Source organism: Gymnogyps californianus, chromosome 4 (assembly GCF_018139145.2).
Source record: "Gymnogyps californianus isolate 813 chromosome 4, ASM1813914v2, whole genome shotgun sequence".
Lineage (NCBI taxonomy): Eukaryota > Metazoa > Chordata > Aves > Accipitriformes > Cathartidae > Gymnogyps > Gymnogyps californianus.
In genome coordinates this window covers 54977963-55050051 of record NC_059474.1, presented here as the reverse complement: position 1 = coordinate 55050051, position 72089 = coordinate 54977963, and the positions used below count along the sequence as shown (strand labels likewise).

Sequence of the window (72089 nt, the reverse complement as noted above, 5' to 3'; positions counted from 1 at the left end):
AAGTACACTGAGAACATACATAGAAACTGTTAGTGGTAATGAGTTTCCTGTAATAGTGAACTTAAAATTTGGGATTCCTACTGTTACCAAAGCAGTGGTTCATTTACAAAAAATTCTGTTATTCTTTTTGTGTGATCCTTACAATAAAGGATTGCTAGAATTGAATGGGACTATAGAAGTATTAGAAAAAGGCAGATCACATAATTTACTGCACTTGAAAACTGTTTGAAGTCCAGCACTACTTGTTAATTGGTAACTGCAACCAAAGTAACAAACAGTAAGTTTCTGAATTTTTTTATCTTTCTGTAAGTGGAACATCCAGAGAGGAGAGGAAAAAACCCCCGCACATAAATTAAAGCAGTTTTTTAGGGCTGGACTTGAAAACTGTAGTACAAAAAGTATTTTCTAGCAGAATTCTGTAGTAGCACATATACAACAGTATTTCACTCTAACTTCAAACATAGACTTTTATCACAGAAGTATGAAGTTGAAGTTAGGTCTGAATAAAAGGAAATTGCAAACCTATGGATCTTATATTTTTCATATACTTTTACCCAGTATTTTTCATATACTTTTACCCAGTAGGCATATGAGACCAACTGGATACTACTTGCTGTAGAACCCCAATTTCTTTGCTTTTGAGAATGAATCTTACTTTGTTTAAAGAAGGTGCTGCACAGGCATTTTCTAGTGAGGGAAGGATCTGTTTGAAAAATAGATCAATTTTCCTTCCTGACTTCCTGGTATATCAACAAAGAACACATTCAGTCCACCTCATAATGTCATATCAAAATTCATCCGTCCATGAGTTAAGGATGGTGCCTTCCCATGCAGCAGGGCAGTACCCCCAACTGGGATACGTTATTCACCAGACACAGTTTATAATAGGCCTGAAGAGGCCCATGGCCTCCTTTTATCAGCTAGTTGTGCGACTGAATGGCCATGATAACATAATGCTAGTTCAACTGAGTGACAATCGTCATAGAGGAGATATTGTTAAGTGGTCAGGGTAGATATCTGAGGAAGGACGACCAACATTTAGTGCATGGCATAGCATTTAGACTTCCGTCACTCAAATAACCAGACTTCTTCCTTATCCAGTCCTTGGCCACTGAAGCCAAAGTAGCCACTTTTATTCAAAATGATTGTGTAAAATAATTGAGCAATTAATTGATAGTTAGAATTGAACAAATATATTTAATAAAGTACTTGACATGTGAAACATTTTTTCTATCCTTTTGCCTTAATATATTACTTATATATTCTAATAACTTATGAAAATATTTTGATTGTCCAGAATAATAGATCTTGAAGAAAATGGGTCATACTGATCATGAACTTTCACACTGTTTTTTTCTTCTGAAAATGAAAATAGTCTCAGAAAAACTAAATCAGAAGATCATTTTTCAGAAAGCAGTAGGAGGTGATGCTTATCTTAACAAGAGTTTTGATTTTGGTCTGCTGGCCTTCATATTTTCAATTCCTTTTCATGGTTTAATGCTAAATCATTCTTTAAATTGTTTTTTGTATGCTGGTGTCAGATGCACTCTCATAACAGCTAATCACAAGTGGTACTGTTGTTACCACTAGAAATAAATATTTTGATATCAAATAGAATTTAAAATAGACCTCATCTGTATTAGTTTACAGACTGTAAGTAAGGGGCTGCAACCAAATCGTGAAAGCCAAGCAACTAGTTAGTCTACAAAGTGAAAAATGTCCCCAAATCAGAAGCGAGTCTGTGAACACACATCAGATCATGGTTAGAAGGTGGCAACTGTGAAAGGTTCAGTGCAGCTTTCAGGGCTGGGCCCCTAGGGATGTGAAGGTTAGGAAGGACAAGGCAAGTGCCCTTTATCATACCATCTCTTGCACAGACTTGTTGAGTGTCACCATGTTGAAATGAGCTTCTGATGAATCATCGTACTGTTCCATTGCTTGGACCTGATAGACTGGTTTCAGACTCGAAAATTGTGTATTTTGGAAACTTTTTGTTACTTTGAGCTCGCTTTAAGTGAACTTTCTATCACTATAATCCTGCAGTTTTTTCCTTCCTCTTGCTTCTGCCACTGGAATCCAGTAATTAAATCGGATCTTGTGTGTTTGTGGTAGTCTTTGCATTTAGTCATTTTCTACAAGATGATTTTTATTATGATTCATTAACTGCATGTTAATTCATAAATTATTCCCTCTATTTTGTAACACAGGAATGTGTATGTTCATAAGGGACTAGAACAAAAAGAGGGGTAGCTGGATTACTGGTATAGAAATAAGAAATATTCATGAGAAAGCAGAAAGTAATTGCAGTCTTCATGAACAAGCAATTCATGTGACGCTGCAGTAGCCCTACATCTGTAATTTGTTATGTTTCTAAATTATCGCAGGACAAAGTTTTAAAAAATAGGCTGACAAAATATATTAATACACATCAGTAGATTCAACCTGAATACCAAGGAGCGGTAGGGAATACACTTCTGCCCAAAATACAAAAAGAAGCACAATATGAAATTTGCAGAAGAGATAATTGCAGAATTGAACACCCTTTTTTTCTTTAAGAGTTGTTTGAGACTGGTCTGTGTATGTCCTTTTTAAATACTATTGATGTAACTCAGCTCTGAGTTCATGAAGCATTTGCTGAAGGCAGCTGATGATTTATGTATGCCCTGTTTGCTTCATTAAGCATTTTTTATGCATGTTTCTGCAGACAGAATGCTGGACTAGATGGACCACTGATGTGCTGTATTATGGCAATTACATTCTCCATTTTCCTTCCTACATACTGCTTTTTAGTCACAGTTTCCATTTATTCAAAAAATACCTATCCATTTGATACAAGCTATTAAGTTTAGTTCTTTTTCTTTACTGGTTTACTAACTTTCGCTCTTTGTTACAGCAGAACAAATTTTTCCTGGAGAGTATGATTAAATTCTGAAAAGAGACTCTCTAATAGATCTTCACATTCTGTGCTTATTATCTATAGATGATTTTCTGTATGAAATTTGGCCAGATTAACAACAAGTCTGACAAAATCTGGTATTGTTTACCAGGATGTCATTCTGAAGTTGTAGTTATTTGTGCAAATACTAGCTCTTAATTAGTACTTAGTTACTAGTTCTTAATTTTCTGGTTTTGAATAACTTTTTTCAATATTTCTAATTCATTTCCTCTAACATATATTAATTACAATAGAATAAACAGTCATATTAGTTATTTTTTGGCCCTCCAGAACATTCTTATGGTTCAACTTGGTTGAAGTTTGTGCAGTTGTTACACGAAGCATCTGTAATGTTAGCCAGCTTATTATAAAAAAATGATAATCAACGAGAGTAAAAAACCTGGGTAGGTAGGTATAAATACAAAATGCTGTATTTTGTATTTATAAGCTTTTTTTGTATCCTCAGCTTCAGGAGAATGATGTGTGTTTTATATGTATAACTTTCAAGCAAATACTTTTCTTAAAAAGCATAGTCATCAAATTCAAATCTTTATTTGTCAGAGTTTTGAGGATTTTTCTAAACTGTCAGATTTATTTTTTTCTGTCTCTGAAAGATAACTTCCAATCTGGGTCATTGTTCTGGTATTTCTTTCTGTGCTGTGTTGAGTACTCACATTTGTCTTTCTGTTTCAAATCTGAAGCATTTCTTTTGAAGATGATGAATAGATTGACTGCTGTCTAGCACATATTGAGAACCTGTATATAACAAGGCATCCTGATTAAATTTTAATGGAATAGTACACATAATAAATTGTAATTTTAAAATTGTTTTGTATCATTTAATTAAGTAACTGTCACCTACAGTATGTGGGAGATGACTTTTTGGATAGCAGCTCTATTAGATAATAATACATCAAATTTCATCACATGTCAGAGGACAAGTAGTCTGGCAAATAGAGGTTGACAAGCAGATCTCCTCAAGAGTTAGCATGAGGTACTGTTTTACTTTTCATACTATGAGGGGGACATATGGAGCACTGAACTTTCTCAGATAGATTTGGTGTCTAATTACCACAGTTTCTTTGGCTTTCTTGGGCAGTGTCTGTAGGTGTTATGATACTACTTCTACTCAGTGCTGAGAGGAATCCATGTAAGAATTATTGTGTTCATGAGGCAGCTTGGCAGACTTGTCAAAATTTTACCTGAAAAATCCAAATCAATGAAGGGGATGGTGGTTTATAATAGCTTATCCTCAGCTGTGCTTGAATGGTATTTAATCTGCTAGGGAAAATGTACTTTTCTATTCATAGGATATTTTCTCCTATAATTTCAAATCTCCTGTGAGCAATGGCATCATTTGAACTTCTTAAGAAATAAGCAGAACCTTTTAAATGACTGTGAAGCAATCTGTATTTCAGTCCATTCGTAGTTCCCCCCCAAATATTTTTCTGACATCAAATTATGACTTGGCATACTGGAATACATAAATTACATAGCAGTGTTTATGATGTACTCATGAAGATGAAGCTGATGACTCAGATGCAGTAATATACATTCCATGGGATTTTGCAGATTTTGGCAAAATGATTAGACTTCCTAGCAACCTATAATTTTTTTTTCTCTGTAAGTAGGCACTGGCTTTCATGGAGATTTATAATGTCATAAATATTAATATGTTTTTTTCAGGGTTGTAAATAATGGTTTGCTTCTTAAAAGCTAGTAATATAGATTTTAGCAGAATTGTAGCTTCTATGTAATAATGCTGTCATGCCTTCAATTTACCATATGTCTCATGATTTCTTCAACATCAAAATTGGTAATTAGGTTCATGTAAATGGAAGATAGGGAGTGACATGTGAATCTCCTTGAGAGTTAGCATTGAGGTACTGTGCATCCCCATGTCATTATATGCATCCACATCCAGAGAAGCATGTATTCTTCTTAATCTGTGTTTGGCAGTCAGCTAACTCTTATATACAGTACAAAATGGTCTTAATAATGTAACAGTAAAGTTTTTCTTTTAACATTTCCTAGTAGGTAGCAGAGGTTCTTTTTCAGATTATTTCAGTATTTTATAGAGACTCCTGAAATTAGTTAGACAACATTTTCAGCAACTGAGAAACTTAGTGAATCTGAAGGTTACATTCTTTACATGCTGGCCTATACATTTGTATATGCCTTTACAGCAGGCCTATACATTTGTAAAGATATTTTGTGTTACTATACTGTGTTCCACAGGTATTGGAATAATTAATTCTGAGCTAAGTTTGGGTGTTCTGGGGAAAAGGTATTGGAATACCCTTCAGGGAGGAAATGAAAGTACTTATCTATGTTATTTAGTTAACAAATCATATAGTCCAATGGGAGTATTTTCTATCCTGAATATAATGTCATTTATTTGTAGCCTAAAACTGTGATTAAAATGTTTTTCTATGTATACTTAATTGCCTTCTTGAATTGAAAGCTGTTTTTTTTTCTCCTCAGAATTGATTAAAAGCACACCTTTAATAAGAGTACTACTGTAACATGAATATGGGGAATTTTCACACAATCTGTGGAACAGAAAATTGAAGAACCTTCAGTTTCATTATGTCCAAAGACATTTTCTTACACCTAGAATTTCTTAATTCCACATTTAAAAATCTCATTAATCATATCATGTACTCTTTTCATAAAGAACCACTTCTTGCAGTGTTTACTCAGAAATTCCCATTATATTAAAGAGATTTTAATCTAAGTGTAGGTAAGAAATGTTGACCCTAATGTTTTTATCTTAAGCTTTTGGGTTTCTCCAAATGAAGTATCTTTTGTTTAAAAGTCCAAAACTCAGTCTTTTATGAACATACAGGAAAACCTTTCTAGTAAGTGCAACAACAAACTAAAATTGCTGTATACCAGAAGAGATGTTTTATTTTGCATATATTCAGGGTATTAAGTTACAAGTTGCATCTTACATTTCCATTAATATTTTGGTAGAAAAAAACTATAAGAATACATAGACCTCATGAAATACTACAGAATAAAACCTGTTCTGATTACATGTCTTTCATATAGAGTTGTAAACAATTGCTAGTGGAAATAATGTTTTTTAAATGTGGCACTTTTAAGAAGCACACTTACACAACAATTCAGAACGGGTGAAATTTACTTTTATGAAAGGAACCAACTGAAGTGTTTCAAATCACTTAAAGCTCAATTAAACTCTGTTATGAGAATCTGAGTGGAATGATATGTGAATGTTATTCATTACTATTTTACACTGGTTGATTAACTATTGAAATACTCTGCCTAATTGTCATGTCCAGTGCTGAGAAAATGTGTTAATCATCTTTGAAAAGATTCCTAAAAAAAGCTTAAAAAATAATTAGGACTTGAGTTACTTAGTCTCTTTCTTTTAATGAAAGGCAGGATAATCATAGCAGACTGCACATAAACCTGTAAGAGCTAGGTCCACTGAACGATTGAGGTATCTAAAGATGGCTTGGCTGAAATGAAAGCAACTAATGTCAAAATTGCAGTCCTGCAAAATCTTTGCTCAGATGTCACCGCTTAACTCTGGTTGTTCATAAATTCACCAGGAGCTTCTTCCCTGTGTGGGTGGCAGTTCTACACATACCTTACCTTCTCCATGTGCCCCAAGCTGCTTATGCTGAGGAGCTCAGCACTTAGCATAGCCTGGCTGCTGTCACAGACTTGTCACTTCTCCATCTTGATCTCCAGAAAGACCTAGATACATGTATGCAAGGTTTATGAATTATCCTCCCTCTGAATGCAGGAGTCTTATTCTCATGTACATGCATACGCAATCTATGATCTAATGCAACTTCAGCATTTCAATGGAGGCCTAGAAAATCATCAAATATTTAGGGTCTGCTGGTAATGCTTGACTATGTGGCAAATATACGTTTGACATGTAAAATCGCAGGTAACTTTCATTTCTTTTACAACTCTTAGAGGTCACTGTCTTTCACAAGTAAGAAAACATTGTGTTTCTGTCCTTGAAAAAGGTAGATAGAAAAAATCTGTTTAGGACAATCATTTAAGTGGTTATTGTTTTCATGTGATTTTCAGGATCTTTGAGCCCAATTATATGAAATATTTCAAATTTCCCTTATCTCAAATGCATTTTTAATTTATTTTGTCCATGCTCAGACATATAACACCATTTTTTTTGTGACCTAGAGAAGTCACATTTTTTTTTTTTTCTGAACAGACAGGGTGACATTTTGGTCATAAAGATGGAATTTGCATCTGTGTTGAATCTTAGTTAGCTTCATGGTTTCTCATTAGCAGTAGACACACGAGTTAATGTTTATCCCAATAGTTGTATTTGGGTGCATGAGAAAACATATATATGTGTGTGTGTGTGTATGTCTTTAGTTGTTTGCAACTGTGTTCAATATTTGGGGTTTCATTTGTATATACAGATACTTGTCATATGTTTTATATAGTAATCACATATCTGTAACTTACCCAGATTCACATGCTAGTATTTCATATTTGAAAACACAAATAGGTTGACTTGAACGGTTTTGTCTGTTGCTTCTTAGCATACAGATAAATTACAAACTACAACTAGGAAGCTATATTTGCAGTTCTATGCATGCCTGTCTATGCATCTTTGCGTCTAACTTCATTTTGGATATATTTTCTATTCTTAAGCAACTATGGCTTTTATATAGGCTGATATTTCACATAGAGGCAGAAAAGATGACTTTGCAAGCAAGGATGTGCAAAGATAAAAGGAAGAAAACTTTATTAAATGTTTGAAATTAAAGGTAGAAATATACTCTGGCTATTCTGGAGCCTTTGTTTAGGAACGTTTGTTTCATTTTATTCCAACTATTGGGCTATAATGTTAAAGTTTGATATCATACTTCAGTAAAGTCCAATGTAACTGCACAAGCTGTTTTGCAAAATAGATGAATTTTGAGTGTCTAAAATTATCTGTGACCCCAATTTATTTACTTTAAAGAATAAGCTACTGAAGCTAATGCAGAAGTTAAACTACTGATGACTTCGGATATTTTAGTACCGATTCCACAAAAAAAGCTGCCACTGATCCTGCATGAGACTTAGGGTTCTCAGAAGCCAGGGCTAGGTTTCTGTGGCCATCATGTGGATAGGCACATGTAAAGGTGAAAAAGTGGATGGTCATAAACATATAAGCAAGATTATTTGATAAGCAGACTCTGCCAAGTCTAGGTTCATTCAGTGGTTGCCTCTATTGCAGTTATACCATAGCCAGACAAACAATTCTTGGTTCCTGTCACGTCACTTCAGCTAGAGGATATATGTGTTAGGACTATGAAGCTCGCACTTGCTTCATATATCCATTAAAAAAAAAAAAATACTGTGTGCTTAATAATATGATTTAAAACCAATGCATTTGAAAGAAATAGTGCATGGCACATGTTCGTTCGTACGAATTACGTCTTTTGTTTCTCTGGACACTTTTAGAGAGATTTGGTTTGTCTGAAGTTGTATCAAGGCTTTGGTATGTGAAACCTGGAGGATATATTTTTTTAAATTTTACATAGAATTGCTTTTTCTAAACATATAGTTAGCCAATTTGTTCAACTACTTTTAGAGATAACAAGGCAAAACTCTATTATCCACCTCAAGTTTGTAACCTCATTTTTTAATATGAAAAAATTATCTGTTGCCGTAGCTGCTGTTCTGAACATTAAATGTGCATGGGATCAACAATGAATCAAACATGAGAACTGAGATAGGAACCATTGTTTTCCTTGTAGGTATGGGGTAAAAAATAGGCAGGGGAGGGAGTGTGGCAGAAAATCTGTATATATAACTTAGATTTCTACAGTCACAAACTGTTTTGTCTTGCCAGAAATCTGAAGCGAATACTCCCTTATTCTCAGCTCCTGCTGAGTTGTATTTCAGTATGATGATCAGATAGAAAGGTACAAAGATACATGCATTTTGTTCACTATACCTTTAGACTGTATCCAGCAGAGACCTTTTCAAAGTTATTCTCGTTAGCTTTTGGTGCCGAGAACCCTTTTTGTTGCAAAGATGCTACCAGTGTCCCGATGCGTGTCGGCTGAGAAAGGGGGAAGCCTTGGGGACCATTGCAGTCATTCTGTATCACTGCAACACCCATATGCAGCAAGAAAATACTATGGGGAAGACCGGGATGCTGTTGCACTTCCTTTGTACTTCCAGAGTGAAATGAAAATCTTGGGAAGGAAAAATTCCAATCCCTGGTGTGGATTGCTCACCTGAAACACAGTGTTATTTAAGTTTCTGTTATGAATGATCTGTTGTTTGTTATTAGAACTGCAGTAACTGATCTTTCCTCATTATTGTTTTTGCATATGAAATGAGCTCTATTTACTGTTTTCCCCCAGGCTGTTGCTTCAGTCATTCTGTTTATTTTGTTACATATTTATGGAATCTTTACAAAAGAGAAATGCAGTACATGAGGCATTATATAAATGTCTTGCTTCTGCAAAGAAGCTTTCCAGAGAGACAATGTATTGCTCAAGTTTCTTGTGTTTACTTTATACGGGCAAAGAAACTCTGTAGTATACCCTTTTCTTCCCCGTTTTTCTTCTGGGGATTCTTTGCTAGTGGCTCTAGACTTTCCCAATAGTACTGATTTGAGATCTATTCTTGTGAAAAAAGCATTGCTAGAAATGGAATGAACCATTCTTTCTACTGCCTGGGCTCCTGTTTTAGATTAGCGCCTGATATATGGATTTGTATGTCAAAGGTTTATGTTCTGTGATGTCAGAATACAAAATTTGAAAATTAAAAAACATGTTTATCTGTGTGCAGTTCATATGTCTTAGCCTTCACGGAGTGAGTAGTCTAGAGCTCGACCCACATCCTGGCTGCTGTGAAGATTTATGATGTGCTATAGAAAAGAGCGCTTTATGATATAGCTCTTAAAATTGCGTTAAAAAGAAATTGCTATTGTTGAAAGAGAGAAATCTAAACAAAGGTGCTTGTACTAACTCCAGAAGTGATATATCTGAATCCTTCTTAAATGTGTAGAGTTGAAACTCTGTTTTTCATTCATGTGGGACAGGTTAATTCATCTATAAACACTTTTTACATTAGATTGTCTAAAGCTGTTTTTAAAATTATCTGTCTCTATGCAATGTTGTTTGTTACTTTTAAACACCCTTGAAAAAGTCCACTACAGTAGTAAAGTAATTAGGGTAATCTGTTCCCTAACATTGCACGCTTTGCTCATAATCTACAGTATAAAATGCATATGTAAGCCTTTAATCTCTGTTTCTCTACTTGTTTATCCTCATCTGACGTGCTGGAATTGCTTTCTATGTTTCTAATTGAACACAATGTTTGTATGTTTCTAGGTGAGCAATGCTTCAGTTCATTTTGATGTGTTTCGGTGTTGTATAATTCAAAGGCTTTTCTTTCATTTTGGCTTTTCAACCTTAAAGTAATTCAACTGAACTTGGATACAACCTCGATATCTCTGATACATTTTCTTGTCTGCTTCCCTAATTAAAAAAAAATCAAAACATGTTAGCATGACACTTCATGGCTGTCTTACCTCCTACCAATTGGATTTGCTTTAATGTAAATCTTCACATTAAAGGGGCCCATGTTAAGAAAGCAGTTAATTTTTCTGTGGTGTTGTACTGAGCTATACATAATTTTCTTTTTATAACTTTGATTTCCTGTCTAGAAGGAAGTTGTTATGATTTCTGAATAGTCTGATGTAATTAAGTAACTTTAAGATCTCCTTCAATTTTGTCTCCTAAGAAAGTAACTTGATTCAAGGTAACCAAGTGTTTTCTTGTTTTGGTCAGTTGTTTTTCATTTGTCCTGAAAATACATTTTCTTCCCAGAGGAGCTTTGATTTGTTTTCAGGAGCATATGCCTATTAAGTTGCCATTGACATACATACAGAAATATTATTTCTATCTCTGCATTATATGTGTCTCTGTCATCACAGCATGATGTCATCAGAATTTTTTTTTAATAGTTTTTATGAAGTTGGAAAAAGCACATTGCAGGTTTTTACTTTTGCTGGTTTAGTTCCAGGGAACGGTAGGCCTGCAAATGCAGTGTGTTTATGACATTCAAATATTAATTCTTTCTTGAAAGCAGCTTTGTTTGTGGGACTAGTGATAGGATTACAAGTTGGTCATTCCAGAAAGGCTAGCTAGCATATTCAGCCAGTGAAGAGCAAGAGTCAATACTGTACTGTTATAGTGCATTACATTAGAATCAGTTTCCATATTCAGAGAACTGAGTGTACCGGGTGTAGTTACAAAGCGTTTAATTGGTAGAGAAATACCACTGGGTATCTTCTGCTTCAAATATCTGGTTATTTGAAAGCACCCAGTTCTGGTGGGAGAAGGGGATGGCTAACAAAACAGCTATATTTATAGATATATGTATAATATATATAATATATATAATATATTTATATATATTGTATATTCATAAGTATATATTCATATGTAGTGTTTGAATGTTCCGTCATATCATAGCTGATGTGTAGCATTAATTTGGCTAAACTGGCTGATTATGCCTAACAGGTAAAAACTTGTTTATGAAATTAGTTTACATTTAAACCTAAAATTTCTGTATGCCATAGAGAAAGAAGGGAAAGCTTTTTTTTTTTTTAATTTCTTTTCCCCCCCAAAAGGCCCTCTGGGATTTTTTTTTAGTAGTATATGATTTATTAAAGCAATCTTTTCTTAGTTGCTTTCCTTCCTAATCAGTGTTCAAATTTTCTTGCCTTGGCAGAATAGAAGTAAATATTGCTGTCAAATTCGCTTTGTCCTTATGACAACAATGAAAAAAATGAGACATATGAAGAAACATATATCAAACTGGCAATCTGGAAGCTAGAATTTCTTAATAGGAGCACCAGAAATACAGCTGTAGCATGCTTCTGAAATACATTAGTACCTTTTAGGTAATAAATCATACTAAGGAACTTCCTAATCTTAAAGATTTTCTGTGCTATTTTGACTGTTTTTCTAGAAGAATGATAATTGTGCTATTTTACTGAAAATAACCTGCCACTACATTCGGTATTTATGAAAGACAGATTGCAGAAAGATATGATTGAAAATCAGCAGACTTTTAAATATTTATGAATCTGTTAAAATATCACCCATATTCTTGCTGTTTATTTCAGATTATAAAATAAATTGCAGTGATTTGAAATGTGTCTTTGGCTAAATATAGAAATAGTTTATGGCTGTAAACAATTAACAGCCAAGTGTTGATGTCCTTAATCAGCTCTTGTTCTTGCAAAACACCAATTTAGCTTTAGGTATGGTGATTTGAAAATGTGTTTTCCTGAAAGAGTTAACTATTTACCTGCTGAAAATGGTTATACTACAAGCATCAAATATGAGTTTAAGGAAGGCTATTTCTTGACCTGGCATTTGCGGACTGGGATGTGAAGGGAATAGTGGACTGTTACAGCTGGATCTTAGGCAGGAAGGGAAGTGTTCAGGACATGTTTCAACAACATAAAATAAACCTTGTGAAAAGCTTAAGATGACTCTCCACCTCTTATACACAAGCAAAAAAATCAGCCCCCTTGAGTAACTTCAAATGTTTTGAATGGCTTTTAGAAGGATTAATTTTTTTAATATCACATAGTTGTGAATTTCTTTTCATGTGTCTACCAGGAGTGAACAACCTACAGAAATTTTCTGAAACTACATTCTCTCTAAGAATGGTGATTTCACCACCTTAAGTATGATGTTTAAATGTACTATAAAGACTTCAGAATTGCAAGGATACCTGTGTGTAGCCTCAAGCCAGAAGCACTCCAGACTTGTTTGCTCACAGTAATCCCAGCCATTGCACAACATCACGAAGATGTTGTCCAAGGAATTACTCCTAATAGCACTTCAGCCAACAGACCACGAGGCAATGAGCTGTCAAGATACTGATGGTCCTTAGTTCCAAATGAAGGAAGGACAGGTGAGGAATTTTGATATTAAGATACTTGATCCATTGAGCCAGTATATTAAACAATACATGTGGGGGATGAGTGTTTTTAGATGAAAAGAGGAAGTAATGTTCAGCTTTCTTAATTTGTAATTCAGAGTAATACTTACCTTAGGAAAAATAAACCTGATTGAGAACAAATAAAGTAAAACGATTTGTAATGGCAAAGATCTGTTTTCCAGACAACGTTCCATGCTCTCACTAATTTACTTTAGGATATTGTGGCAGGTGCACCTGCCCCGATAAAGGCCGAAACTTCTCAACCGCGGGAAGGAAGGAGTTAAACTGGAAGCCGCGGTTTGGGGGCCCAGCCGGCCAGCAACCGGAGTCACGTACCCACAGTGCCCCAGGCCACGCGCCCCAGCTACCCGAGCCCGCCAAAAACACCTCAGCCAGTGAAACCCCTCGGCTGAGAGAAGTTTCCAGACCACTGACCATATATGACCACGAGCCCCGATCCGATCTAGCGTATAACCGGAGCCCCGCCGGAGGGCACATGGAGCCAGTCCTCCTCGGAGCAGCGGGTCTGTAGCCGGGGACTCTCCCCGTGGGTTGGACTGCCGCCCACGGAAACTCCTGCAGGGTGAGAGCCTCGCCTTGTCGGTGAGTGAGTGCGCATTTTGAGTCATCGTTCTAAGCTTAGATTTGGTTACAGTTCGTGTAGTACTAGTTCCCAACTGGCATCCTGAACCTGTAACAAGTTGCGTTCGTCGCAGTGTTATGACCTAATATTCCTGTTTCATCCGGCCGTTATACCTCGATACAAGACAACATTCCTGTTGAATTTGACCGTTACATATTGATAGCATTAAAGAAAACTGACTTTCAAAATATGTTGCTATCCGTCTAGTGTTTCTGCGACAGATACATCTGTGATAATTGAAGAAATCCAGAAGTGCATTTTGTTCTGCGTTTCAAAGGTTCTAAGCACAGAGTCAGGATTCATTACTATCATCTGCTGCTTCCTAAATGGCTTTGAAAATTTGCATCCTTTTTACTAAACGCTAATGAGATTTTAACATTTTTCTCTGTGAAGCAACTGAACTGAGCAAACCTAGTACTTTTTACCCTGATTCTCTTAACCTCTTTTTACTGAAACAGAATTGTTTGATAGTATCAGCCATCGTTTTCACATAATTGCCTTTTTCATTCATGCTTGTTTTCTCTGACAGTATACATAGCAATCCTTGTCTCAGTGTTTTTGTAGTTTCTTAATTACGCACTGTCAATGTTGAATGGATGTTTTAAGAGTGTCTGAGTATCTACATACTCTTTTGTCACCTTTCTTAACTTAGCATGTCATATTGAAGACTCCTAGTAATTACTGTAATAGTACTTCAGAGAAGTTATGTCAGCCTGCACATACCGTTAATGCATTAATGTGTCAAAACAGCAGTGAATGACACAGCTCTAGGCAATCTTAAAAGCTACTAATGGTAGCCCAACTCAGAGGAATTGATTTGTAAGCAACACTAAGGCTATAAAACTTTTGTCCTGATATATGGCTTCACAAAGTCTTTTTCTATCGTCCACCTTATATTTAGTGCATGAGTAACAGCTGTTTGAATAAAGTAACAGTCTGTAAGGACAAATGCTTCATGCTATCCATGCTAGGGTATTACTTCCAGAAGAAAGGTAGCAGAATGACAGAATAATGAAAAGGACTCAGTTGCTAACTTTGAAAAAGAATATCCCAAATACTGCATTGTTTCATCAGCAGGAATCTAGAGTAACTCAAAAGATGAGAGGAGTAAATCTTGACTTAAATTTTAATGACTGAGACTGGACTTTAATGTAAACTATATTTATGCACTTGTAACAAAAGGCATTTAGTAACTAGAATGATAAATAACTGATAGTTAACATTAAAACAGCAAAGAAAAAACAACAAAAAATACCTGGGGCAGTGGGACAGTGATACAGGTACAGGGAAAAGAGTTTTCTAATGGCTCTTGGGTTATGACCTTTCTATGTAGCACCCACTTCAGCAGCCTGGAATTAGGGACAGGTTGCTGTTACGTGACTGGACACAGGGGAAGGAGAGAGCACATGAGAGAGGTGGTCCCTTTCAGAGAAGGACAAAAGGGATTACAGTTGTGGTATGTCATTTCTGAAACATAATACATTCAGAAATGTGTCTCATGATTCCTACATCTACATATTATGTGTGGATGTGAGACCATTTTTACCTTCCTGAATAGGGCTTGCAGTTTAACTTTCCTGAACTTATTTTTTATCAAAATTCCATGTGCATTTATAACAAACAAGGGGGAAAACTATTTGGAAGTTTCACATCAAATGTCAGTACACAACTAAAATCCTGGCTGTGCTGATGTCAGTGGGAGCTGTGTTATCAACTTCAAAGAAACCAGAATTTTGCTCTATATATTCACATATATCTTATCTGTCTGCAGAAGTGAGGGCTGGAAGGAAGGAAGATGAATCACTAAAAATGAAAAATAAACAAAAAGCAGCATAGAGCAGGTGATGAGAGAGCAGGTTAGTTTAAATGGAGTGAGAGGCAAAGAAATAAGAAAAAAGAACAGAAATAAGATTAGGCAAAGGAAGGCTGAGAGGAGAAGAAGGAATGAAAAAGAGAATTCTAAAAGAGTTTCTAATACTCATAATAGTAAATTGAAAAGTTTAGGATCTTTGATCAACATGGTAAAATGTTCTTTCTGTTCAGTGTCAGGATAGCAACAAGCCATTGACAGACACAGCTATTAACCTGGAGTTACTCTAAGGGCTCTCCCATTTAATAAAATGTGCAGTTTGAATTGGGAGGGAGGGGAACAGAGCGGGGAGTATTATGAGCAACCATCTCTTTGTGACTCCAATAATGTTCTTCACTTGCCTCCTATAACAGCTGGGAAATCATGCTAGGAAGCCAGAAGTATTTTCTACTACTTCACTGAAGAATCAACTGCCAAGTGAAAATTACATAATAAGAATTTTTAATTAGTGAAAAGAAAGGGAAAGAACTAATTGCTGAAAGCTGGAAAATAAATTCTTCAGTCTTTGTTTTCCTTTCTTTCCTCTTCAGGTATTTTTATTGTAGTCGTGTGAGGGCATAGGCAGATTTATAGGCACCTTTTATTAGAGTGATTAGTGTTGTTTGGGGAAAAAAGAGACAAACTTTTGAGGAAGCCTAGGAAAAAAAAAGACCTTATGTATACAGAAACTTGTCTACTTTTTTGTCTTGAAAGTATCCATTCTGTGTTTAGGAACTTGATGTCCTCTCCCCCTTACTTGCTTTTGATGGGGACATAGCAAAAAAAAAGTTATTTAAAAAAAAAAAATCCAGACATTTCATCTTTCCTACCTGCGCAATTAGTCACTGTGATTTTCTGGTGCCAGAGCTGATCTCCGTCTCAGCAAAGGCTGACAATGACCAGCAAGATACACAAACTGTATTTTAATGCCCAGGAAGTTTTTTGTTATTATTTTTAACATGCTTGATAAAGCTCTCCATAAAGGGAGGTTTGTCATACGTTTTGTTAATACCTAGACTTTTAAAGTAAAAATGAACCATGAAAAGTTTGTGAAAAATGAGATACGAGTAAACTTGATTAAAAAGTGTGTTGCAGAACAAAAGATACTTTGGTTGTCACCCATGCTATGTTTAGCAAATTGCTGTCATATTACCTTTAATGGTATCCACCGAACATCAAAACCAGAACTGTTTATAATTCAGAAGTTCAAGTGTAAGCTCTCCCATGTGTTAACACCCACCCTGTAGATACTGAATTTTTCTGGGTATTTTCAATTAAGTGTACAATATAATAGTGATAAGTGTTATTCCTCTTGAAAAAAAAAAAAAAAGAGAATTTGTGTGTTACTCTTATGAGCATCATGGGAAAATCTTCAATCTAAGATCTAGCAAATATTTTTTTCAGCTTATCAAGACCCATATTTTTTTCTTAACTATTTTTCATGGCCTAAAACTTTCTCACACAGAGGAATGCCATTTCATAGGATTAATTTTAAAAAATACACTGAGTGCCATGATAGAGCAGGAATCCACAATGGACATGTATTAAAATAACAGAAAGAAACCTTAAATAATCTTTTGGATTTGCAAGGATAAAGTGACTGAAATGTTCTCTTGGGGGGATTATTAAGTAATGCTCAGTATCTTAGCAGAAATGACTCTTTTTTTTTATTATGTGTGGAGCATTAATGATTGTCATGTCATTAATATGGATTATCTTTTGTGTGAGATCGATGCCATAATTATCAGTATTTAGGAATTTAACACGTAACGTGAATCAAGCTTGTAACTTGAATCAAGAACATTTTGCCATCTAGAAACAGTCTTAGAAGTGCTGTGTGGTAGCTGTCCCAAAGATGCTGATTGTTCTTACTACTGCATTGCACTTGCCTTAAATCAATGTTTATTTGCTTAATCATTTAGTTCTTTTTTTGCTATAATTCCTTTTTCAGCAAAAGTTATCCCATTATTTCCACTGTGTCCTTGGTACACTTGATAATGCTTACCGTCATAACAGGCAGATAGGTCAAATGAAAACATTTAGCTTTGTACAGAAATGCATTCCTTCACAGTGGGAAATATATTTTGTTCAATACTTCCTGCCACGAGAACTAGTGTAGACATCGATGTGCAGGTACTTAGGCTTTTTTTCTTTTTCCTGCCAAATGTCATGACACAATATATAGCCTAAAAATGATTTTGGTTTTAAACAGAAAATACTTTTATCGACTGGCATAACTGAACAACCTCAAACTCTGGGAAGATTTAGATCCTGATTGTAACTGAAGGCCATTTCTATAGGAGAGGTTTGAGAAAGACAGACATCAAAGGCCAAAAATCTAGATCTAAACTTTACAGACAGCTATAGTCTTGGAAATGTGATATGATTTACAGAGCTTTTCAAAGCAATTCATTTATCCAAAATTCATAACAGCATACTTCTAGCTGTTGAAGTAAATTCTGGACCTCTGACAGCCATACGTTTGCCTGGGGTGAAAAGTACATTCACATCAGCTGTCCTCAGCTCCAAGGAGCAGCGTGTTACCCTCGCAGTATGGTTAGCTACGAGTTCTGAATCAGCACCTGTCCTGGCCAGGGTCCACCTGGGGGATGTTTCCTACAAGCTGGTCAAGCTTAGAGTTGCTTTCTGTTGCCTTTAAATCACCTCTTTACTGTGACTTCACTTAGCTAATGAGTATTTTAATCTAAAGGACTGTATGGAGTTGCTGTTATTTCAAGTAGCTAGAACAAAGGCTTCATTTCTTCTTGCCATTAAAACCAAAAGTTAATGGCAAAAAGGTACTTTGGGAAGTACAAATCCAAGATTCGAAACTTTTATTGCATTTATGTAAATTTGCTTCTGAAACGCTTAAAAATTTCATTGCAAGGTTAGAGAGACCTAGAGACAGCAAATTATTTTAAACCACTTATAATTCATGTAGATGAGGTAGGCTCTTTGCCAGAAACCGTTTTTTTCCCCTTTCCAGAAGAATGTCCTGCTAACTTCAATCCGTTGAAGTGTGGCATTGCTTAGATGCTGAATTATTAGAACAATATTGTAAAAGAGCAAAAGTTGATGTAGAAAATAAACGTACACTGAGAAGACTATAAAATGTTTAATAGAGCTACTGTCGCAGTCGTACTTAATGGCTCTTAAATAATAGCGCAAACATTACAGTACCTCTGAGTCTTCAAAAATATGCATTTCATTAAATAGGCTTTTGTAATCAGTTGGGACATAATGATTTCTTCTACACAGTTTTTATTATGAATAAAATGAGTTGTAGCTTACTGCTTTAGTCCTTGCATTTCAGAAAGGCAGGTGAGGCACCAGCTACATGCTACACATAAAATACAAATCCTTCCATTTGCTTAAATTCCATCTTGGTGTAAAATGTATGTCACTCAAAGAAGTAGTGTAATATTGTAGAAATATTGCAGTGTCATAAACGTTGTAATACATTGTGAACAAGTGTGTTAAAGTACTTCAGTAACTTTAAAGTATAATCTGAGAGAATGAAAAATGAGAAGTTTAACTGCGATGTGTTAAAATGCTTTAACTCATCACCCAAAATACTTGTAAGAATTTTTTAGGCATCTAGAATGATGACATGCCAATATATCTTTTTAAAAATCACATTTGCTATATGGATGCTTTCTGAAATTTTTTGGAAGATATGAAGTGCTGTGCATATAATGGGATGTGCCTAATATGAAGACTAACCATTTGTTTTGTTTACTTCATCTTTTTCTTGCCTTCTTTTTAGTACTAAGAAATGCATGGTCCTGTTCTGTAACTGCCCTGGTCCTTTCGCTTCCTTACAAGCATAGTGATGTCATGATTTCCCAAAGTCGAAGGAGCTGTGCATAGTGGTCAAACACTGGGTTGGCCTGCTTGGACAGCAGGCTAGTCCTATGTATGGAAGAAATGCTCTTGCCATGAAGGTGCTGGTAGCTGAAATGTTCTCTTTGTCCCTCAGCTTAATCTCAGATCGTGCTACTTGGCTTCGCTGGACAGACATCATCTGAAAGACAGTTTTTGCTACAGAGCGTGCAGACTCTTCTGTTGGTGTATGGAGTATGCTGAGCTGGTCATTCTTGGTAATCATCCCGTGTCTTACCTTTGCAGAAGTATTGCCTGATCTCTGGGCATACCTGTTGTGATTACTTCTGGTGGAAACTCAGCTCTCCAGTGAAATGTTCCTCACGTCATTCAGACTAAAATTTCTTTGAACTGCTTTTTAAGAAAAGTATTTTTTATGGCTCAGACTTCTAGTTTGGCTGATTACCAACTTTCAGGATCACTTTTTCTCCTCAGTGGGTCTTCTACTGAATATATATAGTCAGGACAAAAGTTACACTGTATTTACAATGCATTCAAATTTCTGCATATGAAACCAGTTTACCTTAGCTTTCCATATGCTTGCTAATTAAAGACACTTTAAAGTGATGCTATACACTGAATTACAGGTTGTGTACTAACCTGTTTTGAAGCCATGTGATCGTATATGCCTAAATGATTTGTATTGTCAAAAGTACAAGAACTTTTGCTCTGCATAAAACCTTTACCTGTTGTATAAATCAGTATATAAATGTGTATAAAATTGTGTTTAACTATAATGAACTTCTGCAACTTTTTCTAATATTCTTGAATGTTAGAAGGAATGGCAATGGTAAAATCTCTATTGTCTAATTAGTTTATAGAATTTGTCTCTGAAACTGTTGCAACCACTAAAATTTTTTATCAGCAAGGGAGCGTATGCTTGTTTTTCCCGTTGTAACCCTAGATTTTCAAATTTCTGTTGAAGAGAAGCACTCTTTGGAAGACATTTCAAAGTTCATTATTATTTCTTAACATTTTAAAAATTCTTAAAATGCATAATACAGCCTAATTTCATTAGGCTGTTTTCTAAATCAAACAATAAGAAAGTTGCAATTGTATGTTAAAATCTGTTCTGCTTTCTTATAACTATTCTTCTCCAAATATAAGAAAACATGTCAGAAAATGAAACAAACATTTAAAATTCTGAATCTATATGCTCTTCAGTTCTGGGTTCCTTTTGGAATTTCTGTATCTTATACCTACAAATTCTGGCAGACTGCAATAAGAAAAGTAGACACCTTTTATGAAGAGTATCTCAGCTGTCAGTAGGGTTAAAACCCACTCTACTACATTTTGCCTTGGCTCATATTTTGCCTCAATCTTTTGTACTACTCACTTCATATTTGAAATAAAAAAGCAAGAGAATATAAAAAGAGAGAAGGAGAAAAATATAGTCAAGCAGGAAAATGTTTGAGCAAAGCAGTAAATGACTGATGTGCATAACTGTTCTGGGAAATAGCATAAGGAATTTGAGATATGGAGGAGGAGAAGAATAAGTTTAACTGCAGAGTGTGAACAGAAAAGTGTCTGGGAGGATTATTCAGAAAGGATACTAGACTAGCAAAGCATGTCTATCACTGCTCTATACAGCACAATAGCTGAAGACTGAATGGAAGCTGTATATTAAATATGTTATTGTTGCTTTCTATGACTGTGTATATACATGCATAAGAAAAAAAATGCTTAGACATTCCGTACCATATACAGAAGATATTTTTTTGATTGGGATAACCTGTAAAAGATCTTGTTAATTTTGATAAAAAATGTTAGATCCCCTTACATGTAACTGAAAACTCGCAGGCACGTGAGTGACCATGTGTGAGCCATGGATTATCTCCTCATAGAATAGCATTCCATCTTATTCTTCCTTTTAGTAACTGTTTTCTTACTGTTACATTTGTAGGTATTGGGTAAAGACTGTCTGCTCTTTTGGATAATCATATAAATTCTTATTGCTGAGGATATTGCTTGCTGTTCTGAGTATTCTCCTTCATAGTTACAGATTTGGCTTTAAGCTTCTGGTTGATAGTAATCCCAGTGTTGTACCTATGTATTCAAGGGGGGGATGGATGATGTCTACATTAATAACTTCATACCCTTTCTGTCTATGCCTGCTTAAGTAACCTTAGCATATTCCTAAAGAGGACACTATGGGCCAGATCCTGCCATGTGCAGCATGTACATTATCGTATAGTACAGGAGTGGAGAGCTTTCAGGACTCCTCAAAAGTTGGTTCTTTCAGTTCTCTCATTAGAAAGGATACCTTGTTCTCTACTAAAGAGAGACGTCTCTGTCCTTGTGGCTACATTTGAAGAAAATCCAACTAGGGGCTTGATTCACAGTTCTAGGTTTTAAAATAGCTGTAAGCTCTTCTGTTATGTTGGAGGCACTGACAATGTTACAGGATGCTGTTAACAGCATGCAGTTGCAAGAGTTGTAATGAATGTATGTTTTCTGTCAGACATTCAAATATGCATAGTTTCTTTTGAGAAAAACACAAGTTCTCCCTTTTTTTTTTTTTAAGAGAGAGAGTTGCTCTACTAATGAACTGATGTCTGAAAAAAATTCTTGTAATGTCTTTGGTAGAAAACACTTAACATGTTACAAATGGTTGGACCACACTTGGTGCACTGCAGGTGAATCAGGTCACTATTATGATGTTTATGAGGTTAAACTTTACCGATACGTAGCTGTCGTGGTTTAACCCCAGCCGGCAGCTAAGCACCACGCAGCCGCTTGCTCACTGCCCCCCCACCCCTGGGATGGGGGAGAGAATCAGGAAAAAAAAACCTCGTGAGTTGAGATAAAGACAGTTTAATAGGACAGAAAGGAATGAAAAAAACAATGATAATGATAATAATAATAATATGACAATAGCAATACTAAAAGAATTAAACTATACAAAGCAAGTGGTGCACAATGCAATTGCTCACCACTCGTTGACCGATGCCCAGTTAGTTCCCGAGCCGCGATCTCCCCTCCCAGTTAACTCCCCCCAGTTTATATACTGGGCATGATGTCATATGGTATGGAATAGCTCTTTGGCCAGTTTGGGTCAGCTGTCCTGATGGTGTCCCCTCCCAGCTTCTTGTGCCCCTCCAGCCTTCTTGCTGGCTGGGCACGAGAAGCTGAAAAAATCCTTGACTTAGTATAAACACTACTTAGCAACAACTAAAAACATCGGTGTGTTATCAACATTCTTTTCCTACTAAATCCAAAACACAGCACTATACCAGCTACTAGGAAGAAAATTAACTCTGTCCTAGCCGAAACCAGGACAGTAGCATGCATAAGTGCAAAAGGTCATATATATGTATACATATATAAAAATTCCAAATAGAGAGGTCATTTTTCTTCTTAGACCAGTTTCCTTTGGTGGCTCCCTGAGCCTACCATATATTTTGCCTTGTAACCATGGTAGTGCAATAATTCTCAAATTGAACCTTTTCAGGGAACACTGCTTAAGTTTCACCAGCAGCAGGAAGCATCTGACTGAAAGGCAAATCATGTTCTTCTGGAGATGGGATGCGTGCTGTGTAATTCTGAGTTCAATGTGGGTCTAGGGAGGGGGACACAAGTTTAATAAATTCCTTCCCAGAGGCAGCTTTTTTCTGCTGCCTGGAGTTACAATAGGCATTTTGTTCAACTGCTAAACTTCATTCTTTAGAAAATGCACAGAACTTAATTGTTAAAATCAAATAAAAAATGCTAATCGTTTTTCTACTGCTCTCCTGGTAGCCCATGCTGATTTAAAATTTTGCATCAATGTCATCAAAAAGGAGATGTTACTTGAATGTTTATACTAATGTTTAAAAACTGTGAGAGTGAAATACAAACAGAAAATTAAGGTATTAATGTGTGAAAGAGGAAAGTTATCCTCATATTTAAAACACATTCTGATGGGTTGTAAATCCATATCCTGGCAGCTCACTCAGCCCTTAAATTGATTGTCATACTGTATGCATCATGTACTATCTATTCAGTAAAAATTGTAAAAGGATGACATGATAATGCTTGTGAGTTGTATTATTCTATGCACTCTGCATCTATTCATTTTGCCTATTCAAAATTTATACTGTCGTGGGGGTTTTTTTATAACACTTCAACTAGTTTGTCCCAGAACACTGAAAGACCGTACAAGCGTACAGAGAACCATTTGTGTACAAGAGGCAATTACTCTTTTTTACTGGGACTCTTTCAATATTGTGAATTACAGAGCTGTGCAGACATCAGCTTTTCTTCCATGAAAATAACTCTTATTTAAAATGCAGCAAGAGAGAACTACCTGAAAACATATTTCACTCCTTCATTCTGCTATGCATTTGGCCTTGATCTAGCTTACATATAAATTAAATTGGTTGTTTTCAAGTAATTTATTTTTGATCATATTTGTGTGCCTGACTGACAATAACAGTTTGCTTGCCTGATAATAACAGTAACTTGCTTATGCTCACTGCTGTCCTGGAAGATAAAGTTGTGACTGGACTTGATTTATCCATGAGCAGTTATACTGTCCTGAACTAAGGGGTCTGTGCCTGGCTCATTTATTAATGGTATATTAACATTAACCATATATTAATGCTGAGAGCAAGGATCTTTTGGAATATTTCATAGCAAAATAGGAGGGCATCCATCATTGTCATTTAGCCCTGTGTGAATAAATATTTTGTGATACCATAACTTTGAGAATGTAGTCTTGTAGGTTTTTGCATGCCTTAAGATTTTTTTGTGTGCATTGGAATAATGTTGTGTACCTGGGTTTAAACACAGATGTTGGAGAGATGTTAGTAGCAAAAATCTTGTTTTTCCAAGGAAACTGAAAAAGTGCTTTTTGCAGTGAGTGTTTCTTTCCAGTGAACGTTTGCAGTGAAGTAGTATGAGCTTTATTGAAGGTAGAATGATGAATTTCATGTTTGGCTGCTTTTTTTTTTTTTTTCTTTTTTGGAGGCAATATGCAAAACATAGCTGGTAGAAGAATTAGTTTATTACCAAATTATTACATGAAAAATTTTCAATGTTCATATTTACTGATGAGAAAGCTATTTCTTTTGTTTGTTTGTGCTGTTACTTTAATCTGTTTAATGAGTTAAAGCATTAAAATTAATCTAGTGGCTTGGCATCAGTTGGAAAAACAAAGCAAGTTTCTGAAAGATAATATCAGTACAGAAATGGATTTCTAATACTGCTTGTTGCTCTAGAGGGCAAAATAAACTTCAAAATTTTATGGGCTTATAAGAAAGCACGAGTGAGGATTCACTTCCTAGCTTTTTACTGTAGTGTTAGTTATCGGCTATGGTCAGCAATTACTGCATGAAAATGTTCAATGATTTGCAAATCGTACAGCAAGCCAAGTTCTGTCCCACAGAATACTTTCTTTTAAACTCTTTTCATCCTGTTTACATCAAAATACTGTACACTCATGTCCAGTCTGAGGTCTCCTCAAGGCTAGTATATTTTTTTATGAATGTAAGCATTTTGAGATTAAATGTGGGGAGACAACAGTTTGAGCTGAAATTTCTAGGAATTAAAGGTATTTCTCTTTCAAAGTGGAACATTTGCTACAATTCCATTTTTTTCTTGAGGTAGATTCCTGGGGTGGATTGTTACCTTAAAGCACCAGGTTTTGACTAGTTAAGAATTTTTTTCCATTTAATAATAGCTTGTTCATTTTCTTGTTTATGTAGGAAGAAAGGCAAGATGTGGACAATGTGGTTTAATTGTGCCACAACATCATTAACTTATCTGGGAACACTGCTGGGAAATGAATCGTGCAGTGTGGATCGTTGCTCTTTCATTGATTACTTGCGCTTGTTCAGGGATTATGCTGCCAGTCTTCTTCCTACTAACTTTGCTCCAAGTAGTTCCTGAGACCCTGCTGTATTAGGGTTAAGCTGTTCCTAGTGAAAGGAGATTGTCTTCCTGTTGTAATAAATACTGAAGATTTTGGCTTCCTTGTTACTCAAAATTTCCAACTCCAGTTTATGAGAGAACTCAACCCTCTTATGAAAGGAAAATTTGACTGGACATTTGCCAGGATGCAACAACTTAAGTCGTACGTTCTCTACCTTCTTATCTTGCAAACAGAGTACAATCAGTTGTGAAAATAATAATTCTGTTCCAATAGTAATTTTGAAGTCCCAAAGGAAACTAAAATCAGTGCCCAGACTACATATGGTCCTACCGTCACCAATAGATGTAGGGTGAGAAATGCTGATTTGTCAGGAAGATTATGTGTGCTCGCAGGCACATCTGCAATGAACTGTAACAAGTCACCTTGCCCCCACCATACAGCTTCCACGTGAGTTCAGTAGATGTTCCTGACATCTGCTGACAGCTTCTTCCTTCCAGCAATGCAATTCTTTCGTGGTACTTGTTATAGATGGTCCTCCCATTCGTTTTGTGACTTTTCTCTTTAAATATGGTACCATTTAAAACTTTTCATGATACACGGTGATGACGATTGTTTTGTAATCCAGCATATTTTAAAAATGGCAGTTAGTAATTTTATAGCTGTGCGACCTGGATATCATTACACTTGTTCTAGAAGGTGAAAACGTGAAGTAAAGATTCTGAGTGTATTTTGTGAAACTGTGGCACAGCTGGAATGCCAGATGAAACAGTTTCAGAAACATCCTGTATTACCATTGTAGCAGAGTGCTTTTTGTAGGGCATTAAATGAACATGTCTAATACTGCATATGCCGTTCTCTTATTTCTACTAGAGAATTAAATACTCAATGTGATGTATTTTTAACTATAGTTCTGCATGTGTATGCTAGAGAAGGCAATTTCAAGAAGCGTACCCAGACAGCTCTTCAATCAGAAAGTGGTGAACTTTATGATGCTGCTTCATTCCTATGCAGGTTTTTTTCATCTTTTTTAACCAGATGAGCACTTTCTTTTTTCCCAGAGGACTTTTGCCTTGGTGAAAATGACATTCTGACCCTTAAGAACTCATGTAATTTCAGGTAGCATTTCTGATATTCAGAATCTAGGCTCTGACTGTCCTGAAGTTAAAAACCAAGAATATATTACAAACTGTGGTATTTGAAGGGTCCTAAAAAAATATTGTCCTCATCTGTAGAGATGTCACATTGCTGAAGGACTGCAGTTTTGTCTAATTAACACGCACTGTCCTGGTGCTCAAAGGTGGACTTTTAGCTAACTAGACATGAGATGCTACTTGTAAATGCTGTTGTGTGAAGATTTACTAGCAGTGAAAAACCCAGCACTGCTACCGGGGGACCCAGCTAACTAACTGCAGTTGCATATCTTCTTGTACGGCTCGATCTTTGAAAGTGTAAGGCCCAGTCTTTTGGGAACTTGCCCTGGGGATGATTTTTGTTCTGAAGAGAGCAAATTCTGTTTATACAAATTTTATAAACACACATGTTTCTGTCTGGCTTCTTGGTTAGAAACTAGAAGTTCCTGGCTCCCCAAAACTGCAGCGTGTGTGCTGGAAAGATGGTCAATGTCTCAGAAGTGCAGTGGTTTTCGAATGTAAAGAGCAGAGTTTTGCTCTACGGGATGCTGCTATTAACAGATATCTATCCACATCCAACCTGAAGCTACTTACATACACGCTAGGATTATGTGACTATTTCCAAAGAAGTCATTGTGCTGTTCTAACTGTTCCTTTGAGGTGCTGGATTTTTGGGTATTTCTGGGTAGCTGATTTGCACTTGAAATTAGTCTGGATCGGGAAATGCATCTGCCTGTGCCTTATCTACAGGATAAGTTCTCTAGCAAAATGGCAGGTGTGAGCTCATCTGCTTCCAGCATATTTGCAGAGAAGCAAAGCTGGTGCCTATGTTCTCCCAAATGATAATGCTAAGAATTAGCATTAATTGAAAAAGATGGGTTTTACACTTACTGTGACAGAAATGGATGGCTGAAATGGGTTGAGAAATGGATGTGCTTACAAACCATTCATTGTATATGTAGGAAGAAAGGCAAGATGTGAGCGAGGGTGGGGAACAGCTTTACCAAGATACCTTCTTGTGAAATTTGAAAGACTCAAGTGGATTTCAGTTTACACTCTTTCAGGACATAATCCTATCAGTACTAAATCCAGACCAGATGCTCATTTCAGGAGAGCGGAGTTTCTGTTTCTTTAGTTAATGCTCTTTGGCTCCTCCTTTTGAAGCCTGAAGCCTTCCTAGTCTTCTCAAGAGAATCCACTAAGTTTGTACCTTGAAGGAGAGAAGGTTATTTTCTGGCTCTTGTTCTGTGAACATGTTGCTTCTGCGGAGTTCTGGCTCTTCGTACCTTGAATTTTTATAATTATCCCTCCAATCCTTCCTGTCTTCTATGACATTAAGAGACAAGATTGTCTACACTTAGTTTCACAAAGTTGTAACTGAGAAGCATATTTACATACCCTGGAAAAGATTCACTGCTTCCAGCAGTGCGGCAGTATGTGGTCAGTGAGGGAAGAGAGAATTTGCTAACACAGAACCAACAGTTGTGATATAAACATAATTTATTTCCTCATGTAGGTACAAAAACACAGATTTGCAATAAAATTGCAATATGTGTGGTCAATATTGATTAGATATTTCTGTCTTCAGGTAACCATTTTCCTGAAGAGACGTGTCCATTTGCGAGATAAAGTGTATTATCTAAAATAATCTAGTGGTATTTATAGGTGTTCATTTATTGAACAGAAGGGGAAAGCAGTTAGAAAAAAATTACCTCAGTTGAGTTTGAAAACACATTGGCCCAAATTTAACTTTCCATTTATATAAATGAAGGCTAATGAGGAAGGCACTCACCTGTACCCGAAGGTCAGATTCAGATTGGTTTTAACTGCAAAGGCAGTGGGGTAATAAGTATTAATACAATGCAGCCTTTGCTTAAATTGTTAAAAATTTCACCGAGGAAAATGTTTAACACAATTTAAATGTCAAATATCAAAGCATTTCTTTTTTTTTGTATCTGCAAAGATTGCAAACTCTAGGGCTTAATTTCAGAGAGGTTACTGGTTGCATATTTCTGAATTTTCATGAGCTGATTTTTCATTGGGCTCATTTTAACAAGAATGTAGAATGCAAACGTGGAGGACCAAAGAAAGGTCTTATTGTAGATTTACAGTTCTCTGACAGTCTTTAAACTTATTCAGCTAGGTAGTTCAGGTCAGTTCAGGTTAGACAAAGCACTTCCTTGTATATAGTCTCTTAAGAGTTAAAAAATGCATTAAAATACCGGTTCTAATTTAATATTAAAACACTTGAATAAAAATGCTCTTATTTGTATCAGTAATTTTCAGTTGTAAGTTGTTGTTCTCTATTTCTCACATGAGGTCAATGTTTATGACCAAATTCCAAAATTATGGACATCATTAGAAGTGGACATCATTCACTCTGAACTTCTCAATCCAAGACACCTCATATGAGGCTTTGATCAGAGAGAGCAGTTATAATTGCTTGTCCATGTAAACCTTTCTTACTGTCCTAAGAGTTTGTCCCAAATTTCTCAGTCATACTCAGCATTAATACAATTTGTTGTCTTTAAGTTCAATTATACTCCAAACTGATTTCATGCAGGTGGCAACAGAGCATAATTGTTCTGCCTTACTAATATAATTACCTCACTTGTGCCATCTGCAAAATAAATGTAGGGATACTTGCCCAGTTTTTAAAATATCTGGAGATCCTTGGTTGCAAAATGCAATATGATTTTGAATTATGTTGGCTAGTTTTAAAATTATTCTCAGCCATCCCATTTTGATTTTATTACTACAAGGACAGATATAAAATAAAGCATCTAACAACATTTTTGTTTACTAGGCTCTTTACACTACTTACTGACCCATTGCTTTATTTTGGGTTGGTTTTTTTTGTTTGTGCTGAGCTTAAGTAGATAATCACATTAAGAATGGGTCCTATGCCTATTATTTTTCTATCTCAGCCTAATCATAAAAGCCCAAATCTTTGACTTAAGCAGTGACAGCATGCTGCAGAAGACACATTTATCTTTCTGGAAGCTGGATGCATTTTTACGTTCACTTCCAATGCTAATGAACTCCACTGTATACCGTGTAGCCCACAGAAGACTTGTAAAATTATCTCTAAATACTCAAGAACACTTGAGTATCTAACCAGTGGCAGAGTCTAGCCATTTGGTGCCATAAAAAGAATTAGTCTCCTAAAGTCAAAGAAGATTTGTCATTTTTAGAGTCTATGAAGAAGTAATTTTGCTGAACCAAGTTCACCTATAAGTAGAAGTTTGAATTTAGTGTTAAGATTGAATGTTGATTGCCAGGCTATGCAGCTACAAAGGATAGTTAATAAGGAACAGCTTTCAAAGGCTGGAGTGACACATTTAAATCTCAGGAGGAAAAAATATGTGTGTGTGTATACACAGTAATTATATACTGGTTGTATACAATTAGAAATAAAAATAAAGTAGTATAAAGAAGTAGGCAAGATCTTTTTCAAGATATACTTAATGCATAATAAATGCAATTTCAGTAAAGTGGAATTTGATTTGCACATAAAAAACGGTTAGCCTGTATTTTCATTTAAAGTTCTAGAAAAATGTTCAAATTGAGAACACCTCCATGAATTTTGGTTGGGCTGTATTTTGCCTCTGAAATTTTAAGTGAAATGCAATGTATGCTAAGCCATGGTTCTCTACAGAAGCATTGCCATTTCTAATGATTTTTTTATTCACAAACCCTGCAGTTTGTACATAGCTCCAATGCAAATCAACAAAACCCCCAAATCTCATATTCAACGCAATTGCAGTTGATAAGTGATGAACATGCAGTTATACAGCCCAGCCTATATTTAGTAATGTGGCCTTGAATGAAAATTGGTGTAAGAAGTTGCTCATAGAGAGGCTACAGGAGTTCAAAGCTTAAAGTCTTCCCAATGAACATGTTGAAATAAATTCATAAGTGTTTCCAAACCAGTCATTTCGTCCAATGTGTATACAGCAGCTTACAGTATAATTCTGATTTCCTCTTGCCGTTCAATTAATATTCAAAAATGGTGATATGAACACTGAGTCAGTCACACATGACTGCTTGGTTACTTTATGTGAAGGGATCTTTCCCATTAGTTCTTTTTTTAAATTTATTATCGTCATTAGTTTGTGGGGGTTTTTCCTCCATTAGTGCTGTCTTTTTGGATACCACCACTGATCTTCTCTCCTTTCCATTTATTTCTCTTATATTCTGAGTCTCATGTTTTTTCATATGGCCTTCCAGATTCCTTCCTGGGAACAAGTAACCATCAGTGCAGAACTTTTGCTGCTTTAAGATTTCTTTCTTTCCCACTTACTTTCTTTCTCCCTTTTTTATTGTTAACTGCATTTCTTTTTCATTCTGCTTTCTGATCTCACTTCTTGCCTCTTCCTGGCCATCTTTTTAACAGCATAATCAAAGTCCTCAGAAATACACAGTATCAGCCCCTGGCTGTACTGTGACTTCCTGATGCTTCTCCAGGATGAGGAGCACCCTGTGTTCCTCATTTACTTTTGTGACAGTGCTTGCTTTTTCTCTCTCTCCTTTACTTCAATATCTATATAGGGAACAGACGGTTCCCTAAACCCCTGGTTTAGGAATGCAGTCATTGAATAATGAACACCAAATGTCTGAAGTCATCAGTATAAAGAAACATTTGCAAATTACATTGATGCTGAAATGTGTTTTCATACACTATTAATAGGACAATTACAAATAACAACGAGTCACATCATGGGTGATTCACTGACAGAAAGAAGCCCTGCAAATGTTAAATCATTCTTCACAAATACGTTCTGCAGACCATATTTCTGACTTATGATTTGCAAGGTAATTTTAGCTTTCTCCAAAATGTGAAAAATTGAAAGTAATCTGGAAAGATGTGTCTGCCTCAGTTTAGAATTCCTATCTAATGTTCTGGAAAGTTTTCAAAGGGCGTTCTCCTGCCAAAACAGCGTAAAGTGGTTTAAGAATAAAAAAAGAGTTAAAGAACTTGAAAGTAAAAAAGAATCAAGCCCTTTTTTTCTGCATCCTCTGAATATCTTGCATGTATATTGTAGTAGTGCCGTTTGATTTACCTGTAGTCATGTATGTATCTTTTTTAGTGCACTTCTCTTACCTGGCCATTTAACTGAGTGTTTAAGTACTAATTTGCCCCAGTGGTCTCCAGAATGTCCTGCTATAGCCCCTCAAGCTCATTCCCACCAGCCCCATTTCCACCTATACAATTCCTCTAGTGTTTTTTTGAAGAACATGACAATCAATTCAGAATGTCAATTCAGAATATCTTTTTAGTCTATTATAACTCTGTTTTTTCACCTTTTAAGAGTCTTTCCTTGAAAACTCTATTTAAAGCTATGATTTTCTCTGTAGTTCATTATAATTCTGGGATATGATGCCTTTGTGATAAAAATATAAATAGCACCTTAAGAGCAGAGGTAGACAGTTGGAATATCTATAGAGATTTTAATTTAACTTCACAAACCTGAGAGCTCCTAATGTAAATGTATATTGACACAAGTACTCCTTATATACATATATATTTGTTGAAGCACTTGTGGAAATAAAAGGTACACTTAGGAGTAACATTCTGCAAAACTGAGCCCTTAATTAGTTTCATACATAATAAAGCCATTGTCAATTCTATGGTAATTTAATGTGTGTAATCCTTTTATGGTATGTAGTCAGGAAATAATCTCAGTAGTTGATGAAGATCTTAGTTAAGTAGTTGATTACAGGATATGAACTTATAAACATGGAATAATTTACACCCAGCTCAGAAGTATTAAAATAAACTCTATTGCGAGCCTAGTAATGTTTTCCAAGTTCATAGGTAAAGTGTTTTATAGTAAAAATAGATCTTGAGTGATGGAGACAAACAGTATCTGCTCACAGGGTCTTAGAGCTGTGTGTATTTACAAACTATACTTATATATGCCTCTATTTACTTATCAGTAAAGATGTAAATACATAGTATGTAAGTTTGTATGCTGCCATATATTATATGTTTGCATTAAAAGATTGCTGATTCAGTGGATGGACTCTTTACAATATTGTCTTTTTCCTGGCTTTGCATCTGTACTACCTTCAATTAAATAAGAAAGAGAGTTAGAGTCTCCACTTGTTCTTTCATCAAAGGGATCATCGCTCTACCAGTATAAAAAGTTGGAGGACCATCAGCATCTCATCAGGATAACCAGTAGAGGGGCTACGGGGAAAGAGAACAGGGAGTGCCACAGGTGGTTGTCAATACTACCAGCTGTATTACTTTGCTGTCAGTAATGGGTAGAGGAAAGGCCATGTTTTTTGTCCTGTTTTGTTTTTAGAGTCCCAGTCATAAAAATGGAAGTGTGATTACAAAGAGCCACTTGAACGTGAAAAAATAAAAGCTGTAAAACTGCTTGCTACCAACTAGGCTTGAAAATGGCAAAATGGTGGTAGTTAAAGCAGGGAGATATCTTTAAAGGAAGGATTATTAAGGAAAGTATCTTCAAATAAATTAAAAAACCTCAGAGATTGCTATATATTTATGTGGCTGAGAAATACTAGAAAAATGCTATTGTTGTTTGTCCAGCAAGAAATAATGTTTTTTAACAGAGGTCTGAAAAACAACATTAACTAAATCTTTTCCTCATATTCCTAAGATTTTTTTCCTCTCTTATCTTTAGGGATTCAAAGATTTAAATGAATTTGTTCTTTTTTTTTTATTTTATTTTTAATTTTTTACTTAATACAGACATTTTACTTTATTACAAATTCTTTTTATCACAAGTGTTTTACCTGCAAAAGAATTTTTATACAGCAGCAAATAACAAATTCTTTTAATGCTTTAGTGTGAAATTGGATTCAATTTCTTCAGAGAATTATTGCATTTAATATAATCAATGATGGGAGCTAAGTAACATAACCTGACATAAATACATGGTGACTGACCATTGAGTGCTATTTGTTATTGTGTGTCTGTAGTGGTTGATCCTCTGTAAAAAGTAGAAATGGAGCTAGCTATTCGAGGGACAGGATAGATCAGAGGACTGGTAATGTAATCCAAGTCTTTTCACCTCCAGGTCACTAATTCATATCTGTCTCAGGTTGGTAGTGACTAAATTCATTACCATCTAATGGTTGGTCAGTGGCCTATGTAAAATGAGTTGCTGATCTTAGTCAAGTTAGTACTGGAATGGTGTTCATATCACAAGAAACACCATAACTGGCACCTTTCCTGATTGATAATCCTTTTAATGGGGCCAAGCACTCGATTGTCAGAGAGATGAGGCTTTGTTCCTAGCATGCTCTAAAGGTTCATTGTTTCTTCTTAACAGTGGTGGTATTTCCATTTCACAGCAAGTAAAAAAAGCCCTGTATGTAATGTTTTAGTGTTGTGTGTGTGACCTCTGGACCACGCTGTTACTTGTCTTGACTACTTCAACATGAGAGAAAAATATGAATGTACACTCACAGCTTATAGCCTTTAAGGAAATTCCTTAGGGAGGTAGGAAGGATGTTCAGGGCCTAATCCTGCAGTACTTTGCCACTTCATACTTTCCAGGTCCTCTGTGCTCCTACACAATCCTGCAATGACTAAATCATGGCTTTCCCTAACTTCTCTTTTTTCTTGTCTACCATTTTCTGACAAAAAATACACTAATCATCTTTCTCCAGCTTTGTCATATTTTCTCATGTTTCCTTCAGAAACATTTACCATTTTGGGTATTCTCCTAAAGCTTGTGCTGTGAGAGCTCTCTCCTCTTCTTTTTTTTCCTCCCCCTTCCCAACTGTAAAATTTGAGGGTGATTTGCTGAAGATATCATCTCTGCCATTTGTAGCTGAATTACGTATTTCTACTTTTAATTACTGTATGTACATACAGAGGCACAGCCATGGTAGGGAAAAAGCTGATAAGCTGTATGGAGACAGCAAGGCAGCATGATGATATACTCAGGTCTGAGTTCATTTCACAGGCACGTCTAGATATTGTGGGACCGCAGGAGGCTTTAAGGATACTGCAAAGGCAGTGAGCTTTCCTCTGTTGGGGAGGAAAGTATCACACACCATTTTTCACTCTTCTTCACTAGAATATTGCTGACAGACTATATATTGCTTTCCCTTCTCGTGGGGAAAGTTGCCGTGAGAATAGCACCTATCTGGAAGGTGGGTTACAGTGTTTGTAGATTACATTTTAATTCAGGTAATGAATGTTCAGACGATGGCTGCTAAGGAAGGGTCTTGACTATCAGTCCTGTGTATCAGCAGTTTCCAGAATGCTTTAACTTTATATTCTAAACCAAAAAGGTATGTTCACTTTAAAGTTGTTGGTTTCCATACTCTACATAATCTTTTAATTACATGGTTAATCAAAGCAATAAGTAAATATGAGGAATTAAAAAGTTTTTAAAAATCTGAACCATAAATGCAAAATTATTTTTTTTCTTGGAAGGTAGTATTTTCCAAAGTACTACTTTTTCTGTGTCTTTTTTTTTTCTTTCACTTTTCCTTTGAAAAAACCATCATTCTTCTTTATCATTCATTCTAGCTTATATATCCACTAACTCATGCCTGAAACATCACCTCTAGCATTCAGGGTTTTCAAAGAGGATTCCTGTGCCAGGGTCCTGAATACATATTTAGATACATGAATATATGGTATCTGAGTTTCAGAAATACCAAGCTTCTGCATTTTCCAGCACTATTTAAAAATTGACAATTTAAAATCCAGAGCAGCACGGTATAATAAGTAATAATACCTATGGTGAGCAGGTTTTAGTGTTTCTCCCTACAGAAGCGTTGGAAAAGTGTGTGTGTGCGTGCAACGGATGTAGGTGTTCCCTTCTGCCCAGCAGTTTGCAAAAGAACAATAAAATCAAGATTATTGTAGAGTTTTGTATTGTTTGTGCCAACTCCTGATCCAGCTGCTGTATTTATAACATGGTACTTTTATGTTTGTATATCCACAGCTAAGCCCATTGCTCAAGGACACCAGCCTCAAGAGAACATTTAATGTTACTTTACAGAATCCTGATGCCACTCAGAGTACTTTTGCAAAAATGAGGCAGTCTATCATGATCCCCTCTGTGTCTACTTAGGAAATCTATGATGGTGAGTATTATTATATTGCTAGAAACCTTAAAAATTCAAAATAGATTATTGTATTTTCTAGTATATTGTCCAAAGTAGAAATACACTTTTATTTTGTTTGTCTGACTAGGCAGTGAGTGCCTTTATTCTGTATGGTGGAGAAACAAGTAATATACTCACAAGTAATGTACTCACAATTCCCCACCTGTGCATTCATATCTGCACCCAGAAGGAATGATATTTGGTTAAATACATTTTAAAATTAATTTTACAGCAGAATCCTTTGCTCCTAGCCAAAACAAATTATAATTGTTGCAGGGATCGGTTAAAACATCTATTTAATTTCCATTTGTTTTCAAATATGTTTTCTTTCTGTAGATATATGTTGGAGGAACTGAAAAGCTACATACAAGTGAAATATAGATGGCAGGCTTCTCCACAGGCCATTTTTTTCTAAGAAATAGGGCAATGAACTCTCAGTGTTGTACTCTGTTACTGTGGAAACAATTATGATTATGAAGGTTATAGTCTGAATTTATTAGAAAAGCAGACAAAAGAAACTGAAATTCAAGAAACATTTAATTTAAACAGGCTAAGATAACATTAAAGAATGTTTAGAAAACTGACTTAACCACTGAAAACTGATTATTTACCTCCAACTACCAGATACAACCAGTACTGCAGAGAAAATGCAAAATTATTTTTTGTCTGAGGTTCCATGTTAGAAAATGTTGCCTTTAATACTTCCTTCCCAAACAACAACTTTTCTCCTAGTAGTGTCTGTTATGCAGCATACTGTTAGGTTTCTTAAACTGCTTTAAACTGAAATATATCTTTCTTCTGCTCTATTAGAATCCTGTGGGAAGGCAAAGGCATATCAAATCTATATTTTGTACTTTTTTCTTTTTTTTTTTTTTTTTTTTTTTTTGGTAAAGAGTTTGGATATATTGATACTGGTTATGTCTCCTCTTCACCCAAATTATTTGGAAATATTTCCTTATTTACCTACCAATTTCCAAAACTTTTTTTTTTAAGCTAGATTGGTTATCCCATCCTGTCTTTATTATTGCTAAAAATCCACATTGCATTTCCAACTGATTCTAACAAAGAAAAGCATTGAATTGTTTCTGTAATTTTTCATCTAGTGTCTGCAAATCTCAGCGTCTATGAGCTGCAGTCAGCATCACTGGCCTGTCAGCTGAAAGTCAAATTGATGTAACTTGTTTTCCTGGCATCAAAGGTATGCAACTCTGCATATTGAGGAACCACAAGGAAAGACAGGGAGCACTTGGGGTTTGTTAAAGGCTGTAAATGGGCGTGAATAGGAGGAGATGACTATGAGTTTAAGATTCTGAATACATCCAAAGTGACTAATTAACCTTTAATCTTCTAAACTACAATAAAGATTTTGTTTTAAATCTCTTCTCTGAGTAATTGTCTCACAGTTCCTTCATTAGTAGTAGTTCTGCTCAAAACTGTTGACTACAGGAGTATCATTCAAGTTAACATCTCTGCTTTGTGGGCCACCATATACATTCTATTAAGTTTAGGCTGGCTAGAAAGTAAAGTTTTACAACCAAGCCTAATACACATAGATCTTGATATGGTCCACTAATTACCTACAGTAGCTGGATAAATCTCTTGGATGCAATTTGACCTTAAAGAATTTTCCTAATAATGAGCTAGGGAGGATGTGAAAACATTTCAATTCAGATTAAGAAAAATTACATTTAGGGAATCATCTTTTTCTTTGTTTCACACAAAATTTAATCCAGCATTAGTACATTACTGACAGAGACAAGCTGAAAGCGCCTTCCAAAGGAGAAATTCCTTTCATGGTGATCTCCCCCAGCTGCTCAAAATAGCTGTTCTTGTAGCTTCCTGATAAAGGAAAACTGTTCTTGCAAGAATTTTTCTCTGCTCTAAACTTTTTCCTCCTTATCAGACGTCTGTTCTTCCTTACTTGATACCGTACTCCTCTGTTCTTACCGTACAAACAAAAATACAAGCATTAGATTTTCTAATTCTTTTCTAAGTAACCCAGAAATTGTGTAACTTTATAATTCTGCACAATGTGGAAATATTTGCTCTGTGTTGTCAGTATGGGGAATTAATTTACAGCCAGACTGACCCAACAGAGGTGAAAAGTCTGTCATAGGCATAGAAAAGAAGAAAGGAAAACCTATATCATTCTTTCCATGGTTGATGTCTGTACAGCCTTTAAGCAGAGGAAATGCTTCCTTTGTCCCTTTCCTTCAAAGCCTGGAGGATGGTGCCCAGCACCCCTAGAGCCCCTGTGAGGGATTCACATCTTGCAGAGCAGATTGAGGTACCAAGTTTTCCATATCCAATTCTGTACTGTGATTTATTCAGCCACCCGCCTGCCCACCTTTGCTTGGAATTACACTGATAACATTCATAAGTAGATTTTACTGTACTAAATGATGGCATCCCCCATATCCCTGGTGAATCAAAAAAACCCCACATGTTCTGCTTCCCCAACCCCCCAGGGAGAGCCCGGAGCCAACTGAGGGAGCTCCGCTGTTGTAGGAACCAGGGTCTACAGCAGCACGGATGGAAGGTGAGACCTACAAATACCATTACTTGGCTAGAGGCAAAGACTTTCTTGCTATCAAAAACAGGTTCATCCCTGATGATAAATACAATCAAGGTAAAGGGAAAGGTACCTCCAAAGAGAACTATGGGCATCATCCTCCTAAATTGGGCAAGCAGGGTAAACCCAAAGGGGAGAATAGTGGAGTCATTACTTACTGTTATTCATTTCCTTCATTGTGTTTCTTAAAGAGGAGCAGAAAGTAGAAATAGCAGAAAACAATTGATTGTGATGGTGGATAATGACAGGAACAGCCCTTACTGTTGTGACATGCCAAGTAATGGCCTGCTATTGCTCCCAACTTTACTTCCAGCATAGTTTTCCTTGTGTTTTACAAAACACTAAACTTAAAATACTGCGTTGTGTACCTAATAAAAATGGAATCGGGCTTCAGATGGCTTTTCATTTGTGCAATCCTCAGGATAGTGGCTGCTCAAATATTGGAATCTAAATAATTAAAAAACAGGCAAAGAAACAAAATAAACCATAGTAATTTGGAAATCCAGGCAGTGTCTTTTCAGGATTTGTTATCTCACAAATTTCCAGTACTGGAAAAATCTCAAAATGGTATCGCTGGAATAAGAGAATTCTCAGACTGCCAAAGCTATGTGACATTTACCTCTAACTCTGATGTTTTGTACAATATTATATCTTTAAAGTATCATTGGCCCTATCCTTTCTCATTTTGATTTTTGGCATTAAAGCAAGTCCTAGATTTCACTTGTGAGGAATTTTCTCTGAATCTCTTATTCAAAGAATACTAAAAGCTGTACCTGTGAAAGCTACTTTTTTCCCTCTTCCCCCCCCCCCCCCCATATTATAAGAACATGGAAGTAAACAGACTAAATATTTGGACTGAAAACACTACCCAATAACTCACACTCTCTACAGTATTTCTTTTAAATAGATAGCAACTGGAAAAAGTAATTGAGAATATTTTTCATGGAATACACTGAGAGGATGACCTAGATAATGTAGCTTAATAAGTTTTTTCCATCTTTATTGTCACTGGTTCCACTCCTTAGAGGTGCTGGAGGCATTAGGATGAACAATTGAAAGCAAAAGAAAAAAAGCTTAACCATGAAAAAACCCAGAGTCTTCTGGAATGAGGCACACCCACCAGACAGATCGTAAGTGCTTACATGTAATACATAAATGATTGCTCTGTATCTTTTCATATTGATATTTGGCCAGTGGGATAGAACCAAGAAAAAAAGAAACCTTTAACAAATAAGAACTTTTGAAAATTGAAAATATATTTGTAATTCTGACTAATAATTTTGAGTGCAGATGTAAAACTGATTTTATGTGGGTGCTGAATAGATGTAAACTGCAGGTCTTAGCAAAACACTGAAAGCTAATTACCAATTAAAAAGCATTCTGCAATATATCATTGCAATGCTCAGCAATAAAGTGTCTTAAATTCACTGTAGTCATTGATAACTCCTTTTTATCACAACCTAATGAAGTCAGTGCTTAGCTGCTAGAGCTCTTCCTACTACAAAGTCATTCTCAGCAATTGTAGCTCTGCAAAATTCATAGCGCAAAATGATTCATGAACTCCCTTCATTTAACCAGCACACTCAAAATGGGAACAAAGCTCTGCAGTCATGGAAACATGTTTTGAAACATTTTTGAAAGTAGAGCATCGATGGAAAACATTTATCTTTTGTCTCTAAAAGAAAAAAAAAGAGCTGTATAAAGATAAGTGCTGTGTTTATAAGGTAACTAAACAACACCCAGCATAGCACAGTCATCATAGTCTATTGGATATCTGTAGCTCTTAGGGCGAAAAATATTCTAATCGACCATTGGTTTGGAATAACTCATTTTGAGTTTGTCCTGCTTCACTAATCTGGAACATGTTTCTTTGAAGTGCTGAGCATACCTGACTGCATTGTAAAGACTTCTGTTATACTAAACACCAGAAAAAAGAAGCAACACACAAATTTCTTAGGATAGCAGCTCCCATTGGTGTTAATAATAGGATCTAGTGTTGTGATGTTGGAAGAGAAAGTATTTTGTCATAAAATCTGTGCTAAGACTTAAGGGACTTGTATGATTGTCCCATTTATTTTAATAAGAGCTGGTATCATTATAGAAAATATTAGAATAATTAACTGCCATGCAGAATTAATAACTTGCTGGAAAGTTTAAATATCTCATCTATTTCTGCTCTTTTTATTTCCAGAAAAGCATCCTGACTAGCAATACTCAAAACAAGCTGTTGGTGTGTTTCCTGTCAGCGACAGTTTTCCCCCTTGCTGTGGTGACTGCATTTGAAAGTTCAGAATGGAGCAGTGCAGGAGACACATTGCAAAAGAACAAGTTAAAAAAAAGAAAGAAATTACATATGCAATTGCCCGTTTGCTTGCATGTTTGTCTTTTGTGGCTAAAGTGATAAAAAGGCACATGAGCGTTGGTGGTAAATATATGGTGGTGGCAGGAGAAAGCCTTGAGACATTTTCATAAGTGCATGGCAGATGCAGCCAAAATACCTATAGGAATCACAGTGTGTAGTGGTCCACAACAATCTTGCCATTCCTCAGTGACAGAACTGAGTAAGCGCTTCCCGATTTGAGGTGACATTTAGGGTGGACTGGTCTTTACCCATTAACCTAGAGAGCTCTTCCAGGGTAAGAAATACGACAGGGCACTCTGTAGCTAAGCGACCTTGCAGCCCTTCAAATGGTAAATCAAGGTTTGATTTTCTTTGCTGAATAGGCATGTGGTCTCTCTGTGCCTTCTCCCTGCAGTTTGAAGACTGCAGGGGGAAATACGTGCGTGCCACAGTTGTACATACGAACAAGACACAGTGTATAGAAAGCATGCTGTAGGCAGAGCTTTGAATTTAATATGTGTGGATTGAGAGCTGAAGCCCATGGTGCTGGTTGTTTCCACAGCAGATGCAGCTCTTTTCAATTAAGTTTATAAGCAAGTATAACTTCTTACATCATTAAAAGATCCCAAGGAGTTTCTCACTCCATGGTGGTACACTGGATACTGTGTTTTGGCTGGATGCTATCCTTTCAATTCCTCTGCAGTGGCCTTTTTTTTTTTTTTTTTTTTTCCCTTCTCACTTCTTCTTTGATGCTTCAAGTACACAGTTGGGTTTCTAGCATGAATGTGAAAATTTCTTTTTATTAAGTCACAGCTACCACAGAATTTGTTTGAGGATTTTTCAGGTAGTCCAACAGAAGAAGAGGAAGAATTTTTGTTCATTCTGTACTTTTTGTCGTCTGGACTTAATAGAGTAGCATTTTTTTTCTTTTTGTTTTAATTAAAGTTTTAAAATGAAGAGCAAGTACAAGCTACAGCTAATATTTACTAATACCTTTGAAGAATTTGCAAGGTAAGATAATAATTAATCTGCTTGATCAATTAAATTCCTGGTCTGTTGAATGTGGAGAGATCCATATTCTTCTGCTTCAGTATTTGGAAGGCACCGAGGAGAACAGAGAACAGCACTGTGTTTTATGGCCCTTGAGAGATACTGGCAACACTACGGAGAAATTAAGATGTTTTATGGAAACCAGCTCTGACTAGTGCATGCGATGATGCTATGGTCATAGTTGTATCCACTCGTATATCTTTTCAATTCCTTTAAAAAACCCCAGTGATCACAGTTACAAATTCGAAAGATTCATTTTCTGGAGGGGCAAAACCAAGTCAGACCATTTCTGAGAGGCTTCCCCTCTGACAAGGAAAAACGCTGCCCTTCAAGCAGTTTTTGTGCAGCAATGGTCCTGTAAATTTGGGTTAGTGACAGGACATTTGGGTCAGTGGGTAACAGGGGCTCAGGAATCCGAAGCCCAACACTGTGCACCCTCATGGACGTGGCCAAAATAATAACCAGTTGGTCTGGAGAGCTATCTCCCTCCCCAGGAGCCTGGGCAGGCCGTGCAGAGCACGTTTCTGCTTTCAGCTGTCTGCTCTCCATCTCCATTGCCCCCTGCAAGGTACAGGCCAACAGCGCATTGCCTTCACATGGTGGCAACAGTCAGGACTGAAGGTGTTTGTGCTGGATTTCTCTCTTTAATTGTAAAAAAGAAAAAAAAAAAGAAAAGAGACACCCATTGTACAAGCTCTTGGAGTCTGAGCCAGAGTAAAATAGCCAAAAAAGTTGAGGGAGAGGGGAGGGAGTTGGGCTAGACATCCTGACCTTGCAACAGCCGCAGCACTTTGGTTGAGCTTTGATACTGATTTCCAAGGGCTTTTTTCTGAATCTTCAATTGTTAAAAATTGGCCAGTCCACAGAAGCAAGGATTACAGCTCAGTTTTTGTTCCGACTTTCTGCTCTTAGTGACAAAAGAGCTGGGGGGATTGTTTTAAAGGTAATCCCTGAGCACTTATCTGTGGCCTCCAGATAGCACAGGCTGTTGCTGAGCAAGCAACCAGCTACGATGTGTAAAACATATTCATTAGAAGTACTGACAGGCTGCAGTTTAGCTCTGACCTCGTGATTAACAGTAGAAGGGAAGGGGTTTGTGTGTGGGGTGAAGTTTTAATCTCCACCCAGGAGTTGCATGAGTAAATCCTGTTAGAAAGAAAAGGATCTGAGCACGTGTGTTTCACACGTCATTTTGACAATATCCCCATTAAAAACTTTGTGTGAATGACGTCAAACCACAATGTTGGTAGATTTAAAACAAAATAATGTGTGTCACACTACATTTCACACAAAATTGTGTTCAGAGATTTTATTTTTAGTTTGAAATGGCTTAGAGATAATTTTAGAAGGATCTAGGTTTGTCGGGGATTAATAATTCAAATCCTTCTCTCCTATATTTAATCTTGTTTCCCACTGAATTTTAAAAAATTGTAGTGAAATGCCATGTCACCAGTTGTGGGGGCAAAGGCAGTTGCTACAGGTGCTATATATTTAGCCCTCAATAAAAGGGGATTTTTTTCTTCCGAGATTTATTTTTTTTTTTAAGAGAACAGTCAAGACAATGCAGGAAATTATACTACTGAAAAGTCAATAAACTATCTGAGCAATGCAGGATGCTGATGCCTTTGTCCCAAGACATGACTTTCAGCTTGTTCAGGAGTGTTTTAATTCTATAGCTAAGACCAGAAGCCTGAGTCCTCTTCTTATGTCTACATCTTTTCCAGTTTTTTCTCCTATTAGTAATAGTAGCAATTTAATACTGGGAAATCTGCTGCATAGTTACCTTATGACCTTCATTTTGAACAGTTAATTATGGAATTTTGGGCTTTACCCATTCTGCTTTTTTTCCCCCGCTTTATGTAGCAAAGTGTTGTTATAATGAGTTTAATTAAGCGAAAATGGATGTTGGCTTACAATGTTACAAAAGGTTGCTATGCGCCAATAAATCATAATTAAATGTATTTAGTGTAATAATAGGAGTCATTCACAGTCAAGTTGCTTGTAACAAATGTTAATTGTTTCCTTAAATGACTAGCCCTTCCAATTATAAAGAAAACAAACCAAAAGCCCAGTTTTGCTAACCAACAGGATGTTTACATTACAAAGAATATCAGTGTTTTATTCATGAGCAGTTATTCAATATGGTAAAGAGGTACTATCAGGGGTGCCTGGAGGGGTTTGAATGTGCCTTATTTTGTTGAAAAATGCTTGCTGGTTGTTTTACTGAAGTGTAGTTATGGTTAGGGCAGTGATGTCTGGTGAAATGTAGAGAAGAAGCCCCAGGGCTTAACTGTATAGGACAAAGCACTTTGAATATGGACTACGTGAACTCTGCTCATTATGAGGTAAGAACCAAGACTTTTAGGGCTCAAATGTGTGATTTAGAAGCATGGAGTGAGCACATGCATGTGAGACAATGAGATTATTCAGATGAGTAAGTACCACACTGTTGCAGCTTCAATGAACCATACTTTAAAAAGCAACCAGCGTTCTGTTGTGTGCCGTTTGTGCGACAGTCTGTGCTTACACATGAGCTTTTAAATGATGTTTTTGTACACATCAAAATGTTTATACAGAAGAACTGCCCGTCCTGTCTGTAAATGTGAGGAAGCCTTTTGGGGGGGAATGTACTTTTCTGTGTGTTTGGAGAACATGTACCATATACTGGGGCATTGCTGTAGTTAGTGCAATGAAGGACAATAGCACCCGCACACCCAGTTTTCATTTTTCTGTGGAAGGTGCTATGCAATAGCTGCTTCCCCCTCACCACCACCCCTATGCAGATACACTTTTCTGAAGCCCGAAGCACTGATCGTTAGAGCCAAAAGGAAAGGCGCAATTCTGCTTTCACAGCAGTCAGTCAGAACAGTGTCAGCATCTCCGATGGCATTGATTTAAACTTAGACTTTGGGGACCTGTGTTAACAGAGGAGAAATGCTGCATGTGCAAGTGTTGCAGGGAAGAGAAATAAAGAAATGAGAGTTCAATATTGTAACATTTGGAGTCTTCTGAGTCCTGTTTACACACAAGGTAACAGAAAGGCTTCAGTGTGGAACTGTGCATGTCGTTATTAAACCAAACATGTAAAATTAGAATTATTTTATTTATTTCTCCATTTGTTGGTCTCAGTTCTTCCAGTCTTCACAATAAACAATTCTGGGAGAGAGGGATTAGAAGCAGCTGCAGGCCTCCGTGTGATCTGAAGGGCACAGTAGGAGAATAAGGAATTTAAATATCATTCATTTTCTTTTCCTTTGCTCCTTTCCCCCTGCCTTCCCCATGCCATTCCACATGGGAAACAATCAGTCATTCAGAGCCATGGACAATGACCCCCTACCTTTTGCAGCCCATATCCAAAAATCCTTTGGCAAAGCAGACCTGGACTCCAGCTAGCTCAGCACTGCTGGAAGTCACATTCTGCGCTGTCGGACGCTGGGATTCATGAATCACAGGCTTGCACCGTACACCAAGTACCTTCAATCAGTTGTCAGAAACACTGGCTGACCACTGCCTGAGCACTCTGTATACTTCCACTTTTGTTTTAGCGCCTTTTCAGTTTTCACAATGAGCCTGTGGAACCTCACTGGAATCAAGTTCCTTTCTGATTAAAATGTCTTTTCTTTAAACCCAGCTTTGCAGCAGGGATGCCAGCCTGAAGAGCATAGCATGGCCAGGGTACACGTCTGGTGATTGATACAACTTCACTTCCTTGATGATTATCCCAAATAAATCTCACTGGTATTTTCAGCCATGATGTAGATGCCCTTTACATCCATATAAATCTTCAGGGCAAGGAGAAAATTAGCCAAGTCCAGACATTGATCTTGTGAGGTAAATTGTACCTAGGCAGCAGGGGCTCCATTGATAAACAATGAAGAAATGCAGATAACTTACCAGCTTACTTTTAATCAATGCAGCTTCTCACAATGTATTATCCCAGCAATGGGTCTAAATCACTGTGCACTATAAGAGTTGTTTTCAAAACCTTTTAATCTAATTGGAAAATCTTCCTTTCTACTAGTAATAAACACTCACTAAACTGTCTGCACCTAATTGAGCTGTAGTAATTTATGTGAGCTCCCCACTGCTTTTTCTCCCTTTAATCAGACAGACTGCTTTATGTCTTTAACTAATGAAACCTAAGACTTCGCCAAGTAGATTTGATCAAATGTCACTACTGAATAAATCTTCATTAACACTGACATGTCCCACATCCTCCCCATGTCCCGCTTCGTCATTAACTCAGAGCAACATCATCATAGAAAGGTGATAGCCACTACTTTATTTACATATATAATCAAGCAGTAGTCATCAATGTCACACCAAATAAGAACATGAAAAGACAGTTTATTGGAGCTTTTTGTCAGGGCTTAATAATAGTAACTGCAGTGATGATTTTTTCCTAGAAAGGAGACCTCAGTACCCTAGACATGTGCTAGAAATGCCACCAGCTGCCATGTACGTTCGTAGAAAGTTTTCCCTGTTGTAATAGCTGTTCAGATTGGTCCTTCCCCTTGTATAAATAAATATTCATCTCCACCTAGCAGTGCCTTTCAGAGGTACTCAAGCTAGCTTAGGTAGCAGGAACTGTACAACTGCTTACCACAGGAGTATCAATGATCCAGATGTATGTTACCTAGCACAAACCCTTTGATGGTATTGTTGGATACTAACCTAAGCAGCAAATGTTGTTACTAAACAGAATAGTAAAAGGTGGTACTCCCATGTCTGCGCAGGGAGACAATGAGAGAATGGTCCAGAGTAGGCCAATATTGACCAGAGTTAAAGTTATGGGGGAAAGAGAAGCAAACCAGCCCTCTGTGATGCAAAACAAAAAACTTGATGGTGCAAGAAATATTTATTTGAACTAATGAGAAGTGAATGTTAAATGTTGTAACAGAATTAGTGGCAGGCAAATGTATCAGGGCATCTAAAATGACAAAAAAGTGGAAGAAAACTTCTTTTTGGATTTTTTCCTGTTGACATACATGACTTTTTTACACATAAGAATTCAGAGGTGCCAAAGGAAATACTCAGAATACCAGTTGTAGGTATTTCAATGTGCTCTCAGCATTAATTCCCCTTATAAAGTTAATTCTGTACTGCCTTTCACTAGAAAGTCAGTGGGAATGAACACTTTAGAAAGTCTTTGTGTTGCTCATCAAACATTTAGTAAGTGGTAAAAGAAAAAAATTTAGGGATGTGAATACTGGTACTTTTGTGGGTATTGGGATGAGTGCTGAAAGATGAGTTGGGAAGTGCATATTGAAATGGAGTTGGGGGCAGGGGCTGTGATGACAAAGACTTTAAGTTGGTAAACTGGACAAGAAGTAGCCAAGGAGCAGCTCATGGTGGCCAGTGATAAGGTCAGATAGGTTGAAAAAGATGATGATTTTGGCAGTGGAGTTTGTCAGAGGTCTGGTGTCTGGCAGGTAATGAAGGCAGGACAGAGATGTTGGCAGACATGCATGTACCCACCCACATATGCTTAGTTTTGCAGAAAAAAATAAAATGTGCTGTGATTTTGAAGACTGAATAGAGCCACATCTGACCTGGCTTGGCGTTTTCCTTGAAAACCTTCCTGAGCAATGGTTTTGCAGAGTGCATGCATTGATTCAATTGTACCAGCTAAACTCTCCAAATATTTTCTGTCTGCAGCAGCTACTGGTAATAACTATCTTAACTTTATATACATGTGCATGTGTGAGCATGTAGCGTGTCTGACTCTATCTTTCATAAACACCATGTGTGAGTGCCCTTCTAAGAAGCCCTCTGGTCCCTTCTACTATCAACTTCTTTTAATTGCATGGCGTGGCAACAATTGAGTCAAGGTGAGGAAAGAAGAGGCAGGACTAGGATGGAGAAACCAACACTTTTATACTATGAGATGGGGAGTAAAGGAAAACTTGAGATTTAAGAGAGGGAGAGAGTGCATTCAGATTTTCTTTAGGCCCTTGTCCGCTATTTGCAACTTTTATAACTATTCATTGAAGGATAACTTTTCATAAGGTTAATATTAGCTTCTGGAATGTATTTAACAATCATTGTTTGGCCTTCCATCCCAGACAAAATACATAAAATAAATGTAAGTTGTAGATGAATTTGGAGAGTAGCTGGAGCCTGGCCAGAATTTTGTTTGCCAAGGGAAGATTTTAGCTAGAGATAACTCTGTTCACTTGCATTCCTGAAGGTTTTATGCTGGGTAGTTCTAATATTGGAAGATAAAAGGAAAATTCATAGGAGATGATTCATATTATGTGGATTATTTAGGTTCTGTGCTTCTTTAATCATGAGAAATAATATAAATTCTGTTGTACAAAAATACTCTGATTTGACTGTGGAAGGAACATTGTCTAAAAGGCGAAGATGAAAGAAAGTTTGCTGAGTACACTTGGAAAGGCAGGAACAGGTGGAGATTTTAAACAGAGATACCTGCGAGCCTGTGGTTAATACTATTCATTTGTTTTAGACTGAATATAATACCTACATGTATCAAGCATATTCCAAAAGTGTATGATTTTAACATGGAATTAATTTTGTCCTGATGTGGATACAGTGACTTGGGTTATTGAAAGCACTGTTGACTAGTGTTATATTTTAGCCTGGTATGCTGCATCTCTCAATAGCTAATGTTTCATGTTGGCAAGAAAGGATATGGGTGGATCCTCTAATCGGTGCTGAGTATTCTTAGCTATGTGGTGGGGAAAAAAAAATCACCACTTCCAGAACTGCTCAGCTATTCTGTAGCAACTGCAGAAATCCTAAAACTTTGGAAGGCTCCATGACTGGAAAGTACATGGTATAGATATACACATGCTTCTGTGTGCACATATATATGAAAGAGGATCCATAACTTTGTGTAATGGCTCATGTTATAGCCCTGTGTTACACCTATTCCACTATAAGAAAGGAAGTTACCCTGCCTTCAGATACCTGGTATACACGTACATGCTAGTTAAAAAAAAGTGTATATGTAGTTTCTGAGAAACAGACATCACAGAATTCCATTCATACATAATTCATCTTTCTGGGCTATTATCTCATTTTTGAAGAGGGCATCCAGCATATCCATTAAAAAATGCATATGATCCATTTAGGCCAATTGCCTGCCAGTCACTCCTTTTCCTTGTTTTCTTTCCTTCTGGTTTAGCCTACTGCACGTGAAAAAGATGCTCTGATCAACTTGAGTGTGCGTGCAAACAGAATCAGAGAATAGAGCATGTTTTACAGCTTACACTCTGCTAGTGGAAACCTGGAACCTGTAGGTCAATGGCACTGTTTTATTTCTTTTTCAATGATGGAAGAGAGAAAAGGATGAACTACAAGATGATCAAAAAGCATTTTTCCACTGCTGCTCCTTAATATACTATTCTCTGTAATATAAATGCTATAATAAATCATACTTTCTGTTTGTTCCATGTCTTGGGGTGAATGTTAAGTGCACTCTGTGGAACTGGCTTTTTTTATTTTGTTTCAATGAAAGCCTGTGAATATGCTCCAGCCAGCTTATCTGATTGTTCTGCTCAGCTAAGCAAACCATGCAAGTGTGCCTTAACTAAATTATGTGCTGCAAGTCTATACTGGTGTCATTCCAGTAGAGACTCTTCCATCTGTTTCATTTTATTCCCTTTCTTGTATCTTTTTCCCCCTCATTGTTCGTTAAAAGTGGTTGAAAACAAAAATAATCATAAAAAGAAGCTTTATACAGTTTCTCCCAGCAAGCATCTCTGATCTAAATGCCAAAACACTTTAAATTCAAAGAATAGGGTTTCCTGACCTAAAGTGAATTTATTAAAACAGGCAGCATTCTTGGCCTTCAAGTAGTCTCCATTCAAATTAATAGAAGAAAAGGATTACTAACTGTCAGCTATTTTCCCTAATTTTAAAGAACTGGACATGAGATGTTACCAAAGCTCTGGTTTTGATCAAGAATAGTTGTAACAAGTAGTTCACTTCCTTAATTGGACTTATTTAAATCTCAGCCAATAGGAATAAACTGTGTGCAGTTTTCTTGGAAAGAAGAGCTGAATGGTGAGACTGTGAAGACTGGAAAGAAGCAGAAACCAATTTAAAAAATAATTATACAGCTACAAAAACTTACTTAACATATTTTATTTCTCTTGAGTTTCTGAACCACTCTAGGAATCCTATGCTAAATCTTTTTGGGGACTGAGTATGAGAAGGGATTCCCAGCTGGCCTGTGAGACTGATGGCTTGAAAAGCTACAACTGAGCAGTCATCAGACAGTCCTCTTAAAGAGCAGAGCTTAGCAAGAAGCATTCTGACAAGTATGAAAGAACACTTCTCTTTGATAAGGTATATCATCAACCCAACAAGATACAGATAGGTAGGTGGAAATTTGCAGGACATTTTTGCAATATATTCCACAGTTTTATTTTTCCTGTTGTCATATTATGCCCTCAGCTCAACATTTTGTATTTTGCTTTCCATGATGGTGTGAAAAAAAGCAAACTCAATTTCAAAGGATTCAAGACTGAGATGCTTGTTTTCCCAGTCAAAACAGTCTCATTTGGCTAAGGGTCTTCCTTGCCAATGAATCTTTAAAACATTTCTTGCTGAATCAGGGAACACTGTTACTTAAAACCTTCCCTCAACTGCAAAAACACTGAGGAAATCAGTGGATGAGAGGATACCTGCCTGGAGTTACAGATGTGTCTGTCTGATTAAGAAGAAATATCAATCCCATTTCATGGAATTGTAATTTCTCAAGATAAGATGCAGGTACATGTGCACAGCCTGGATCTAAACAACTACATGAAGATAATTTACCTTTTAATTTCCTTCTGAAAAACTTCTTAATACTTTCTAGAACTGCAAGATTACTTCTTTTATGCAGCAACAAAATGAAGAATGAATTCAATAATGTCACCTTGTCTTAAAACTGAAGCAAAATTCACATCTCTAATCTTGCTCAAAAACATTTTCCTTTTCAAAGCTAATTTCTAGTGAGACTTTAGAAAAAAGTTAATTTGTGTTTATTAGTTAACTAATGCTATGCTGGTTTGTTTTGCAAAATCAGAGATAAGATTCAAAATTTTTCATACTCATGAGCTGCTATGAATAATGTTTGGTTTGTCATATGGTGGAAAGAGAAATTAACTGTTAAGCTTAGATCCAAGTCTGAACTGATTTGAAGAAGCTGGTCATACCAATCGGTGCCATGGTTTGGTTCAATATAGAGAGAGACATCTGTTGTGAACATCTAAACCTGGATGGCAGATTTTTTGTGTTGTGGGCAGTGGTTTGAGATCCATTTGGAGCAAGATAAAACCATAATAGTAATCTTTTCAACAGACATTTTTATGTGGTACAATTAGTACTGATAAGTGACCTCTGAAAAAGTTTGGAAGTTGCTCTTAGTTCAGGTATCAAAGTCTAAACAGATTTTATAAGCTTTGCCTAAATAAGCCAAATCTTTTAATTCTGTCAAATTTTCTCAGAGAATAGGCTTTGTCAGAATATTTTTGGAAACTCTTTTTCGTATTTGGATTGAACATATGATTAGCAGATTTTCTTCTCCACTGTTTTGGTCTTTCTTATTTTATTACCTAATCCAAAGTCTGCTGAAATCAATGGGTTCTTTCCCATTCAGGATAATGAGTTTTGCTCTGGAATTCTCATGAATGATGAAATCATCTATTCATTTATTTTTTAAAAAAATTTGAATTAAAAATTTTAACAGAACCACTAGTGTTTTAGCTGGAGGTTTGTATTATTTTCTGATGCTGTGCTCTATACTTACTCTCTTATCCCTAGATATTAAACTTCTGCAAGGAAAACACTTGCCATAGCCAGTATTGTATTTGTTATTACTATGGGAAGAGTATATCTCTTTACACTTTGCTTTCCCCAGTAAAGTGTATATTATGCCCAACACAATGTCATTAAGCTTTAAGCAGAAAATATGACTGTTTATGTTTCACACTAATGTAATTACAGGGGATAATAGGACATCTCCCTGCAAAATCTAGCTTTGCAAAATCTAGCTTTTTTTTTTCTAGATCAATAAACTGGAAAAAATATTTACTGTACCAATTTGAACTTCAAGTTATAAATACTGTTTGACACCTGAAATGAATTTTTGTTACCATTTCAAAGCTGATTAATTTGCTTATAAAGTCGTTTTTCCGCTATTGCATCATACTCATACACTTACATTGCAGAAGGCGAGCAAGCCCTCCTGTAATTAATAAGCATTAGCAATATCTTACAGTGGGAGAAAGAAGCCCAGCTGCCAACTTTGCAGTGGGATAACTACTGAAGTGCATCAGTCCGTAGTCGATGTGTGTTTTCTAAGAAAGCTTCATCTGCGTAGGTAAATATAAAATCAACATTTAAATTGAGTGAAAGATTGAGTAGAAGTGATGATATGATTGACAGATGTAAAAGCATTTTCATTGCGAAAATTATTGGTGTTAAAGGGATTTTCCATTTGCCATAGAAAAGTGGTAATAAGCTGGAAATTACAGGCAAGGCAGCCTGATTGAAAGGTAGCACCTATCTGTTGCAGTGAGAGCGGCACAAACTACTGAAGGGGTAGTCTACTGACCGCATGAATGAGGCATTCTCTGTCCCTCGTCTTTCAGGTGAAGGTTCAAGGTGCAGTATGTCTCACATACCTTTACATGTCTAAATCATAAACATCCTCACTTGAGTTAATTGCCTAGACTGCCTTTATAGTCAATAGGGAGAAACAGGCACTTCGAGACAGTGATTCATCTGACAGATTATCCTTGAATGAGACGAGTCATGCCTCAGACGTGCCTCTCCAAGTGTCTAAATTTGGCTGAGACGAATCTTGCCCAAATGCCTTCTGTGAAACATGGTTCAGTCATGCTTGGGCAACTGGTGTCAGAGCTGGGCTGGTGGACAAATCCTCCAGCCCAGTTGAGCCTCCAAGGCTGCTACTGAAGGAAGACCATCGGGCCTGCATGACCTTAAACTCTGTGAAGTGCCAGAGTTTGAGATCATACACCCTAAAGTTTAACACTCCCTTTGCTTTTTATAAAGTGCTTAAGAAAATTGCTGTCTTTTGTATCTACAAACCAATTGAGACCTGTCCAGATTTACCATACTCACAGATGTTGATGTTCTGTATATAAGTATAGTTAAGAAGAAAGAAACTGAGTACCAAAGTAAATTATATATATCATAAAAATTATAGAAGAGAACATAAATATAAAATTGAGAAAATTTACTAGGTAAGTGGAAGGCTTCAATTTTTATGATCCAACATTATATATCATTACAATTCTATCCAGCTGTTCATTCCTTGAAACTTGGTTAAAGTGCTATATTTAAAGATTTATGGACTAGTTTCCTTACAAATATAGTATATAATTATCTGTGGCTTACAGGCAGACTATGACAAAACTGAATCACTGTCATTTGTGCCTTGGAAGTAAAAGGTCACGCTATATTTATATTTGCTTGAGTTTATGGTATCCTGAACACACAAGTTTGATAAAACATGGTGCAATAATATTTTGTGAAAATCACAGAATACTCTGAAACCAAATGTCAGTGATCAGGTGTTCTATGGGAACTGCAAGAATTTGCAATTAACTATATTTTTTTTTCTCTGAGTCTCTGTGTGTCAATTTTTTGTCAGTTCCTGGGGATACCTAGGTGTCATAAAAGGATAGATCTGTGTTATTATTTACAGACTTCACAAGTAAACTAAAAATATAGAAGTGGTTTGGTTTTTTTTTTTTTCCCCTACATAAAATGTAGCCGAGTTGTAAAACATGTGGAGTGAGGATGATGTTTTTGTTCCATATAAATTCCCACAACAGTAAGCATAATGGATCCGGATCCACAGCTCAGATTAATAAGTTGACAGCACAGGAAATGTAAGGGCTGATCCTCTCACGTGTTGAGTTGCTGCCTTCTGACTTTCCTTCTTTTCTTTTTCCTCAGGGTTTTATATTTTTTCACATCGGTAGTTTTCTCTTGAGTTACTCTTGCAACCAACACATGCTCTCTTACCTAAACATTAGTGCAATAGCAACAGCTCAACAACTTCTTACAGTAAAGGTGGGTTATGCAGTGGATCTTAACAAAACTGAGCCCTGGGTATCCAGTAGCTGAACAGCACAAGACTGAATGAACCCCAGGTTACAGCCAGTGCTGAAGAAGATGCCCATAATGTAGAAAATAACTAGTCTGTCACATAAGGAAGCCTACTTTGGGGGCTCTGAATATTTTTAATTTGGTTGAGTGGTCTTTTCTGGTCAAACTGCCAAAGAGGAAACCAGGTCATACCGGTCACGCTTTTGCACTGTACCTCCAGCCTTTTGAAATGTTGAAAAATTTTCAGCTGGTCAGTTTTTATCTTGAATTGAATTCATGCCATGGAGTACATCCAGGCGGTTCTCATTCCCTCGCTCCCTTCCTCCCCCACCTCCAGTCTCAAGATATGCTCAATCACTCACTGATTCTCAGCTTATGCATTAGGGCCTGAAATACTGAACTGTAGCTGGAGAGATAAAAATAGCAATCCCCTGTCATTTACCACCTTGGCAGGCCTCCCAGCCAGCCTTGCACAGATTGCTCTTCCTGCCTGTGCTTTGAGTGTGCCTCATGCAGTAATGGCATCAGGGCACCCTTGGCATGGCTTTGCTTGGCTACTATAAAGAAATGCTTTTACTGACAGTGTGTGATGTGAATCAGAATCACTCCGTCCTACTTAAGGACTGACATGGTTGGCCACCATTTCATTGACCCTCCGCTCTAATCATCCCTCCTTATCCTTTCTTTTCACTCTACCATGGTTTCTTGTCCCTCAGCACCAGAGGCTGGGCCAGCCACCCCCAGTCATAGGTTTGCCCTCTGTCCAGGAATGTGTAGGCACACACAAACATGGCAGTCTTCTGGCCTCTTAAGACGCAGTGGCACACGCATATTCATCATCTTCCTTACCAAACAGATTTATCAAACAGTGACCACTGCCATTGCCACCTTGAAATTTGCCCTCTCTTGCCATTTCACCGCTACTTGTTCATAACTCCCTGCCGCCAGTCATTACTGCTGTCACAGGCTGCAGCTGAACGAAGCATAAGCTTAAATCTTGACATCTTTGTTATTAGAGAGGATAACTAGCAATAGCACCAGCTGCAGAAAGCTATAGCTCCTTCACTGCTTTTTGGAGGCAACAGTTCCCACTGTTCTGGAAACAACGGGAAACAAGTTTTCCGCTTTAGGAACCGTATGCAGCTGCATTCTTGCTTGTGGGACCACTGCCAGGCTCCAGCCTCTGCTGCCTCTTAGTACAGCTTGCTCACAAATGTCATTCAGGAGGTCAGTACACACATGCGCGCGCACACAGACCAAAGACAAGACAGCCCTTGCAGTACCAATGCGCAAATACCATCCCAATGGTGGTGTAGGGATTTTTTCTGAAGTTTCTTCCAAGGCTGTCGCTGACCATAGAAGGCTTGTCCATGGACACTGCTGCCGCGGAGCTGCCCACAAATATCCCCTCAGTGCACCGAGGGCAACGTCACATGTTGTGCTGGCTGAGTGGATGGCGAGATGCAGTGCAGTATGGCGTGTGACATAAACAGCATGTCCCATGTGATTATGTGATCTTGCCAGATCTGATTTTCATTCGTAACCAAAAGGTAACCCAGCATTGCGCATGGCCTGTATTAATGATAACGGAATGACATAAAATTTGTATAATACTCCTTTCTTTTCCTTTTTCTATCAAATTTGTGTAATACCTCTTATTATCTCACAAGAGCTTAATGAACTTTACAGTATTAATGGGTGGAACCCTTAGCTAGTGTAAATGATGATCCTTCAGCTGAAGTAAAAAAGGTACTTTGCTTTTCTGCACCTGATCTAATCCATTTTAAGGCACTACCTTTACTTCACATGAAAACACATAGCATTGACCAGACTTATGAATGATCTCTTCATGTAAGGCCACTTTAAAAGGCCCTTATAAAAAAAGCAAAGTGCTGTTCTTATTCCTTGTAATTATTGCGTTTTGAGTGTAGGATCTCACAAACTGTGAAATTTTGCTATCACAGATATGTATGTGAAAGCGTGGTTACTTAATGCATACTGCCACGGAGGGATTCCTCTTGTTATTGCAGAATATGATGGCGTGAGTGAAATGAGAGGATGACTCTGGTGCAGAAGAGGAATGGGCATAGCTTGGGCAGTAAGCCCCAGTTCTTGAATATGATTGTCAACAGGGTTGATTTTTGTCTTTGGTGAGTAATGGCTTCAGCGCCTTGGCCGGTTTCCTAACACCATTCAGCAGGCATCCCCGGGATGTGCCTCTTTAATCCAAATCTTTTCTTCTCATCTGCAGACTGCCTCGGGATAAGTCTCAGTTGGTGGTGGTTTGGGGGCCCTGGGTAAAAGTGTTCAGCGTAGGGAGGCTTTGTGCAAGACAGATGGCTCTTATTACAGATCTTTGCATTACAAATCGAGGGTAACCGATCACATGATGGGGGTCTTGCTCTCGCTTTCTCCTTCCAGGCAGGTGTCCTTCGTACAGAGGTGGGCTCTCAGGCTCTTTTCGCAGCCAAAAGCACAGAAAAGTTACAGGAAACGTGCTGCCCCTTTGGGGTACCTGCGATACAGTCTGACCCAGTATTTTGGTCAGGAGCACAGGATAGTAGCTTTTCTCCATTTTGTTGTCTTTTTTTTGCTACTGGATGTTCAATTAGTTAAAGAGACAAATTTCAGGTTTGGTGCCAACATGCCATGGTTCAGCTCATGACTGTGGCTCTGCAGCATGAAATGTTGCTGATATCCTCAGAATCAATACATCCCTTGGATAACATGGCTTTCCAGATTTTAATCTAGTTGGACAGAGTCTCAGTGTCTCTGTCTCTCCTTGCTGGTACTGATCGCAGCACATTTAGCCCCAGCAGATGGGAAATATGCTCACCACTTGTGGCTGATGCACGGTTATAAAACATTATGAAAAAGGGCTAGGAGGCATAATGATAAATATCAAATTGGGATTTTGTCCTATTTGCCACCTTCTGCGTGGACAAAGTGTGTAGAATGACTTGCGAAGCAAACAGAGAGTAAAGGCTGTCGCCAGGTGTGTTCTCATCTTGCAGCTCGGGTGATAAAACTGGGAGCTACCATATAGCATTACTATATATTCAAGACATGAAAATGCATTAAAGTATTTTTTTGGTGGTTGTTGTGAACATTTTTTGCTACTCTTTTTTAATGCAAGTTCATACCAGGACACCAACTCTGGCCCTTACAAATTTCAAGAATTGCAGAGCTGAATTGAAACATGCCAGCTTGGTCCTGTCTGTATCTGGTAATCTTGCCTACATCAGAGGGTATCAAGTTTTCTCCTTTATGATATTCTTCTCCTTAAACCCTAGGCAATATATGCAACAATGTAGGCTTTAGAAAGTCATTCTCCTGTTTTGCCTGATCCCTAATTACTTCAACTTGCAGTAAAATGTCAGTCTATCTAATTATCTGGTTACTCCTCTCCTGGGTCCAATATAGCCTGCAGGTGTGCACGGTAATGTGGTTTGCAGGTCTGACTGACCTAGTGCACCTTCCATTTATTAGACTGGCCTTTTGCAAAGTTGGTCAAACCTCTTGTGTCTTCAAGACACTGTTATTAATTTGAACTCCATCAGATGAGGCTAGATCTGAAACATTAGCAGACTACAGGGAATTGTGAGAGTAAGGCTAGAGAATCTTATCTAGACCTAGAAAGAGTATGTCCAATTAACTAGGTAAATCTTAGGCTTTTGGGCTTTTTTTTCAAAATATCTGGGCAATCTTATTCTGAATTCTCTCTTTTAATTGATTCTGTGGAATTAATGTACAAAAGAGAACCTGCTGCTTTGTTACTCCTGTTGTAGCAATGTCGTATACCTGTAAGGGGTCTCTTGGTACATTTGGCTTTTATTCTCTTGTTCTTTTAGAGTTTTCTTTTTTTAAAAAAACTTACTCCTAAACCAACAGCTCTACACTGTCCTTATTTTAGTACCTCTCAGTAATAAATAGCTGCATTTAAACCAGCTAAAACTGCTAAAAATGCATCAGGCCCTAACAGGCCCTAAGCCTGTTCAGCTTAAGCTTGAAATGCAGCTCTTTATAATGAATCAAATGAATAGGGAAGTGATGTTTCCAAATATCTCTCCAGTTTTATATTTGCACAGTGAATTCCTTGGAGGGCTATTATTATGTACAGGAAGAGGTATGCTGTGAAGATCCAATAGTTGATATACACTCCATGTACTAACAACAATTAGTTTGCACAAGTGTGCTGAAGAGCTGGGACCTGTGGTGAATGAACACAGCTCGAGCCTGTTGAAATGTCTGAGGATTCAAAAGTGCTGTGTTAAACTTGAAAGGATGGGAAAATATCTGTGCACTTCCTGATTTTGACCAGAAGAGGAAGTGGAAGTACCATCATGAAGAATACCGTTCCTACAATAGTTTTCAGCTGGCTGAGAGTATAGTACAGCTTGTCGTGCAATTCTACACCCCCAAAGTTTAGTGAAGCTTTGTGGAGAAAGCTTTTCTGAGCCTCCAAAGCATGGATAATTTCTTATATACCATTCTCAATAATATGTAGACACAAACTGAAAGAGGAAAGATGACCACAAAAGCTAATAATTAAAGGAGATCATGAAGGCTAATAATTTTGTGCCCTCTGCAAAATCTTTTGTTGTGGGAGCCAAAACATTTACCTGATCAATTCAAGTGAGTATGCCTAACATTTAATAATCCAGTTTAAACAATCAGGGAATCAGGTGTCCAGTTCTCAGTGAACATCTATATGATTTTTGATCCCTATAGGGACTTCTGAAATTCCCAGTCCCAATCAGATAATTAATATCTAACATATTACTCTTCCAGACTGTGTCAGAAAATACTTTGTTTGTGTACAAAGTACTACACTCCCTAGATTTTTAAGCAAAACATTTTTCTTTTCATCAGAATTTCTTCATAAACCCCTGATTTTTTTTTTTCATTGGAAAAACTGAAAAAATCATACCCCAAAGCATTTTTATAGACAACATTTCATCAAACTGAGATTTTAGTTTTTTTCCTTGCATATCTTATTGTAGTCTCCAGTCCAATTTTCTGATCAGCCTTACTCATTTTGGAAAGCAAAATGCGGGAAAACTACAAGCACAAAATCAGAGGCTGTCTGACTATTAGTATTTTTTGTCTAATGCTGATAGTGCATCATGCAGCAGTGTAATACCAGGAATTATATAATAGGTTTGAAACTTGGGGCAGAGATGTTTTATAAGAGGTGAATCCCATATGACAAGGGTAACCATTTCACTTTAAGCATTTTTGCTGCATTTGAAATTAAAAGCTACTTACTTAGGAAAAGGAATAATACATTATTTATTCTCTAACATGATGCCACTGCCTGTGCAATGAAAACCTCCAACCAAATTGACAAGGAGAGCTGGAACAGTGGGGTGGGCACAGGCTAAAAGCGTCATATTCATTACAAATTTAGATGGTAAGATAACATCTTCCCAATGAGAAAAGCTGCTGAGAAACCCTGGCCTTTATTAATGGGCCTCATGAGTCAATCTGCAGCAGTGATGTATCATGCTCATTTAGGGAAATGATGTGCTGTGAAAATGCATTATTTTAAAGAGCAAGAGAGTGGATTGAAACAAGTATACGCCATAAGGAAGCTCAAATCTCTCATGATGTATGCTGATTTTCGGGTGGTCCCCATTTGCACGGCTGTTTAAGCAAGCACTCTAAATGGAAATGCACTTGACATTTTTGTGACTAGCTGTAATCAAACAGCATTAGAATTCAGCTGATCTCACAGAAGATGATTAAACAAATTTCTTGTTCATTCCCAGATCCTTTTAATGGGAAAATGGAGGGAGAGACATGTTGATGAAAATGATCCCAGATGGAAAACGGTGTCTTAAAATGAGCTTGGAGAGGAATGCCAGCTTCCACACCCCCCCCACCTCCCCTTTCCCAATGCAAGAATCCCATCACTGTATTATGTTAATAACCACAGGAGCCAGCATTCACCTATGATTGTCAGGCACTCTTACAGAATAAATATTCAGTGAAAAGCCTTGGGATTTTGCCTTACAGTGACAGTGTGCTGGGTGTTAGAGGAGGGGAAAGTAACCATTGGTTTTCAGAGTGGCTGTATTCACACTTTCCATATAGTGAGCATAAATTCTGCTACCTGGTAGCACAGTTACTTGCTCTCTCAGTCCATAATATTTAAAGCACTGTGTGCCTTTCAGCATCCGTGAAATGTGTTATTGCAGTATATGAATAACTTCTATATAAAGTCCAGTATCTGCTATAAAACACCAACTGGACTTCACAAACTCTCTGGACTTTCTAAAGGTTAAAAATCCTGGCCTTGGGCTACAGCAGTGTTTGGGTCTCTTGTACAGTACTTTGGGAGATCTGTTGATTTTTCTGGGCATTCATTTACTTCAGTGGGCGTTTTTTGCTGTTGTTAATACCAGTGGGATCCCAGAGGGTGAATGTCATCTTTGTTATGCTGGGAAGGCAATATGACAGAAGGAGGTTTTCCAGGATTATCTGAAGGCAGAGTCAACGTGCAACAAATCTCCTCTGGGGCTGTGGCCATGGCATCCCTGCAGCTGGCAACACCTGGCTCCCCGCTCCGCCGCCACTGGAGCATTGTCATCTGCCTTGTCCCAGGGGGCGGCAGCTGTCTTGGCAGCTTATGGGGCAAAATTCGGTCTGCAGCATAGAGAGACTGATCTGGTCGTTGTCGTGATGTTTAGGATCAAAACTTATTTCCGAATCGGTTGATGGCTGGGAGCTGTGTACACTTATGTGAGTTTGGGGGGGTTGAAGCAGGGGTTTGACATGCTCACAGATGTTGAAAACCAGAGAAGCCACACAAGGACAATGGAAACTGTTAGCAAGTTAGCTCTGGATGGGAACACATGAGGGCACAGTAACAAGAACAGATGCACATTTCTTTTATTTAGGAAAAATAACCCCCATGCTTTGCATGCCAGCAACAGCCTTTGGAGCAAGGACTGAGGGAGGAGACTGGGATCTGAGCCACCTGTAGGACCGAGCAGAAGCCAGGCAAGCTGGGGAAGTTCCCACTGACTGGAAAAGGGGAAACATAACCCCCATTTTTAAAAAGGGAAAAAAAGGAAGACCCAGGGAACTACAGGCCAGTCAGTCTCACCTCTATGCCTGGCAAGATCATGGAGCAGATCCTCCTGGAAACTATGCTGAGGCACATGGAAAATAAGGAGGTGATTGGTGACAGCCAACATGGCTTCACTAAGGGCAAATCATGCCTGACAAATTTGGTGGCCTTCTACGACAGGGTTACAGCGTTGGTGGATAAGGGAAGAGCAACGGATGTCATCTACCTGGACTTGTGCAAAGTATTTGACACTGTCCCACCCGACATCCTTGTCTCTAAATTGGAGAGATATGGATTTGACAGATGGACCACTCGGTGGATAAGGAATTGGCTGGATGGTTGCACTCAAAGAGTTGCGGTCAATGGCTCAATGTCTGAGTGATGAGTGGCATTCCTCGGGGGTGGGTATTGGGACTGGCGCTGTTTAACATCTTTGTTGGCAACATGGACAGCGGGATTGAGTGCACCCTCAGCAAGTCTGCCGATGACACCAAGCTCTGTGGTGCAGTCGACACGCTGGAGGGAAGGGATGCCATCCAGAGGGACCTTGACAGGCTTGAGAGGTGGGCCTGTGCGAACCTTGTGAAGTTCAACAAGGCCAAGTGCAAGGTCCTGCACATGGGTCGGGGCAATGCCAATCACAAATACAGGCTGGGCGATGAGCGGATTGAGAGCAGCCCTGAGGAGAAGGACTTGGGGGTGTTGGTTGACGAGAAGCTGAACATGACCCAGCAATGTGCGTTTGCAGCCCAGAAGGGCAACCATATCCTGGGTTGCATCAAAAGAAGCATGACCAGCAGGTCAAGGGAGGTGATTCTCCCCCTCTACTCCCCTTTCGTGAGACCCCACCTGGAGTACTGTGTTGAGCTCTGGGGCCCCCAACATAAGAAGGACATGGACCTGTTGGAGCAAGTCCAGAGGAGGGCCACGAAGATGATCAGAGGGCTGGAGCACCTCTCCCATGAAGACAGGCTGAGAGAGTTGGGGTTGTTCAGCCTGGAGAAGAGAAGGCTCCGGGGAGACCTTACAGCAGCCTTCCAGTACCCAAAGGGGGCCTACAAGAAAGCTGGAGAGGGACTTTTTACGAGGGCATGCAGTGATAGGCCAAGGGGTAATGGCTTTAAACTGAAAGAGGGTAGATTTAGATTAGATGTCAGGAAGTTGTTCTTCACTGTGAGGGTGGCGAGGCACTGGAACAGGTTGCGCAGAGAGGTTGTGGATGTCCCATCCCTGGAAGTGTTGAAGGCCAGGTTGAATGGGGCTTTGAGCAACCTGGTGTAGTGGAAGGTGTCCCTGCCCATGGCAGGGGGGTTGGAACTAGATGATCTTTAAGGTCCCTTCCAACCCAAACCATTCTATGATTCTATAATTCGAAGTTGGAGGGCCAGGGCATGCCCGGTGGTGGGGGCTGAAGTCCCTACTGAAGCACCTGGAGAGTGGGGCCAAGTGCAGCCCTGAGGGGTTATAAATAGGTGTGCTATAGGCCCACCCAGGGCTTGCACCCTGGTGGGAGCTATCACAGCTTCATTTGCAGAGGGTCTTGGTGCTTGGGGTCCCTGCAGGGCAGCTGGGAGGGTGGGAGCGGTCCCTTCAAGAACAGGGGGCCTGAACAGGTGGGCAGGCCTGAACAGGTGGGACCAGACGGGGCACCTCTTGGGGGATGGTGGGCACTTGCCAGGCTGAAGCCACGAACCTCCCCCCCAACCAAATGAGGTGGTGAGGTGTAGGCTGCCCTTAGCCCCTGCAGGCGCCATGGCGGGGAGCGTGGCCTTGCTCCTGCCTGGGCAGTAGCAGGGCAGCAGTGCTGCCCGCGTGAGCCCCTGGCTGCATCTCTGTTGCTCTACTGCTGCTAGAAATGCCTGAAACAACGCTTTTCTCTGGCTGAACACAGAAGCTGGTTATTCATAAAGACTATCCAAGGGGGAGAAATGGGTCTTTCACCTGCCCCCTCCAGAGTACGGTTTTTCACAGGCCTTCAGGAGATCTCTGAGGTAACCGAATCCCCACCCCCAGCCCCGCCAAAGGCTCCCACAGAAAGACAAGGACTTTGAAACCTGCTCTGTAAGCAGGTGAACAAGCAGTTGGCACAGCTAGTTTCAGTGCTTGCGGTGAGGAAGAAAGTGTTTTGGGAGGATAGCTCTTTGTTTAGCTACAGCCATGAAAGAATGCTTCTCACAAAAACAGGAAAACAACTTGTTAGCTGGTCAGAGATCTCCCAAGCTTGAGGTTTGTAAAGTTTAATTCTACCCAGTGCTAGACAAGACCAGTTTCCCGTCACAAAACCAAATACCTTGCCTTGGTGAGAGCCGGGCTCTCTGACCCCCTGACCTGGAGTCAGCTTCCTGCCTCGGCGGGGGACGGTGCCTGGGGAGGTGAAGTGTTCGTGTTGGGTCTGAACTGGAAGCTGAAGGGGAGGAGCGGTGGACTCACAAAAAACAAGCCCTGCTTATGTACGTGCCAAGGTATCCCAGCTCAGAGGAAGCTCAGAGGCAGGAGATCATGCCTGCCATGAAGGCAAGCCACCATCAGCCAGATTCCCTGCAGTGTTTTGCTGAGGTTACCACTAGTGCCGAACCACCTCGTGGTTCCTCAAAGGACTGAGTGAAAGCTATTTATTCCTGCAACAGATGCAGCTATACCTGCCTGGACAATATCGATATAATTATCTTAAATTCTTTTTTAAAATGCTAGTCCTGCCTACTGCCCTATTACCAGCACTGGCTACTTCATCAAATCCTGCTGTTCGGTTGCCACCTCCAATTGCTGGCTGATTTGATTGGAGCTGTTCTGGTTTCCAACAGTTTTCTCCAGTTCATAGGAAAATATGGTGTACTTTTTTTTTCTCTTTTTTTTTAGCATTTCATTTTCTTGTTGCTGTTCTTTAAAGATAAATGAGTATTTTATGGTAAATTATGAAATGTCTATTATTCACCTCAGCTCCCAGAACAGCTCCAGAAATGTCACTCTATTCTCTCAGGACAGATATGCTGTAGCAGTAATCATTTGCATTTATATAACACTTGTCATCCCAGAAACTCTAAGCACTTAGCAAACTTTCACTAATTTTATATATATTCATTGCAGCTATAGAATTTATGCTGGAAGATCCTTGTCAAAAGTTCCATTGAAATCAGCTGAATGTCGCATGATCACGAGAGTCAGATCTGATTACAGTTTTGGGACCCTGATATCCAAATATGTACATCTCCTCTGTGAAGGAAGTACTGAATATCTCATCACTCTTCATGTTGCTTTTCGGGAAACCGAGTTGCAGCATGTTCACGGAGCAAATCTCAATTTACACAGTGTCTGTAGCAGAACCAGGACCAGAATTTTTCATCTTTACTCTTCAGACTGTTGCTCCAGCTGCTCAACTTCTTTGTGCTTTATTTGAGTAAGGCATTTAGAAAAAACATGCATTTAATTAATCTGATCTCTGTATTTTGCCCATGTTTGGAGGATCAGATCCCAGTGTCCTCCTCTACTCTCCTGATGAGACTGCACAGGTCTTCTCAACTTTGTTAGAACTGAATGAATATCAGTGAAGGCAGACAGTGGTCCTTTGTGATTATTAGTAAACATATTACCTTCCCAAAAGATTAGAAGGAGTCCATCAGGCAATTACACGGCTGGGCAAGTCTGTGTTATATACCCAGCAGAAAACAATCCTTCCATTGGAGGTGTTCAGGTCTAGACTGCTTAGACAGTGTGGGCTCTGTAATGACTAAAATGGATCTGATGAAAAAAGCTTGCAGTGTATGCAATACTAGTTTTGACTAGTCTGACTTTGTTTTGGGTCAGAAGCAACTACTAAATGAGGTTAACATGGAAGAAGATGAGTAAATGTATGTTTTATATCAAGTCTTTAGCAGAGGCAGAGATCATTTTGATGTTGTCAGAGCCCAGATAATTATCTGTATATTGAGTATCATTGTTTTGAAGTTGATGTATATTAAAAAAATGTATTTAAGCTCATATTTGAAAAAATGAAACATCATGTCAGTGTTGACTGATCCTTTTCTCTCTGGTCAGTGTAGTCCTATTACCACCCTGAGAAGAGCTGAGGAAGTTTCTTTTTTTATCTTCTACATCTTTTATACCTGCTGTGTTTAAGAGTATTATCTATCCTTATCTGTTCCTCACTTCTCTCTTTTTTGTTACAAAATTATTTTTTTCTAAAGATTTTTTTCTGAAAAGCAACTTTCTTGTCCAAGAAGTGCCACTTGATATAAAATCTAACATACAACAGAACAACTTCCTCAGTAACAGCCCTTTTTTGTTTATGACAGAGAAGCATAACTATGCTGTGCACTGTAGCATGCAATGTCTCTTTCTACCTTTGAGTATCATCTACTCTTTGTAATCTCTGTGAAGAAACCTAATAGTGTGCATATCTTCTTTGTCAAAGTGACTGTTATTTGAATCTTTTGCCTGTCCTGGTTTATTCTTTTTCTTTCTTTTGCCATGATTTTACGCAGAAGAGTCCAGTAAGTCTTACCAATGAACCTATTGTTCCAAGAAAGGTGGTTGTCTCTCCGAAACTAGTGTCGTTACCACAGCACCATATACTTCCTTCACTTTTGAGGTTCAGTGTATGCATTAGTATTAGAAGACCTGAATTGCTTTGCCAAATAGTCACAGAGCCTAGAGAGTTTGAGAGAAAAGTGTTACCATGCTTTGCAGAAGCTGTACTTGTGTTTGTATTGTTTAGCGTGCCATGGAAGATTTGAGTTTCTGTAATGAGAAAGGGCTAACCTCCCTTTAACATGAGGCAAAGGGGCAATAGCATGCATTTGCGAAGTTACCACAAAGCAACTGAGGCAAAACAATTTGTTTCCATGTGGTATTATTTTGCGTATCAAAGCCTTCAAAAAAATACTGCAAAAAGGCAAAGAACACACATAGGTGATTATGATAGCTGTTACAACCATCTCCCCTCTGAAATGTTTTTAGAAATGTAGACAGATTAAAACTTTTCTTCTGAAATTCATTGTTTATTTCTTCTTCAAAGAGATTGACCACTATTCCTAATTAAAAACTGGTTCTTCTATGTAGATATGCAAATTTCCCTCTCTCTTTTGGGCTAGAAACTTTGAGGAAGTATAGCTTTATTTAAGTGTGGGACAAAACTCCAGTTTGCGTGTTTCAGTGCAGAATGTGTCTTTCACAGACTTTGCATCCTGTATCAATCTGTGTATTTGAAAACATGCATGACAAATTTCTCCATATCTCCTTTATGTTGCTTTTTCCTGAGTCTCAACTAAGACCAGATACAACAGTAATGAACTTTTTTGGGGTGAGTTTTTCCTGGCCTTTTTTTTCAAAGCATACTGCAGCACTCTCCCTTTCAGTAGCCCTGGTAACCTTGCCCCCAGTGCTTCACTGAAGATGCAACTGCAATGTTTTTCAGCAAGGATTTTTGAAAGTGCAAGACACCAAGCATAGTTTTGAGCAATGTCAATTTAATGATGATAACAGTGAAAGAAAAAATATACAGCTCTTGAGGCTCCTTTCAGGAGAGAAGGACGTACTTGGCCACCTACTGGGGAGACTTGGGGGGAAAAATAAAGCAAATAAAATGGTTTTCAAAATCCATGTTGTACACTTGCACACACATGAAAAGCCTGCAGTGATGGGTAATCCTCATGGATGAGTAGTTGTGCTACACTATGCCCTTTCATAGACTGCATTGGCAAAAACATGAGTTGATCACTTCCATATGGAAATTCCCTGACTATGCAAGATCGTTGTGAAAGATAAAATGTACATAATTGGAGGGGACTGGAAAACTCATGAATCTGTCCAGTTGTTTAAATTGCCAATGCTCTAAAGAAGCCAGTGGCATTACAGTAGTTGCCACAAGCTGCAAGAATGGCTATGACATCTTTCTCCTTGAGATTTCCACTTGAAACCTGACATGATTCTGTACTGACTGGAAGCTGCTGCTCTGCCAGTTCTTTAATGGTTTAGATGCAAGGAGCTTGTGAAAAACTGTGCCCCTCGCTACTGAAGAAGGTTTGTTCCTCTAGTGGTTGAGGATTTTACTGAGGCACAATAGGGAAGTGTGTTCCGCTGCTGATTGTGTGGCACGTATTATTTAGGAAAGGGAGGGCATTGGACATCTAGGTTTTCTTTCTGAACCTCTTCTGTATGGTGTAGTCCTTTCCATAAAAAAGGAGTTGCATGGAGTGTCAAGATGAATGTTAATTACCTCCCCTGTGAAGGGGATCAGTGTGAGGAGCAGCAGGTTGCGTTAACAAGGCCTTAAGTCTCCTGTGAAGCAACTCTGCTGGCGCCATCACACTCTGTTGAGGGAACCCAAATAGAGACTGTTTGCAGAAGTGTTGAACTTGCAAAAAAGTTTCCCAGATTGTTATTGTTTGCCAACAAATCTGTCTTGTTTTTGTAATTTAGTAACAGCTGCTGTCTTCATTATCACTTCTCTTATTGCAGGCCTTTATCTGAGTGATACTGCATAACAATTTGCTCTACAGCTCTGAAAAATATCTGTGCGAAGCAGAGCTCTGGATGGTAGTGGTTCATGTCAATTTTAAAACAGAAATAGCACTTTTAATTAAAGCAGACTTACGAAGATTGCAGTACATACTAAATATCTACTAAAGGCATATTTTCTATTCAGGATAAATCACTGTTCTGTTGCCAGTGTTTGAAATATCCTGATAGAGGGTGCTGGTGCTTTATTTTAACATCTAAAAATGGGTCAGCTTCACTTGCCTTTGTTTTTAAATCTCACTGGTTTTTTTGTGTTGATAATAAACACTTAGGAAAAGGCTGGATTTTGCCGTTGTTTTGTAATGAAGTGTGTTAGGATCAAGTCCTGCAACAACATCTTAAAAAAAAAATCATGTTTGATGGGCTGCTCTTTTTAGGGAGCTGTTACAACTCAGTGTTTCTGTTAGGAAATTAAATGGCCTGTAAATGTCATAGGCTGTGACTGGAGGGATCAGCAAGTGAAGGATTAGAAGCAGAGAGATGTAGAACATGAAGACATGCTGGTCTTAATATCCTTGGCCTCTAGTTTGAGAAGACAAAAAGGAAGAACAGAATAGCCCTGTGGAAATGCCTAGCATAGGGTTTCTTTTTTTCTTAGTAGGGAAAAATGGAAGTGAAAATTACTACAGACTGTATAAAAGAAAAGATAATGCCTGTTGATTTCTTGTGCTGGTTTGGAGGAGAAGGAACAGTACTGCCTCTGAGGGGTTCCAGGTGGAATTTGATTCAGGTACATGGTCCCTTCTGGAGCGATCATGAATGCAAGGAAGCCACTGAGGTGGCCCAATCCATTAGGGAGGATATGGCCAGTTTGGTTTTGTTGAGTGTAGCCAAATGCTGAAGTTAGTGGGAAGATCATGATCCTTTCCCACTGTTCTCATTCCAGTTCTCTCCTGCCAGTTTCCCCTCCATATTTTCCTATGGTAACATAAGACCAGTGATAGTATGTCCCTTTACCAGAAGAAAAGTAAGGATTTGATGATAGACCTCTGGGTGGCTACTGTGACCAGTCAGTCCAGCAAGACAAGAAGCTACATAAAGACTTTCTTGTGCATGGTTTAGGACTGTGGATTGAACTCCCACAGGACCTAGGACCAATACAAATCAAAGCACCTTCTGTGCTAAGTGAAAAGTGCATGTTTGACCTTGTCTTTCCTAACATAACATATAGCAGTCTGTGAATGTGTCTAATAAAAAAAAAAAAGGCAAACCAAAACACTCCACTGCACATACTTCTACCCCTGGGGAGGGAATGAGGACATGAACACATGACATATGTTAGTCATGTCACTTCATGAACTGCTGGAAAAGCATTCAGGTGCTCCAGTGATGAGAGTGGACATAAGACCTTAAGAGAAGAGAATGGAATAGAAAATTGGCAGTTGTCTTCCATTCCCATTATTCCTGGGGCTAAAATATAGATAGCCCATGAAAGTACGTTCCTGAGGAAAGGCACAAACCATCTACAAACAATGTGACAAAAGCTTTTTCCACTCTATTCCTAGGACTGAACATTTGCTTGTCACTGTCCCTGCTGCAATGAGTTTTGGCATAGATGCATCCACTGGGAAGTGTGATTATGAGGGTAACCGTCTCATATCAGCTTGCATCGTCTTGCTGATGTGCCCCACCAGGATGCATGTGAAGCTAGTTCATTTTCACACCTGAATCCCCTGAGGCCATCACAGCCTGCATTTAGACCGCAATGTGAGGAAGGGTATTAAGACTTGGGACTTTAAGTGCAGGAGTGCAAAGGCTTCTGCTGCTCTGTAAGTGCCTCTGCTGCTAGAGAGGATTTTTCATTAGCTGTCAGCAGTACTGCCTTGTGTCTTTGTTGTAAAAGATTGAGGAGAAAGAGACCAATTGAACATATAAGCAGTTGTGACGCCCTGTGGCACAGGTGATCAGCATTATTATGAAAGCTGTAGTATTATCTTGGAGCTAGTGATAAGTGAATGCTGGATCTGGTTTGGTTGTAGAGTCAGTGTAAAAATGTAAAACTTACAATATTTTTCTTGAAGCAAAAGCTTTGAAAAATGTAGTTTCAGGGTGGTCTGAAATGATTTGTTTGTTCCTGAATCAGTGGCTGGTTCCTGTTCAGTTTAACAGGGAACTACAGAACGTTTTGCTCTGTAGGTGAGCTTTTTCTTCTCTACAATCAGAAGATCAGTTGCTTCTCCAGTATCTGTAATGTCAAAGATCTGGAATGGATACTTTGGCTTATCACTGGTGGTTAGGCAGTTCTGAACGGAAGTCAATTTCCTCTGCCAAATGAAGTGGTGCAAAGTAATAATGGGCTTTGGATGCAAAGGCTAGTTGTGTGATAATTCATAATTTATATGAGCTGTTACAAATACTCCTGAACTGAAAAAATCTAAGTGCAAGCTCGTTGCCTGTTTTGATAGAGTATTTGCTCATGTTTGATACTATTGTGGAAATGTTTTGGATATGTATGCCACCTTTAATTGTTTGGATTTACTTGCACTACTGTTACCACATTTCAGCTAAGTTGTCTCTCATGCAGCTTTAGCTTCTATGCTGTTTAATGAGACATTCTGCCTGTATTTTTAATAGTGTTGTGGTTTGACCACAGCCGGCAACTAAGCACCACACAGCTGCTTGCTAACTCCCCGCCGTGGGATGAGGGAGAGAATCAGAAGGGTAAAAGTGAGAAAACTCATGGGTTGAGATAAAGACAGTTTAATAAGTAAAGCAAAAGTTGCGCATGCAAGCAAAGCAAAGCAAGGAATTAATTCACTACTTCCCATTGGCAGGCAGGTGTTCAGCCATCTCCAGGAAAGCAGGGCTCCATCACACGTAACGGTTACTTGGGAAGACAAATGCCATCACTCCGAAAGTTCCCCCCTTCCTTCTTCTTTCCCTAGCTTTATATGCTGAGCATGATGTCATAGGGTATGGAATATCCCTTTGGTCAGTTGGGGTCAGCTGTCCCAGCTGTGTCCCCTCCCAGCTTCTTGTGCACCCCCAGCCTACTCGCTGGCAGGGCAGTCTGAGAAGCAGAAAAGGCCTTGCCTCTGTGGAAGCACTGCTCAGCAATAACTAAAACATCCCTGTGTTATCAACACTGTTTCTAGCACAAATCCAAAACATAGCCCCTACTAGCTACTATGAAGAAAATTAACTCTATCCCAGCCAAAACCAGCACAAATAGATATTTGTAAAAGCAAGAGATTATACTAGTCTCCACTCTGCTCCAAAAAACCCTTTCTTGTAAATGAACAACTCTTGCAGCTACTGATTAAAGACAGCTACAGCCTCAACTGCAAAAATAATCCTGAAATTAGAAATATGAATCCCAGCTTTAGAGAACCGTAACTAATACAGCAAGCTGTAGAAACCATAGGCATAAACTTAACAAAGGAAATCATTAGTACTGTTCTTTGCTGTATCTTAATGGGACGTGGAACTTCAGGAAATGTAAGACACTCAGCTATGTAGAACTCAGATGCTCTCTCAAAAGCTGAATAAATCACTTGAGTAGGAACTATTTTTAGGTCATCAAAAGTACAGGTTGGTTTTGGGGGTTTTTTTTGTGGTTTGGTTTGATTTTGTTCTGGTTTTTTTTTTTGTTTTGGTTTGGTTTGTTTTTTTTTTCCTTCTCAAAAAAAACCCCCAAATACTTTTGGCAGCAACACTTCCTGGTTTGGGAAATGCAAATTGTTCATGGACTGGGAACTATTGTCATCTCTTCACATGCTTAGGGTCCCAAAAAGGTCGTTTCAGCAATTGCAAATAGTGACTAGTGAGGATTAGGGAGGGTATTCTATCTGAATTCTTTTATAAATGGCCAGGATGCGCTTTTGTATGTTCTATTTAAGATTTATCTGATCTGATTATAATGTGAAAGCTGCTCCTCCAAAATTGCATGGGGGCATGGGGTGGGAATTGTGATGGGGGTATGGCTTCTATGTGAAGCCAGCAGAAATGCACTGTGCAAACTTGGAAACTCCAGGAAAATCTCCTACATGGGCACAGACTATCTAACAAATGGTGGTGAGGCTCTTCATATGCCAAACTCTCTTGCCAATGCATGAAGAAGGGATAGAGTTTAGCTCTTGTTTTTGATGTAGATTTTGGACACAGGGAAGGATATGGATTAATATCTTGAAAAGACATAACATACAAAATAGATGAAAATGAAATTACAAAAAAGTTTGTTCCTTCCTGCTAGTGGCTCCTGGCTTGGATACAGGCAACTGGACAATGAAAGAGGAAGCAGACCGCACATCTTGACTTTCCTCCAGCACTCAGGTACTAGTCAACAAAGTCTCCAACTGTAATATTGTGGACATTTTTTATGCAGATGCTTGTATGTTTGTCTCGGGAATTAAGAGATCATCCAAAATGTTTTTTTAGGTGACTTCACAGGAACCTTGTAGAAAAGGACTCTAGTGCTTTGTTGGATAGGACTAAGATACATTGAAATATCGCCACCCGGTCAGTTCAGTCCAAAGACTTTGTCTTCAGTAGAGCCAACAGAAGGGATCACATTCCCTTAGGTAGCCAGTATACCTCAGCTGGCTCAACAGTATTTATTTGTGGCTGGAGCAAGGGGATTCACTGTCCTTGGATTTGGAGTCTTTGTTGTGGAGAGCCCTGCCAGATACACTAAGCGCTTTAAATATCTGAGCAGATGCCTCCTGGAAGCTCTGCCACCAGTGTCAGTCGGGAATCTTATTCCTTACCTTATGAAATCTAGACTCAGTTTATTTACCGTCTCTGAGAAATGTTGTGTCTCCCTGAGATTCAGCTGCTGAGTTGCTGCATTTCCTAAAGATTTACTCTTTTTCCTTCATCAGTTTAACTTCATGGTAATGCCATTTCACAAAATATTGATACAGCTCTGCCTTCCCTTTCCTCCTGCTCTTTTCTCTGTCAAACACCCCCATTCTCTCCTTTAAGTCTCTCTTCAGGTCCCAGCTTTTTCCACATTCCTGCTTTGCCCTGTCTCATTAAGTATCCCTCACCCTTTGCACTTTTCAGGCCATAATTACTCACTTCAAAGACATTACTGAGTCCTGAGAAATGTATAACAGAGGGAAATTTATAGAGAAGGAGAG

At 38.1% G+C, this 72089-nt stretch overlaps 1 long non-coding RNA gene across 1 annotated transcript; it reads left to right on the top strand.

Moving 5' to 3' along the window:
• Positions 1-13419: 13419 nt before the first annotated feature.
• On the top strand, positions 13420-40740 carry LOC127016151 (uncharacterized). The gene is made up of 6 exons (XR_007766438.1): positions 13420-13513; positions 35202-35343; positions 36468-36562; positions 37833-37903; positions 38962-39066; positions 40128-40740. It is a non-coding gene; the product is annotated as an uncharacterized LOC127016151 (long non-coding RNA).
• Positions 40741-72089: the final 31349 nt, after the last annotated feature.